General features: G+C 43.7%; 2 protein-coding genes across 3 annotated transcripts; one reads left to right on the plus strand and one right to left on the minus strand.

Moving 5' to 3' along the window:
- Positions 1-5654: 5654 nt before the first annotated feature.
- On the minus strand, positions 5655-42966 carry LOC120562167 (teashirt homolog 1-like). Of its 2 annotated transcripts, none has more exons than XM_039805710.1 (3): positions 42824-42966; positions 40114-40697; positions 5655-10473 (listed from the first exon to the last, which is right to left on the minus strand). In XM_039805710.1, exons 2-3 carry the CDS (start codon positions 40151-40153, stop codon positions 6953-6955), a joined length of 3561 nt encoding a protein of 1186 aa, XP_039661644.1. In that variant the 5' UTR covers positions 40154-40697; positions 42824-42966; the 3' UTR covers positions 5655-6952. The 2 variants fall into 2 exon arrangements, with proteins under 2 accessions (XP_039661644.1, XP_039661643.1); XM_039805709.1 differs by lacking the exon at positions 42824-42966 and adding an exon at positions 40913-41221.
- On the plus strand, positions 41379-46448 carry LOC120562168 (prostaglandin reductase 3-like). The gene is made up of 2 exons (XM_039805711.1): positions 41379-42612; positions 45324-46448. Exons 1-2 carry the CDS (start codon positions 42329-42331, stop codon positions 46252-46254), a joined length of 1215 nt encoding a protein of 404 aa, XP_039661645.1. The 5' UTR covers positions 41379-42328; the 3' UTR covers positions 46255-46448.
- The last annotated feature ends 25641 nt before the right edge of the window (positions 46449-72089 follow it).

Genomic DNA, 72089 nt, shown 5'->3' on the forward strand with positions numbered 1-72089 from the left:
TTTTACATACACAACATGACATGCAAGACCTTTTTAAAACCATTTACCGGTCTCCTCTTCCTTCCTCCCTCCCTCCCGCTCCCCCCTCCCCTCCCCCTCAAATCTCTACCTTCTCGTCCTGCTCAAGATGGTGCATTCTTTATTTATGCCTTCTTTTTTTATTTTTTTTTAGTCTTTGTATGCAAATCCTGTCTGACTTGTCTGAATTATGTGTGTCTGTCCGGGAGCCTCTGTGATTCGGAGTGACTGAGGATTGCACACACGGTGATTGCATCCACTGGGCCTACTCTGAGCCTTGCATAAGTAATTGAGATGTCAGTATGTGTTCTCATATTCCCACAACAAAACTGTAGGAAAACATGCACTGTTGAAGGTCATTTGAATAATTCCTTAATGGAAGGGAGGCCTTGTTTTTTCGGGATGCATGAAAAAGCAAATGTCAATGATCAAAATCAAGCAGCATCATATCTCATGGAGGCAGCACTGATTCCTGGAGCACTTCACCCTCTATCTCCTTCTCTTTCTCTCTGAACAGATAGATAAGGGATAAGTGTCTTTGTGCATATCAAACACAACGCAAGCCACTAGTTCTCGAGGGTCTTTTTGAAACACAAATTGGTTTTGAGACATTTTCTACGTTGACCTCTTTGATTTGAAATAGGAAATGACAGGGACATGGTAGTTCTCATATTCAGAAAAACCACTGGGAGGTCAATGAATCATACATATACACACAGGATAATGGGAAATCTGTCATTAATCTTTCATATGTGGATTGTTATTGTAGCTATAGACATGTCCCCATGGTGATCAGGCCAATGGATATAGATGAGCATGTCATACAGAGAGAGAGAGAGATGTGTGCATATAAAAACATGCAACATATATATTTAAAGTGGAATCCCACAGATCATTTTATCAGTATCTCCTAAAAAGGTGTGGTATGGATTATTAATTGATATCTAACTGCAAGTCAAAGAAACCAAGAAAGAAAGATACACAACAAAACAAACCCCTCCAAAGACAGAAAAAGAGGATAATAAAAAAAAAAAAAAGTGCAGCGTAAGAAGAGAATGGATAGGCATCTCATCTTGTTTCGCCAAACCCCATCGCTCATCCACCAAGATGGAGGAAACATTTCATGCCCTGTATTCTTTGTGTTTTGTCCGGGCTTGTGATGGATGAAGGGCCTGGCGACACACACCTGCAGTTCTCATCCACCACCACATCATAACTAAAGGCTCGGCAGACTGAGATGATCTCCTGCATCCGTTAGCCTGCTGCTGTCAAACACCATCATTCTCCAAAGACAACTCTGTCACATCAACCCTCCCACCACAAAATAAACCCACCTTGATGAAAGCCTGCTGCGTGTCCATCAAAAAGATACAAATACACTGCTACTGACACCAGCTGCAGTGCTGCACTCTCAGTTACAGCGGCATACTGTATGGTGCCTGAAAGCACGTGTGACTCCAATAGGTATTTTAAAAATGCAATCTTTTTTTGATTCTTAAATATTTTTATTTTATTGAATGAATGGTACATTACGGGTTATGTAATGCATTATGTTATCCTCTGTTTTTTTTTTTTTTCCAAACACAATCCCTCACCCACTCTCCCCAAACACACCTTGGCAGCTATTGTGCTCACAACACAGCATTTCACGAGTACAAGATTTTCATAGCCATACTTCTACATTTCTACCAAAGCATAAGCCCACACTCGTCTACAACATGTTAAGTGGTTCAGGGCTGCAACTAATAATGATTGACATCATCGTTTTAATCTGCAGATCATCCTCTTGATTAGTCAACCAATCACCTGGTCCACAAAACATCAGAAAATAGCGTGAAACGTCCCCTATCAGCCTCTCAGGGTCTAAGGTGTCTTTACATTTCTTTGTTTTGTCGGACCAAAATCCAAAGATATTCAGTTCAACATGAAGTAAAAAAAAATAAAATAATAGAGAGAAGCAGAAAATCTCCATATTTGAGAAATCAAACTTCAATCTTGTACAGCCTCAGCTTCTTCAATGTATATGAATCTAAAGGCGACAAATGAATACATTGATGTTAATAAATCAGAAGGTTTGTTTTAAACGAAATGTGTGCTGTCTGTAATGGACCTCTTCAGGTTACCTGTATAACTGAAGCTATGAAAAACAATAAGAGAGCTGGTTCAAGCTGCAGTGTGTAAAAGCACTCTGTGATTGGTTAAACACTTTGAAAACAGTGGGCTAGATCTTTTCTTGTGGCTCAAAAATATCATTCATTCTTTTTTCACCATGTTCTCCATGCATCATAAAAGTGTTATGTAAAGTCTCCATTGAGGTTTTCCATACTGTAACACTACAACATGTTTTGCTCTCAAAACTAAAGGGGCATTTTCTGTTAAAACCTATGCACCTTTATGCAACATTATATACATTCTAGGAAACACAATTGGAAGTAAAGCATTAGGGACCTAGATTTCTCCAGTACACTAACATTGTTAAGAGTTATGTACCAACATGGTTCTGCTGTTATGAGAAAATAAGATTACATTTAAAAAGACAAATTGTAAAATGTTACAATTTGTCTTTTTAAATGTAGTCTTATTTTAATGTACACACCCCTTTTCAGAACCCGTTCTGGTACTATACTGAACCCTTTTTCGGTTAGTGTGCATGGAAAGTAGAATTGTCCTGCACATTTTACAGTATGAAGCTGAGCAACACGGTTGAATCAAGTCTACAAACTGACTTAAATCAACATAACATAAAAATAGACTGAGGCAGGTATCCTGTGCATAACGTGAATGCTGATAAGTTCTTCCTGAATGCAATTTCCACAATGAGGCGTTTTATCAGGATCCGAACAGATTTCTCCGACTTTAGTTTCTGATCCAGTGCAAAGGCTCTCAGTCGTCGTTGCTTTGTTTGTTGATTCTCTGTCAGACATTGTTTGTTTGGTTTGAGGTACTTTGGAAGGGTATTAAACCATACGTCTGACTGGTGTGCAAAGTTGGAGGTTTAACAGACGGCAGACGCGCGCCGGCATCCTCAGCAGGCGCTTTGTCTTTGTTTCGCGGGTTGACAATGATCTTCATGCCGCTATCATATACAAACCAGAAACAAGGACAATGAACATATGAAGCCTAACAAAAGACGTGTCAGCAAACCACAGGTGTGAGGGTGTGTTTCCACTGAGCGTGCATACATTGGAGGTAATAACACAGCTTGGAGCTTTAGAGGTGAACTTCTGAGGAAAAATCACAAGCACTGGGATCAACATGCCCTCCGTTATTTAACGTCACTTCTCTGTGATCTCCTAACCACACAGTGACACCTCTCTATCATCGTCTCCAACAGATGACACAAAGACACACAGTATGCATGATGTAATGCACAGAATCTGAATGTAAAGAGTACACATTTCCCATGCAATACATCCCTGTTCTATCTAGGCAGAAGCAGACGCAAGTTATGCAGGTTAATACTCCCTCCCCGCGTTCCCACCAGCCCAGGTAATTTTGTTATTCCATTTGTGCCCTCTGTCTACACCCACCCCTGTCTGCTGTACATAATGGTCCCAGCCCTGAGAGGAAGCAGGCATTTACTTATACAAAACCTTGAGGAAATCCCTACCAATCCTCAGGGCTCACGTTCAGTAGCGCCCTAAACACAAAGGCTATGCAAATCTGCCCAGCCTGCGTTTATCTACCCTCGGTTTCCGTTTGCACCACGGGAACCAGCATTGTGCCGTGCGTGGCGATTATCGCATGTAATTTACATAGAATACGCACAGGAAACAGTGCGCTGATCCCTAACAAAGCAGGGAAGAGTCTCTATCGGCTCAGCAGCTATCTGACGGCACAGCAAAATTACAGGTTTAGCTGTGGCGGTATTAAACCTACAAGGTGTTTTTTTTTCTCTTTTTTTTTCTCTGGTGTGCAGGGAACACTATCTCCTCCAAATGTTGCATGTTTATCTGCCTTGTTTGTTTTATACCCCAACTCCAGCAGCCCCTTTCCGAGGAAGCTGCATCTTCAGCCGTGCTAATCTGCCCTCTGCCTGTGTTTCCTTTGTCACCGAATCCATGTATCAACACAGCGAGGAGCAGCCAGATCGAGGAGGTGTGTAATTGCACAAAGACACTCATGCTAATATGGCCGGGAGAGTGAGTGTGTGTGACTGACTCAGCCGACACGAGGCACGTTGCGAGTGTGAGGAATGGAAGTCATAACACTGCAGCACGGCGTCGTCCATACAAAGGCTGGCACTGTAAGTACTCTATCAGAAACTTGAGACATGAGGGCGAGATGAGAGATCAAATTCCTGATGCAGACGCTTTACCTGCAGGGGGAAGAAGACCCCACGACTCACTGGGGGTCAGCTACAGGTCTTTGTGGACAATGAATCACTTTCAGCGCTCACTACAGCTAAATGTTGAATATTTGGCGAACATTGAATGAAGTCAGATATGAAACATAAGAAGATACAACAGCACAGAAATCTTGCAAAAAAGTGTTAAGAAAAGAAGTTTGAAGGACTTGACTTCATGTAGAAGCTGCCTGATTAGCCCAAAAAGTGCAGACTGTCATGCTCTGCAAGCAACTTTGAGAACATGCATTCAGAGAAAATAAGGTAAGTGAATAGAGAGGGAAATGGCAGTGGTTTTCTGCACTAAATTACATCTTTCATTGGCTTTAGATAGTCCGAAGGCTGTGGAACTCCAAAAAGGTTCCGCCAATAAACCTGTTTGGCTACGTTGCCAAAGTGACACTTTATCACTTTATCCTGCAATGTTGTTTTATCTGAAGAAACCAGCGAAAATACAATCAGGTTTGTTGAAAATGTGGCATTTGCTGTACACATGTGCGTTACATTCTGGCTGTGATGAAAGATGAAAGCAACTTTAGCTTGATGAGTAGCATCTGAAGTATCAAATGTTAGTTATAATTCTGTTTTGATTATAGAGTTTCACCGTTTTGCCCCTCCACTGCAGCATCCCCATCACTAAAATCAATGTCAAGATAGGCTGTATATTTTCTTGTTAGCAGTATTGCAAGTTGATCAGAGAATGGGACAGCTTCCTCGTGTATCTAATATATAGTTGTGTTAATTAATGGTTGGTTCAGCGTGGCCAGTCAGGAGGCTATATCAAGCAGATCAGACACCCATCTGATTTTGTTCCAAGAAGACAAAAGTACACTGCCGTCATTAATATAACACTGATTCTTTCAGAACGGGCCCTCCGAAGGCCAGTCACAAGCCTAGCATGAGGTCCTTACAGTACAATAGGCACCCTTACAGGCTTATCATCCCCGTCATCTTCATCATTATAATAATCATCGGCAGTATGATGCGGCTCAGTCATCAGTTGTAAGTATGACACCAGTGACTTTTCTTTTTCTCTGAAAATTTTGTAAACATAAAAGCAGGCCTGTTGCAGAACGGTGATACGTACGTAACAGTGAGACGAGGACATTTTGAATCTCGCCTCTGGAATGCAAAAGTATAACCAAAGAAAGGAATCCTATTACACTGTGTTAGGATTCGATATGGGTGTGATTGCTTTAATCTGATGCCAAGCAAATGCTCAAGAGTGAAATTTGATACATGTTGAGTTTGGTGCACCACCGTGGCAAATGAACACACAACCACAAATGTATGACTGTTAACAACTGCTTTGGGGTTTATTTTACAATTGAGAAAGAAATGAAACAAACTAATCGGTGCTAAAAAGGTTTTTTTTTTACAATATTGTCGATAAAACATTGAAATGTATAGTCATTGTGCATCGCTTATTTATTTTCCACACCATTTCATGCATCAAATTGGATGCAAGTATAATTAAAATCATTTCTGTAAACCAAGCCGAAGAAGCTAAATTTGTATTTTCTTTAAAAAAGGACATTTTGTAGCTCTATAGCATATATCTATATACACCATCTGTTTTTATTTAATTTTTTTTAATCATTTTTGTATATAAAATGACAATATAAAAGTTAGAGAATGCACACACCTTAAGATACAAAGAATGTTGAGCCGTTTCAAATGGTGAGATATGTCTTATGGAGTACTGACATTTCACTGGTAATCATTTACATGTAACGGACTGCTCTCTTTACAGTTGAATAAAGCGACACAATTTAGAAAGAGAATGTTGTAACAAACCATACAACTGGAAAATTGCTATAAGGTGATACTTCACAACAAGGAAAAGGTTTTTGAGCAAACTTGCATACTGACGGCCATTCATTTTCACTGATTGACTCGTAACCAGAAGCAGCATTTCAGTTTTTCCAAATGTTCACGTGATCTTTTTTTTTTCTAATACACTGACAGCTTTATGAGCAGGCCATTCATCATCAGAAACATTGCAGGGACAGAAACCCAAAAAAAGGAGAGGGGGAGAAATGATAATCCTTGATCTTTTAAAATCAATCTGATTTTGACAAATGCAAGATATTTCAAAACATGTTCTCTTTACAAATTCAAAATTCAACTGTCTAAGGTGCTACTTCAGTCTTTCAGGGTATTCTTTCATTCTTTTGGTGTATACATTTAATTTTCACCTTCATATCAAGTATTATACAGTTTTCTCTTCCGCCAGTTCTTTTTCCACTCGCCACTTTTACCATTGAAGCAGTAGTTGTATTTTTGCCATGAAAAGATTAAAATCTTGTGTTTAACCTTGATTCACTAAAATACATGCACAGATCAGACAAATCGCATATAAATATATTACAAAATAAGTGTAAAAAAGCTTGGCAAAACAAAACAAATCAACATGAAAAGACATGGTCCAGTCAGGCAGTTATCACAACAAAAAATAATAAGACCGATTTTTTTTTCTGGCGGCTCAGTTCGGCCCAGTGCAGTAACTGTGAACAATGTAATTTTAGTGCAATGAAATTCTAGTCAGTTCCACAGCCTTCAGTCTCTACTCTCAGCTTGAGACCCCACCTAAACCTTCTCCATCTTGTCTAGCTTCTCCAGTTTCTCCAAAGCAGTGACAAACACCAGGTGGTCCTCTGGAGACTTGCCGTGGGTCTTGCTGAGGTGCAGTTTGACTGCGTGTTTGCTGACGAATGTCCGATTGCAAAGTCTGCACTGGTACACAGAGCCTGTGTCGTCCTCTGCCGTGGTCAAGGCTGACAGGGGGCTGCCGAATGTCATTTTGTCTGTGATCACCTTTGAGGCAGCCTGCTGCTCCCGAAGGTGCTCAGTTGACAGTTTGGACAGGTCCTTCAAGCTGAAGCCCAGGTGAGACTCCAGGTGGCTGATGTAGGAGGAGGGAGTCCTGAACTGGGAGGCACAGTCACCACAGAGGAACACAGGCTGGCACGAGTCCATGTTCTTGAGAAACTTGGTGCCCCCAGTCCGTCTCAGCTGGTACTTGACATTAGCCAGCCAGTGGGATATGGTGGTCATGGAGAGGCCTGTGAACTTACAGATGTGGACCCTTTCCTGGGGGCCCAGGTCAGTCATGGCGTAGCGGCCCTCTGAGGTCTCCCTCAGGCTGGAGGCAAACTGTGCCTGGAGGATGAGGAGGTGCTGGGGATTCCAGTTGGATTGCCTCCCTTTCCTCTTCTGCACGGGGGAGAGGTCATCTAGGGCGTCCTCGAATGCACTGCCGTCGGCATCCGACTTCTCTGAGATGGAGGAGGGAGTCGAAGATTTGGGCGTCAGTCTCCCAGTGAGGTTCTTTACCATATCAGAAATGTCCATCAGAGCGTTCTCTCTCAGAGGAGAGGAGACTGAGTCAGGGAGAGAAATGAGGGGATTGTTACCATTTACACTATTGTGGGTCAAGAGCGCACTGCTGCTGTTGTTATTGTTAGTGTTGCTGTTAATGGTGACCTTACTTTTACTCAGGTCTATGGGCTGGTCACTGCTTTCATACAACTGATAGTGGTTGATGGGCTCAGCTGGCTTGCCCTGAGGAGTTGGGTTGAAAGCTGGCTTATCCATCATGCTGTTGCTGATTTTGTAAAGCATAGATAGAGGGTCTGCAGCTGGGGTTACTGGTTTGGAGGCCTTACCCAGGTGTGTGTTCATGATTGACTGGAGCGCACTGAGAGGGTTGATGAAAGGACTTTCCGGTGAGTGATCAGTGATGATGCCAAGGCTGTTGCCATTAGTTACTGGGGATTGGCACATCTCAGAGCCGTTCTTCGAATGGTTGTTGTGGCCATCGACGAGGCTCTCTTTGGGCTCCTTCTTGCAGATGAGCTCTGAATCTACACTGCCTGGGCTGCTACTTCTCATACCAGATGGTTTACCGACAGAAAGGTCATTTGGAGATGCTAATTGTTCTCTCTGCTCTCTCAGTGCAGGGGAGGGGGATTTTACTAACGATGGGGGCCGGCATCGTTCCAGGCTCACCATCTTCTCCTCCTTTTCTTTCTTCACAGTGGCAGCTTTCCCTGTCACTTTCTCCACAAGCTCCTCCATCGCAGTGACATTGCTCCTGAGGGGGGTAGGGGAGGAAGGGCTCCGAGGCGAGCGGATGACTGAGTTGGGGTCAGTCACCAGGCCTCGTAGCCCACTGTTATACATTGGCTGCATCTGGACACTCTGGATCATTGGGGGTAGAGAGCTCTTCATGGCACCGTGCAGCTGATAGGCTGCGTGAATGCTCGGGTAGCCACCCCATGTGGGTGTGCCTGTCTGGGCCTTGCTGATGGCGCTGGATACTGTGTTCTCAAGGGATTTAAGAATGTCTAAACCCCCTTTTGGTGCCTCCTCCAGATCTTCTTCTCTAAGGTATTTATATGAAGTGGTGTCAGTCTCAGATTTCTCACCTGAGTCATCTCTCTCCTCCTTGATTTTTCTCTCCACTGGCTCACCGCCTTCACCCTTTTCATCTTCACCTCCTTCCCTCTTTTCCTCTGAGCCTGAGGAGAGGGCAGGGGAAACTGGCTGGGACTTAACACCAGTGGGAACAGGGAGTCTGGTGGTGGTCGGTGGCAGTGGGATGGACTGAATCTTCTCTTCCACCACCGGATCAAAAACCAGCTGTTTGCCTTTCTTGGATGCAGAATTTGTAACCTTCAAAAAGTGACCAGTAACCATCATGTGGGCAGTCAGCTGTTGCAGTGTATCATGAGAGCTCCCACACTCCATGCATTTGAGGATCTGGGCTTTACGGGCTTCAAACTGCCAGGTGTAGCTGGCACCATTCTGGTAGCCGTAGCGGTTGTTTGGCGTAACATAGGGGTTAGCTGCGGATTTTGCATCTTTGCCAACATCCCCAAGGGATACACTACCACCACCACCACTACCAGCATGGACAGAGTCTGGGGAGCATGGGGAGACTATAGCATCATGGATAGCTCGTTTTTTAGCAGAAGTGGGCATCAATTTAGTGGCCAAGGCTGGCACTGGTTCTTTGAGAGGCACTTTCTGGTAATGCTTGGTTTTGATCATATGAACGCTGAGATCTTGCAGAGACTCAAATGAGTGGCCACAGTACATGCACTTCAGCACCTTCTGGGCATCCTCTTTCCCCTCCATCTCCATCAGGGAGCGCTTACGTGGTTTGGACCAGCGCTTTCCCTGATCCTCCTCTTTGTCTTTGTTGTCATCTCGATAGTGGCCCGTCTCATTCATGTGGACGGTTAAACCCACCAGTGTGTCGTAGGCAGCGCTGCAGTCTTTGCAGCGAAACTTGCTCGCACCAGTGAAAACAGAACCATACAGCTTGTTGTTCTGCCGGTAGAGCTGCACTGTGCTGAAGAGGCTGGGCTCTGGTAAAAGGTGGTAGGGGGTCTGCTGAAGAGTTTTGGCAAGCGCTGCCTGGTGCCAGTCATATGCCACACCACTACCATTACTCACCCCACCACTGCTGCTCCCACCGCAGCTGGTTGCACCGTGGCTGCTAACAGAGCTAGCTGCCGTGCCGTTAATATTGCCACTTGTGTGGTTGACAGTGGTGCTGGAACTCCTGCCGTTATGGTGACTGCTAGCCATGCTGACCCCACTGCTCTTGTTTGTGGTCGTAGTTATGGCGACAGAAGCAGTAGAGGCGGGCTCTGGAGTGGTGACAGCACTGTTGACGCTGCCAGCTGCAGCAGGCTTAGATTTCATGATGTCCATTGTGATGCTGGACCAAGAGGCATCCGAGATGAGGTTTGCATAGACGGCTTTCATCTGTGCCAGGCTGTCCTGGAAAGAGAGGCCGTTGTTGGGGCGGAAGGGCAAAGCCGTGCCTTCCCTGTCCTGACCGTCCCTGGAAGAGGTGCTCTTGAAGTCAGTCAGTCGGTCGCTGGCATCACTGAGTGGAGACCCGTATCCAGCGTCAGGGTTCGTCCCATTGCTGAGTGGAGAGTCTCTGTAACTAGGTGGCTGGCCTCCATCCACATCTTCCTCTTCCTCATTGCACAGATACTCAGTGTCCTGGCCGTCTAATGAGAGGCCGTCATCCTGCAGGTGCTCTTCCTCATCGTGATCAGCTGCCTTAAGCTCGTCTTCGGGCATGTACGCTGGAGAGAAAGAGAGCAAGAGATCGAAGACAAAAAAGGGGAGAAAACAAGATAGGAGAAAAAAAGAGGTCAGCTCAGTGAAATTAAAGATTTACAGCACACCAACAGGACCACTGTCAAAATAATATGGAATGAATACTCAACGATGGGAAATGTAGGCTTTTATTCTCACCAATGTTAGTGTGCGTATGCATGCATGAATTTGTGTGTATTTCACACACATGTGGCTCTGAAAGCCAGTGGTGAAAAAAGCCTCCAAGGGAAAAATAAATCACTGAGCTTCTGACAGTTGTCCTTTTCCTTCCCAACTCCCTATTCCTCCACACATGCCTCATGTTCCCCAGGAAATGACTGGCTGTTTGGCCTTGTTAGCCAGCTGCATGCTTGCATGTTCAACTCCCCCCTTTCTCTTTCTTTCTCTCTTCCCCAAGCTTTATAGCCTTTCACTCATCAAGTTCCGCTCCTCACATGTTCAGGTTATGCAACTGATCAGGGAGGGAAGGAAACAAAACAGTAATTTGAAGATATTTCAGCTTTTCCTCACCCACTCTGATGAGCTGAAGATAATTTCCATTTAAGATAATAGGCAGGAACTGGCAAAACAATGATACTTAGATTGAGAATGCCACAGTGATTGTTGAAGGGAGGAGTCTGGGGCATTTGAAAATAGTACTACTGTTCTGTGATCCAAAATGGCATGGACAATGCCTAACAGAAAGACAGATTAAAAGAGTAAAGCGATAGGAAACTAAACAAGGCTGAGATGTAACAGGTTTACCAGTAAAATGTATAAAGGCAAATGAGATAGAAGGCTAGACCATGTGCATGTATGTGTGTGTGTGTGTGCATGTGTGTGTGCACGTGTGTGTGCACGTGTGTGTGTGTGTGTGTGTGTGTTTGCATGCTAGAAAAGACACAGCAAGCATCAGTAAGTAGGAGAGACAGGAGGTGGTTAGGGGAAGAACAAGTGAATGGAAAGAAGATGCGAAGGAGAAAGAAAAAGTGAGCAGGAGGTGGCGGGTTTGGTGGGCGGGGAGAGGGGGTGTAAGAGAAAAGGGAGAAAGAAGAGAGAGAGAGCGAGAGAGAGGGTGAGGAAGGCAGGGAGACAGGAAAGACGGCCCCCTAGCTTCTTCCTTTATCTCCTTCCTGCATGGTGAGATGTGTGTCCTAGATGCCAGTATCAGTCTCTCCTGATGAAACAGATGTGCTGTCAGCTTCAAACGGCACGCTAACCTGTCATATCATAATCTAAGTGGACATAATACCTGATATATATACACTGGCAACATTTACTGCTGCCTGAGAGGAGATGGGTGGAGGAGGTGGGGGAGGTGAGCAGCTGCACCATCGACTGTGACTACGTGATGATGTGCATGCGTGTGCGTGTGTGAGTGCCTCAGTAAGTGCCTGTTTGCGAACGCACGTTTGTCCGCATGCTCTTCCTCCCCATGCCTGTGTGTGTACTTTATGCACTCTGCAGCTTATACATGTTTGCTCTTACGGTGCGAACCTGAACCCACCGACCATAATATTGCCTATAAGTCTGAGTTCGCTGTGTGCTACTGATACACCCTTCTCCAAATGAGCAACATACTCCCCTAACGCCTGACAGGATTTCAGTGAAATGAGAGCACTACAGGAGAACCTGGCTGCGCTTCAATCCCACTGACAGACTGAGACCGAGACAGTTTCTAAAACTCCTGAAAATCCCTAACACAGCAGATTAGCATTATGTGCTGTACTCTCTACAACACATCTGCAGAGTGTCTACTGTTACACTGTCTTCCCCCTTCGCTAACCCGCTTCCAGAACAGGAGGCTATCAATACATTTCAGCCATTTAATATACAAAGCATCCTGCAGAACGGCTATCTATTCCTTACGAGCCCACACAAACAGTGCAAACATACAGTAGGAATTACCTATGTGAGTCACTCACATCGGCTGCAGCCAAAAAATAGCTAAACCCTGATAGTTGGCAGTGCTTTACACACACACACACACACACACACACACACACACACACACACACACACACACACACACACACACACACACACAGCAGGAATGAGAAGCAGCAGATCAGAAATATCACTGGATGACTGACAAAACACAGACTGCAGCAGGGAGGGGCTTCGAACAATGAGCAGGTCGCCAGGGAAGCCTTTGACGATCCCTGTCAATCAATGCCTGTCCTGCTATGTTGTCATGGAAACAACAAAGAGGGAGATATCAAAAGCAGCCAGACAAAAGACTGGCAGAGACAGACATCTGTAAATATCACAGGCAGCAAGTGGACAGTTTTCGCGAACCATAAATGTAAAATATTAGGGATGAAACGTGGCTAACGTTGGTCTGAAATAAATTATCTCCCCATCTCTTTTGAGATGCTGCAACCATTCTGACAGGATGCTTAAATCTGAAGCATGCAGGGAAACTATTGAGAGCTACAGTAGGTATAAACTCTATCCGCTCAATCACGGCAACCTGAAGCTGTGTAATTCTGACTGGCGACTAGATTAAGCTCTTTCTCTCGTCCTGGACGCGCATATGCGGAGCAACACCAGCAGCAAGGGGCGGGCTTGGGAAGGGGCAGGGCTGGCGTGCCGTCCCTGGCGGTTTGGTTTGCCGAGTGGGTGATGGCTGTGAGCAGGGCCATCTGCACGGGCGCCAAAGCGCCTGTCACTTTTGCTCGAGGACGTGCCGCCATCAAGGAGACAGGCGGCAGCGTGGCCAGGATAGCACTGCAGACTCACTGTCACAAGCAGCAGCGATCAAGCTCGCCACCAGCCACGCCAGATCAACAACAACACACACCAAGAAAGCAAGAATTAGCATCCAAGTGTATCACTGATCTCCCGATACCTACACATACGGTTAATACACTGTTACACACAAAAAGGGACCTAAAATATGCCAAGTACCACAAAGGGTTTGTAAAAGCCCCTTTGGATGTTATAAAGAGCCTTTTTAAAAATGCATCATGCACAAATGGATTGACACACCCACTTTATGATGCTGTAAAGCACATGTTATCAAAGGCTTTCATGTCTCAGGCTACAAAATATACTTTAGGCGACAGACCTTTATTTGAGTAGAGACAAGAGCAAGTGTGTTCTGTTCTCATCTGCCTTATTTAGCATCATTCTTATTTAAATAAGAGAGGTCCAGAAGGACTTGCACAACTAAAGTACACATGAAGCACCCTTGATTCTGATTTGTATCAATTACCTATCTAATTTATAAAGATTAACCAATGATAGACGTCATTACAGATTTTGCATTTGCAATCTGTTCTCAGAGACCAGACCAGAGCTGAGAGAGAGAGAGAGAGAGAGAGAGAGAGAGAGAGAGAGAGTTTGTGCTCCTTTTGTGCTGAACAGATGACACTTTAAAATGATGTTTTTTTTTCTGATAAAAAGACTGTGGTGAACGCCCTGTATCCTGTCTCAACACAACACTGGGCCTCACAATGGGACAACATGATCGACCTAAGTGCTGATCATCTCTAAAACATTCTCCCTCACACACGGCTTGACTCTGCGTATGACTTGATTCTTGTAAACGATACCAAATGAAATACAACCAGACACGTCAGCGTTTTGGCACGGAGTAAAGCAGAAACATATCACTCCTTTTCAAAACTTTGCTATCTTTCTCCGCCCTGCCCATTTTTGCCTTCTCCCTTTGCTTTGCTGAGAGTCTGCTGGTTGTTAAATCAATAAAACTCTCTGTCAGGCTCGCGGAGCTTCACCATTTGGCCGATGTCAAAGCCAAACAAACCAGATAAGAAAGGCAGAGAGGCGATGAAACGAGAGAGAGGAAAAAGACGGGGATGAAACCAGTCAGCCTCCCCCTCACCACCACCAGCCCCATTTCTCCAACACCCCTCCTTCTATTTATTTACACACATTTCTTTATTTATTTGATGTGAGTTTGGGAAGAGGGGGCAATCACGGCAGTCATTTGCGGCACTAATGTCCAATCACGGGCCCCTTCACTCATGTGATTTAGGCAGTGTAGGAGTGGGTTCGCAGCAGAGAATGGTGGGGTGGGGTGGGGGGGGGTAGGTGGTGGATGGAGGGGTGGGGGGGGGGCGCAGAGGCCGTTTAGGCCAGCCCCTAATAGGAAACTGGCAGTCTTATTCCTTCCCCAGATTCTGTTTGTCACCCGGCTCTCCATTACGTGCCTCTCAACCCTGATGGCTTTGGACAGGAGCTGATCAAAAAGCCATCGCTTGACCTACACGCCGTGGCAGAACGAGACTCGCGCCCTGCACGGGGAGAGTGGGAGAGAGGGAGATGAGATAGACGAGGAGGGGGAGAAGGAGGGGTGTATGTCAGTGTATGTGCGGAGAGGAGAAAGAGTGCGGTGGAGAGGATGGAGGGAGGGAGGGAGGGAGGGAGGAGGAATGAGGAGGGAGGAGGGGGTGATAGCTCTCGGACCGGGACAAGAGGGCTGTAAATAAAATGACATTATTATTTCCTCTGTCCCGTCATGTAGAAAAGCCAATTATGGTAATGCTGCTGCCGGCGTGTCAGAGGGAATGCTGGGATGTGCTTCCCGTGAAGCGGCTAACATGAGAGCAATGCCCTGATCAGGAACACAGGCCTCAGTTTGACAAGAGACTGTACAGATAGGAAGAAGAAGGGAGAGAGAGAGAGGGAGAGAAAGAGAGAGAGAGAAACAAGAGAGAGAAAGAGATATAAGGCCAATAACAAAGCTGCATCTGGGCCTTGTTTTCTTAACACATAGATATTAAGATACCTGCAGGAGAAAGGATTCTTTTTTTTTTTAAATGTGCCCATGTCAGCTGACAAAATGAAGTTTGTGGGATCCACGGTCTGACGTTTATTCCTCCCATTTACTTGTTATCGCCCTGATCATATTTCATTCTCACATTTCAGTGGCACGGAGTTGTGGAAATCTCTTTTAATTTTGCGCAAAATCAACAAGCAACAAAGCAAACACCCGTGAGGAGGCGTGCCGTACAGAATCTCATTAAGTGCAGCTCCATGATATGAAAATGGTTGAGAAGGCCTAACCTAATGAAAGCTATACTGTAGCAACCTGAAAAGTTCAGGAGTTCATGAATTATACTCTGTCACATCTCAAAATTTGACGAGATGAATTATGCAAAGACGACGCAGAGTGAGCCGGATATTGAGGGTGAAGGCGATCATTTACGTTAGAAGCTAATTCGTTCTCATCTCAGGCTTCACCAGGTATCCCGTTCTTAAAATGCCTGCTACGCTTGATGGAGGGGCTCTCCTTTAAAATAATTCCTCAGCTCCCTTTCTCCTTTCACTTCCCCTCCATCACCCCCTCTTTCTCTTTTTCTCCCACCCTCCTCCTCCTCCCCCTCTCTCCAAGCCTTGCTCACATGCCCACATGGGCCCCTCCCAAGCGGAATAATGGGAGCATATGGCCTAGGCAGCACCTACAGGGCCTTAAATAACTGCTGCAGCATTCCAGCTCGCTGTACCAATTTATCTCTAACCCCCCCCTCTCTACCCCATTTCAAAACACTTGGAGCCTGAGTTGAGCTCAGCAGACAGCGGGCGGATGGGACAAGTTGTTCTTGAGACACATAGCTACATAATGGACTGACGTGGAAAGTGGTGCGAATGCGAATAAGTGCTGTGCAAACAACAGGATTAGTGGGGGAAATTCCGTATTATTGATATTTGTTGAGTCAGTATCGTTCCAATTTTGTCATATGTGCTGCCTGAGCAAGCACGAGTCCACCACCAGCCATTCCGGTGATCGTTGGCGCCGGTGGCTCCATGCAAACACTTCAAGTCATGTTGAGTTACAGTTGGCCAGCAGCATTATGTAAAGTCGCACCACTGATCTTTTAGAGAGCAGTTTGTTAGTGTGTTTTGCCTTGCAAGCAGGAGGGCAACGTGTGGATTGCCTGCCAGTCTGTGGTCCGTAGCTCGATAACTAGAGGACAGACAGAGATAAAACTAAATCTTCCTGGATTTTGGGAGGCTGTTCTGTGATCAAAAAGGGTTCAGGTTCAAGGTCTTTATCGGCTAATGCCGTTTTGTAACAACTTTGGGGAAGATATCGATCTTCTACTTGGTCACGTTACAATCAGCTAGATAACTAAATGTGCACACTATAGATTGATGTGGGGCATTGTTGTTCTGGGGTCAGAGGTTAAGGCAGGTAGCCACTGCTAAGCTGGTACAGTACAGGTCATGCTCTCATGTAAATATGTCAATATGTCCCACAGACATCCTTCTATCCGACCTCCAGAGAATGTTATATGGATTGATGGGCCTATGTGGAGGTATTTGTGTATATGATCGTGTGTGTGTTTTTGTGTGTCTATGTGTGTGTGTGTGTGTGTGTGTGGGGGGTGTAAGTGAGAGAGAGTGAGTGTGAAAGGTGCTGCTGTTTTATTTATAGAGCAAGCGCTATTTATACCCAACTCAAAGATCAGTTCAGAGAAGCAGCTTGTGGGCCACAGCCAAGATCACTCTCCATTACTGTGCATGCACAAAAGCCACACACACAAAAGTCACACACAAGTCACACACATACTAACAAAACACACACACACACACACACACACACACACACACACACACACACACACATATATACTAACACACACACTAACACACACAAACAGTCACGCATACTGAAGCTGGAGCGGCAAGCACACAGCACAGTCTCCGCTTTTTACACATGCATGCAGTAACAACACAGGGCACACGGAGACATTTACAGTATATCCAGCCGTGTGTTAGTTGGTGAAGAGGTGGATGGGGGGCACACTGACTGACTGAGTGTTCTTCATGGAGTACAGCAGGCTTTAACATGCTGGGGGATCAATACAGTGAACCAGCGCCAATCGATTGCAATTCATCTGGCTTATTTTTTATTTTCTTTTGCATTTCATTCTCACCCACTCACACTGTGCACTGAGCTGCTGCTGCTGTCCTGCGAAGCAATACATAAATAAACATACACACATATGCCTACACATAAACACAATAACACGTACACACACCTGAGTGTGAAACGATTGCACACTCCGCGCAAACGTGGGTTCAATAAACCCGTATGGAATTTATTTATTTTTATTGAGCATATCAGCCCATCATGGTCTTCTCTGCATAACAAGGCCTGTATAATTAAACCATAAATTTCAGTGCGCTCCTTTAATTACCACAGACAATGTCAGGAGGCAGCAGAGTAAACAAATGGCTTTGAAGTGAGCAAGAAAAAAAGAAAATGCTTCGACACAGCCATGGAGAAGCTGTTCATTTTGGTGGGGATGTTGTTGCACTTGAAAAGGAGGAACTGTTCAAAAGAGTGTACGTGCATGGGGAGTACAGTATGTATTTCTTTTCCCCTCCTGCCTTTTCTAAGAATGCTTTTGAGGGATGCAGGTTTGCTGTAGAGTGAAGGGAGGGATAATCAGTGCAAGTGTATCGCTGCGAGCATGACGATGTGCAAATATGTATATTTGGATAAGCATGGCACGCTTGCAACAACTAATAAAGTTAGGAAGTGTGTGTGTGTGTGTGTGTGTGTGTGTGTTGCATGTGTTTAAGCATTTGTTTTACCGGAAAAGGAAGTGCGTTTGTTTTTGTATGTAATTTATTGGGTGGTTTTTGTCCCTCTTGACCATGACTGAAGACATCTGCAGAGCTGTGTGTCCTATACAGTATATATATGAGTGTGTGTATACAGTATATGGTGAGTGTGTGTGTGTGTGTGTGTGTGTATGTGTGTGTGTGTGTGGGGGTGTCTGTGTGTGTGTGTGTGTGTGTGTGTGTGTGTGTATATATGCATGTACGCTTTAGGTCAATGTCAACACACAGACCTGCTTCCCAGCAGCTTAGCTAATTACACAAGAGCCCTGAAGGCCACTTAGAACAGGTTAGCTAATTAACAAACAGGCTGATTACAGATTAATTGAGAGGTGTTCCTAATCTTCACCCCTAAACGCAATGACAAACGCTAACTGGCGCTAATTAGGCCGGTATGGAGAGCCGAGAGTGGAGGTTGTATTTACAGTTACCGTCGCTCATGTGGACGTGTGGCTTATATCCAGCTGCCGTTTACAGATTCGCCAAGCACATAAAACTTCACTGAAACTTCTTGGACCCAAAAAATGTGAACCTGAACAGTTTCATCAGCAGCCTTTTTTAGGCTGTTCGCAATCTAAACAGCCTGCGTGTGTATTTTTTTGTATTGTATTTTGAATTATTTTGTGAATTAGCGCCTTGGTATTATTCCAATTTTAATTATTATTATCAATTTTGATAATAAGTTAACATTGCTTGTACACTGTAATTACTATTACAGTGTCCTCTCAGTTTCGTAACTTTATTATATCACATCGGCAGTACATTTTTTAAGCAATCTCCCAGTCTAAGCTTCGAGGTCCGAGTAACTTGATATTAATGTCCCGCACTTTCTTTGAAAACTCCCCCTCATATGTTCACTGAATGCAGTGTTAAGACTATAATGTTTGCAGTTGACCTTTCAATGTGTGTGTGTGCCTGTGTGTGTGTGTGTGTGTGTGTGTGTGTGTGTGTGTGTGTGTGTGTGTGTGTGGGATTTGGGTGCATTCGTGTCTAGTGAAAACGTAACCTGAAACGGCTGCAACACAAAGGGTTACGATGGATTACAACGGCAAAGTGAAGAGAAATAGGCCCCTCAGCAGGGATCTGAACCATCACCCATCTGTGTGACGATCACCTGCCAATAGAAAATAGACTCCCTCACCCACACCACCCCCTCCTCCACCCATACACACACACACACACACACACACACACACACACACACACACACACACACACACAACACACACACACACACACACACACACACAAACACACTCAATCTTCAATTTTCACAGCCACTAAAACTACTCCCCAAGGCCCGACTTCTTCTAACTTCCATCTGCCTGGATACATTCATCATAGAGCTTCCCTGTCTATCACACACACAAAAAACACACACACACACACACACACACACACACACACAAAAACACACACACACACACACACACACACACACACACACACACACACACACACACACACACAAAACACACACACACAAAACACACACCTGTGCCTTTTAAGCTGCCCCCCCCCAAACACACACTCTCAAATTCCACCTGGCCTTTTTTAACCTCTGACCCCACCCTCCATCCTATAATCCTTCCCTCCATCCGTCCCACCTCTGCTTCCTTCTGTCTTCTACACCACCTGCGCTTTTAAATCCCCACATTAGGACGGACCACTTACCTGAACACACGCACGCGCGCACGCACACATGCACGCACACACACACCCATTGCAAGTAAATACACACACAAACACACACGAGTAAACGCATGCAAGCACCCTTACCCAAAATCCCAGGGAACACACACAAACATACACAAGTATATACAAACACACACACACACACATGCACTGTGCCTGACAAGACAACAGCCAGCAGCAGCTGCTTCCATCTCCTAGCAACGGCCAGCCTGATAGATGACCCAACGATGGATAATTACCGTAAATCACCACAGCTCACACACTAGAGGAGAGACAGGGGCGAGGGAGCTTGAGACAGACTGAGAAAGAGAAAGAGAAAAAGAGAGAGAGAGAGAGAGAGAGAAGGGACTGAAAGGGATCAGAAATAGAGGGCTGGGATTGGTCATGTGTGCACTAATGCACCTTGATGAGCTCAAATTCATCTGCCTTTTAAAGTACACGCACAATGTAGAAATGCAGACCCAACACACACACACACACACACACACACACACACACACACACACACACACACACACACACACACACACACACACACACACACACACACACACACACACACACACCTTATATGCAATATTCATGCACAGGGGCACACAACATAAACCTGTATACCTGCATGAACATGCAAATGCACATCTGCATATATACAAATGTTTGGCGAGTTTACAACACGCAAGCACACTCACACGTTCATATGGGGCAGCATCGTCGCTGTAATCTGAAACCGCAGGCCCCGCCTCCCTACAGACTGTCACAAATCATTCATTCTTTTACACAAAGGGGCCAATCAAAGGCCAAACGGTGCTGTAGGTGTGGGTCGAGATGCTAATTGTGTAGAGCAGGGGGTATATACTGAAAAGAATGAACTAATGCCTGACAAAATATTATAAATGTTTTTGGGCAGTGTTATATATGGTGATGTTAAACGAGCTTCAAGTTTCCCTGAATAGGACTTGATTTCTAATAACATGTTGATAATCTTCAAACCCTCCGTTGACGAGGATTAAACAACTGTGCATGTCATGCCCGGCTGACATGCAGCCTGTGCTCCATCTATTCTAAATTTAGCAAACATGACAAACTACCTCCAGAAGTTTTTAAATAATTGCACACCGGACAAAGTTTACTCCAAATTATCAACAGATCTTCAATATGCACACACAGCTGCTCCATTTACTTCCCCTTCATTTTCTGCTCTCCCAGACATGCAATCTGTCCCTCTCTTTCCCGTCTTTCTTCCCTCCCTCTTCCCTCCCTCCCTCCCTCCCTGTGCGAGTCCTGGCTGCTGCAGACATTTGATCTGGCTGCCTTGTGATAGATTGACAGGTAATGAGGAGGTTGAAGGGGCGTTGGAGACAGGAGCAGGTGTTCAGCACAGTCTTTTTGGCCAGCGCTAAGCTGCCATGTCCTTCACTGCTGCACCGCACCAATCCGCTTCCTCCCTCTTTCCCTCCTTCTTTCCTTCCTTCTTTCCACCATCCCCTCTTTTCTCTTCCTGAGAGAAGAGGACTATGCAATCCATCACACGGTGACACGGTCCGACATGGACTGTCTTTATATGGGGAAAAACGCATGGGCTGTGGAAATAAATAGAGAAACGAACACCGAGTCCCATGCTGGCAGCAGCAAACTAGGCCTCGGACTGATCAGTCAAACTGAGTCGAGGAGAGGATGAGACTGATTTGGAGCATCCCGTGTAGAGGAGACCGATACGGGTTATTAAGATGCTGATACTGGCACCGACATGACTTCTATCATGCTAAAAAGATTTCATTCTTATGTGTATCCCCTCAAAATGTACCCTTGGTAGTTTAGAAACAGCATTTCAACCACTATACAATTACAAAAGTCTCTTGAAAGCCAAACTAATGACATTCCTTTTAGATTTAGAAGCTCTGCAAGGTGGGGAATGCAGGGTTTCATCGCAGGATTTACACACTTCAGATGGTGAGTAAATCCTCCCACACCACACTGAGGTGCATTTTTTGGTCAGCCACCAGAAATAAAAACATTACTTACACTTTCACATTCACTTGCTGTAGTCAGGCAGAAATCTGAACTACATCATATCAAAAGGTGGGCAGCTTTGTCTGGCCGAAATCCAACAGGAAGCCAATATCAGGAAACATACAGTACTGTACATATCGGTCTGACGCTACACCTATCTGAGTCATTCTACACTTTGACCTGTTTCAATCCTGCTGACATAGCGAAGCACCACTGTGCATCGTACCTCACAAACTAAGGAGGAGGAAAAAGCAGAGAGGAGGAGGATGAGTGGGAAGACAAAGCAGAAATCTGAGGATGTGGAGAAGGAAGTACGACTGAGTCTAAGTATATGGGCTGCAAGTGGATGTGAGTGTTTTACAATGTGCAGAAAAGATCATAATTGCTACTGAGTGAGGGATTGTTGCTTTGCTGCATTTAGGCATTGTTTTGGTTGCATTTCACAGGTAAAGATGTCAAGCAGAGCTAAATGCATCAACAAAAAAAATCACAACAAAATTCATGTCTTACACTGGTCAGAATTCAGTGCAGGAAAAATCTTTGTTCGGAGGTTTTTAACCTGTAATTCATGGCATGCTTAACCCAAAATGACTAGAGTTTGCTGCAGTTGGCTCGGTGATTTTTCAATCCAAACTAATTTGTGGTGTACTGGGTGGGAAACTTTCTCTCTGTCGAATTTCTGCGGGACATATGGCCAAGGGCTAAGGTGGAAACCAACAGCTCTGCTAAAGCGACTACTGTAGCTTTGAAAACACCTTAAAGGCAGTTAGGGTGGAGCTTGTATTGTCGTCATAGGAGCCAGTGGGGGGAAAAACAAGGCTTGAGCCTATAAATCCACCCCTCTGGTTTATTACCCAACATTAAAGGACATGTCACCCTCCTAAATCAGCAGGCCGAGAGGAGACAGAAGGCTAAAACGGGAGCATTTGCATGTTCCCTCAAACATTCCTGAGAGGTGAACAAACCGCCCGACCACCTACCTCCAGTTATAGCAACACCATAGTTCAAACAATTTGAGATTACTCACTACATGATGGAGGCCATCAGCTTGCTGTCATGATGGATCTTTCTGAAGCAAAGGGCGGGTTAAGATTATGAAGAGAAATGTATGTTGTTCCGGTTTTGTTTTTATCAGGATTTTCCTACAAAGGGATTTAAACATCCAGCACTTGGTCAGACGTGTCTTTCCTTCATAGCTGCAAAAACAGCTTCACCTGGACAGTCTTACAGACAGTTTAATTATTTCAAGTAACGCGAGATAAGAGTGTATAGAATTAAAGAGGAAGCCACCGGGCTTAAAATTAGCCTTTCCCAATTGTCACCGTACTCAAAGAGAACCTGTTTTCTGAAGAAAAAAATGAAAAAACTGAGAAAAAAAAACGTCATTGACGCGCAATCACATTCAAACACACTCGCCTGTCAGTTTATAACTCTCCTACTCTCACACCCACACACCCACACACACTATGACACAGTCGCACACACAGACCAAACGTTGTCCAACACACAAATAGACACCCACACATACACACTTTTTAAGCCCTCGCCTGGCATCAGCTGTCACACAACCTGTCTCGAAGAACTAAGCAGAGACAGACGCTGTCAACTTAGAGTGCCTCAAATGCCCACATCCAGCCAGGCAGAGGAGAAATCAAGCCTGTCTCCCAGTATAATTTGCGCTAATCCTTCATGGGAGATAGTAAAGTCTATGGCATATCTGCCTAATAGCATCAGTCACCGGCAGGTTCTAATCTCATATTTAGACCCATTTCCATCACGGACTGACGACAAAGCACCAGCACAAAGTGTGATTACCTTCTTATTTTTTACATTTCTGCATGACTTGACTCCTGATAATGGTGGTGGTGGTGGTGGGGGGGGGGAGGTGTTTAAAACACGAGAAGCTGAAACTTTGAGGTTCTTTTCTTAGTGGAGGAAAGACGAAAGTCATTTCAGGCAACTACAGACGACAGGTAGACGGAAAAGAAAGAGGAGTAAAGTAAGTGGCGAACTGTATCGGGAGAGAAAAAGTGGAGGCAAAGAGAGTGAAAACCTTTCAGTCAAGAGCCTGCACACACACATTTACACATCCTCACGCACGCACACCCTTACACACTCTCCTTTTCAAAGCACTTTACAACCTGTGGTGTTTGTCCTGCTCTGCTGGCTGCTTTACCACGTGCATTTCAATGCCGACTGGAGTGCATCCCTCTCTTTCAGACAGCGCCATAAAAGACGACACACACAATAAGAACTCTTTTCAGCCGAGTGGGCTGCCGGGTTGGGGAGGAGGAATAGGGGAGCACCTCCAAAACCGCCACAGCACTTCAACTCTCAGGGCACAATGAGGTGCTGAGCCTTGATGAATACTAAGAGATTATGCATACAGATGACAAACAGAACAGAAACAAACTACACAACGTGTTGGGATGTAAAGTCCTTTAGCTGCAGAGTGTGTGTTGTCTGCGTGCGAGTCTCCAAGAGTGACCTGACGAAAGCAGGGAGACAAAAAAAAAAGAAAGAAGGGGAGGTGGCGCAAGGATCCTAATGAAGCCGTAAATCAGAGTCCGATGAGAACAGGCTCTGAAGGAGGATCACATCACTGGAGATCAATGCAGACAGCTCACACACACACACACACACACACACACACACACACACACACACACACACACACGCACGCGCACACACACACGATATAAAGACAAGAACAGTCAGACGTAAGCACATGCCAGAATTCCCAAATGAGGCCGACTTACAAGGCACAAGCATATAAGTATATGAGCATATACACCCACATTCATTCTACACACACACACACACACGCACACACAGAGTGACACACACTCTCATCTACAATCTATTAAAGTTCCTCCATGCCGCCCCCCCCCCACCCAGAACCCACCCATGGGCTCAGGAGTCCCACCTCCTTGTTCAATCCCGCTCGTCTGAATAATATCGGCCGTGATGAATGGCGCCATAACTCTGATATCCACAATCAATCTCTGCTTTAAAGACACATCCATCTTCTGTAATGCTGACGGTGGCGGGGTGGGGAGGGGGTGGCGGTGGGGTGCTCGTCTGACCTCCTAGAGGGAGGGTGGAGTAGGGGAGAGAGGGTGCCGATGGAAGGAAGAAGGGGGCCGGGGAGTGGGGGTGGGCACTGAGTGATGTCTGTCAGCTCACATCTGGCTGCAAAAATAAATGAGGCTTATGAAGACAAATGAAAAGGGGCCGTCTTCCCTGTCCCCCACCTCCCTGACACACACTCACACAGAGACGCACAAAATGCACAGAGAGGACAGAGGAAGGAGGTGAAAAGACAAAAGAGAGAGAGAGAGAGAGAGAGAGAGAGAAAGAAGCTGTATAGGAGAGGTGAGAAGAAATAGAGCCCAGTTTTTCTGCATCTCAAAGCTACTTCTCTCTCTCCTGATCTCCTTATAAACACTGACGTCGGTGGAAACAGATGTACTGAGTAGCCGGTAGGTGTCAAAATATGCTTCAGAACTGTAGCAGAACGGTGTGAACAAGATGGTTTTATTGTGCTTTAGCTGAACTTGGCTGCACATTACAATCAATGAAAAGCTTTTACTGCTCAAGACCGTTTCCTCAACAAGTAAAAAAAAAAAGGAAAACAAAGATGTCAAAATGGCCACCGTGTGACGGACCCTCTCCACCCTGAACTTATACCTATGGCTGTGTGTGTACGGAGGAGGGGGGCAGGGAACTATTTAGTGGGCTGGGGGGGTTTTAAGAGTGAACTATCCATGACCTGTTGGGAGGGTCACCCCTCAGTGACACCGCCACTGAATATTCTTCTTAATGATGTACCACGTCTTTTAACCCCCGCAGACAAAGCAAGGAAACATTATACTGTCAGGAGGGCTCCCCCACAACTTCTTCTTTTTTACTCTTTTTTCCCCCTCAATCACTCTCTCTCTCTTTCTCTGTGTCTGCTCGCCACCTCGTGCTGCCCCAAGTTGGATTTTTAATTATTAAACAGAGAATTTCACCCAAAGTATTTTAACCGCACTGACTGCTAGAAGTAGAAACATAGGTCTGTTTAGTCTGGTAGTGTGAGCGAGCGTGCATAGTTTCCATAATTTTATGTATTTGAAATCCCTAGAATGCCATAAGTCCTAAACTATGGAAATTGCACCTTGCATTTAATATTGGTAGCCCCCAACACCTGGTTGTGTTAACTTATTAAAAGACATAAAACTTGGATTTATTCACTGTGATAAGATATGCAGTTCTGGCTACTGAATGGTAACATTGGTCTGGAATTATATGATTTTTTTAGCTATATTTACCTCCGCCGAGTAGGTTATGTTTTTGTTTCAGTTTGTCCAGGATTACGGAACAAATACTGGCCCTATTTTCAGGAAACTTTGTGGAAGGGTGTAGCGTGGGCCAAGAAAGAAGCCCTTTGATCCGATTCACGGGCAGACATACATCATTTTTCACTTTCAGTAACAATGAGAGATAGGCGTTTGTGCTGCATTCAATTGTAATGTATAATCGGAAAAAATTAGTTCCCGACTTAAAAATTAGAGATAGGACATGGACAGGCGGAGGTCTGCGCTCTCAAAGTGCCCTTCTAGTTCCAAATAAATGGTTGTTGATTTTGCTAGATTATTTTCTAATTTGCAAAAACACAGCAAAAAGGCCTTCTTTATTTCCACGAAACATGGGTCAAGAGGCCGATCCCAGTGTTCTTAAAGTCTAATCTGGCCATGGTGGAGGAAGGGAAGGGCACCCAGGTGAGATAGTTTATTGATTCTGCGAGTGGCTGGGATGGAGTTAACCCTAGCAGGGGCCAATGATGGGGGTGGACGAGGGGTTGGGATGAAAGGTGAGCCGATGATGGATGAGAGGAAGCTGGAAAATGAGTGCGTGCGGTGAGGTAAGACATTAACACAAAAAGTTGTAGATAGGCATGCCATGACTGGACTGACACAGCTTGCTATTGTAACTGTCACATCGGTTACAACAGGCGCTCTCCATGTACAAGCTGTTCTGCAACGTAATGCGTTCTTAAACTGCCCCGAGCGATCAGCGGCGTGACCCCGCAGACCTCCGTATGGGGCCTGACCGGTCAGGAAAGCTGTAATCTCTCTGTCAAACAACTCTTCAGTAGCAGGTATGGTGAGTGTGTGTGTGTGAGTGTGTGTGTGTGCATATAAATGTTTCCTGGCCACAAGGAGATCAAATGATAAAACTGACAGCAAAGTAAGTAAAAGAATGATATGGGGAGAGTGGTCCGTGAACAGCTATGCTCTAATAACGCTACAATTATAACAATCATAAAGATAAAGACTGTCTTTAACCAGATCAGCAACAGCAAGACAAACAACCTCTTACCCAGAAGCAGCACGACACACACAGACACACGCGCACACACACACACACACACAGACACACACACCTATTCACTAATCCAAGGTAAAATTGTCGCATTAAATGTCGGTACCAAAACATTAAAGGACTAAAGTATTATTAATATCATCATTCAGTGATCGTTTTATGAATGACTGTATAAAAATTCAGTGTAGGTTTTCAAACCGTTAGCTTGAAGGGTTTTGGAAGCTTTCTTAAGATTTATTATTTCAGGTTTTCTTCAAAGTTGGCCTGACTTTGGCTTTAAGGTATAGCTAGTGCCTGTATTCAGTAGAGCAATCCTGCACAACATACACACACACACACACACACACACACACACACACACACACACACACACACACACACACACACACACACACACACACACACACACACACACATGGCGACTGTGTGAGAGTACAGGGAAGACAGAAAACATTACAGTTAGAGTCCTTTTTTTGGCACCAGGCAAAGTGAGCAGGGAGGGTGGAGGTGGTCAGAGGGGGGATGAGGGGGGGCAGAGAGGAGAGCAAACGAGGAGGAGAGTGAACGGCGGGGGCGGGCTGAGGGAGAAGAGATGAGGGAGGGAGGGAGGGAGGGAGGGAGGGAAGGAGGGAGGGAGGGAGGGTTGAGCGTTGGAATGAACTCTCTCAGGCTTTGTGGTGCACGTTTCCCAAGGCCCCCGCCTGGCCCCTTTGATAAATGACACATGTCATTCTGTCAGCTTGTGACACTGCAGCTGGGAGGCCCTGTGATTCATGGCTCTGCTGAAAAAGGAAATCAACTTTTTTTTCCCTTTTCTCTCTCTCTCTCTTTCTGTCTCCCTCTCTCTTCCCTTCTTTCTACCTCCCTCCTTCCCTCGGCCCAGGCTGAGTGCATGGCCTTTTTATATGAGGATTTAGGTTTCCTCTGGTCCAGTAAGCTTCCCCCACCCCCCCTTCAGGGAAAGACAGGCATGCACGCAGCCAGGTTGCGGCTGGATTGTTCTCCCGTACACACACACTCGCAATGACGCAGCTTTTATGATCGTGTACAAAGCCGTAACCCGAGGAAAAGGGGGCAACGCCACCTTGGAGGTGGATCCAGGATTTATGGCTAAAAGCCGAGGAAGTAAACAAAGTATGCACTTTTTAGTAGGCGAAGGGGGAGGGGGGCAGGTGGAGAGGGGGGCAAGATTCCGGTTGGGCAGGATGGCTGGTGTCTCCCACTGGGTCATCTGTCATCCATGTGTCTGACTGGAGGACGAGCACAAACAGTGCACACACACACACACACACACACACACACACACACACACACACACACACACACACACACAGACACACACGCACTCCCACAGGAACTGAGATGAACTAAGAAAAGTATGCCACACACACACACACACACACACACACACACACACACACACACACACACACACACACACACACACACACACACACACACACACACACACACACACACACACTTATGCGGGCACATACTGTACAGATGCAGGCAGATAAATATTCACACTCGAAAAGAGATTTCAGAGCAAATACCCACACTATCAATCTTCAAACAGTTGAAAAAAATGAAAACAAAGACGCAGTGGGATTTTATTTCACAGGGCAAATGAGTCTAGCCAATGAGCTGCTCCCGTGAGGCCTGCCCTAACCCTCCCTTCCTGGCAGATTAGCCTATCACGGCATCCCATTGACCCCTCCACTCCATGTGACGCCCACGCAATGGGAGAGCCAGCATAAAGACGACCAATCTCTTTTTCCCTTTTTTTTCCCGTCTGCATACATACACACACTTTCTTACTCTCTCTCTCTAATCATATCCTGGTTCTTTCACTTCCTCACTCTACCCCCTCTCCCTCTCTCTCTCCCTCTCTTACTCGCTCTCTACACCCCTCCTCCCTCTCGTTCCTCTCTCAACGGCTGACCTGCTATCAGCGCTCTGGAGATTTAACAGCAAAAAAAAACAGCGGAGCGCGAGTCAGGCGTGACGGAGGGACGTTTCCCAGTGTCGCCTCTCAATCCTTACGTGATCTCACACACACACACACACACACTCACTCACTCACTCACTCACTCACTCACTCACTCACTCACTCACTCACTCACTCACTCACTCACTCACTCACTCACTCACTCACAACTACAGGACAAACACATTGATTTGGAATCAAGCAAATGTCCAAATATCATCCCTGGCGAGTACTAAGTCCGGTTCGGTAAAATCACGGTGAGGTGATGGATGTGCTGGTAAAAAAGGAATGAGGAACAGAATTCAGGCCATTCAGATGCTCTGCATACACACTAATGAGTAAGGGTTCACTATGTGTTGCTATGGGGACCAGGGCTACTTTGACTAAAGGAGAGCAAAAGAGCGAGAGAAAGAGCGAGAGAAACAGAAACACACAGGGAGCAGAGAAAGAATGAAATAGCATGGGAGTGAAGGAGAAGTTGGTGAGGATCCATGAGACAAAGAAGGAAAAGAAAGAGTAGGGTCAGACATTATTAATAAATGTGTTTACCAATATTTATCATTTATTAAAAGATGACTCATAGGTCTATTATGATGGATACATTTCATTGCGTTTACTCATTTTACTGTTTTAAAAGTGTAAACTCTTGTATTTACTAGTTGTATTTAATAGTGATGCAGCATTCTGATTGGATTAAACATTAAACAACAAGGCAACGATATTTTTTAGTGTTATTATTATTGGCTCATTGGCTTAGAGCATTTTCGTATCATGTAATTCTGGTTGAAACAGAAAATATCTGGAATTTTTGGTGGCATGAAAATTGTCAAATTAATACCGTGCAACATTTGAGATATCAGCAACTTCGGCAACTTCTTCACAAAAAAAAAACTAAATGGAATATACGTCAGTTACTGGGAGAGAGAGAGAGAGAGAGAGAGAGAGAGAGAGAGAGAGAGAGAGAGAAAGAGAGAGAGAAACTGAGCCAGAGAGGGAAAGAGATCAAACCAAAACACGTAAAGAAGTGCAGCAATCATTCGCACTGCGGCCACCTGGGGGTCACGACCTGCCTTCGACCCCTTCAGATGTGCACTCTGGCCAGGGTGGGGGGTTGGCGTTGGGTGGGGGGGAGAACAAGGCATCATTAGGGCTGAGTGATGAGCGGTGGCCATGTCTGACGACTGCAGGGTAGAGCTCCGCTGCAGGACCGACACTGCATTTATAAATGCCAGAAGGCCTTCACAATGCTGTCAACAGCACCAGTGCAACAACTGTGTATGTGTGTGTGGTTAGAGGAGGGGGCTGGTGGTGAACCAGCACTGGTATGAGCCCCTCTGTTAACAAGCTGCCTCTGTGACCCACATGATATTGCTATACACATGTAGACAACAAACACATTGAAAACACACAGCGCCGCTGCCACTGGAAGAGCATTCCCACCGCCAATGTCCATCCACATGAATAGTGAAGCCACTGTAGCCATTTTGTTTTTGTTTAGTCTCCTTTTTGCCCAACGTTTGGTTTGAGCGGTTTGATTTTCTCTTTTAATCACAGCTGGAGGAGAGGAAGAAAGAGGCATGAGGAAATGAAAGAAGTGATATGACAAGAGGGCCAGTGTGTGGGGAGGCAGGATCCTGGGAGTGTGTTGTTGCATGTTGCGCGCGTAAGAAGGCAGCAGTGTTGGAGTCCAAGGTCAGCCGATAAAACACCACATTCACAAGTCAAGAGCGGAGGAAGGTGGAGAACCTGCAAGCTACCATTTACCCCAATTCCTCCAATCTTAGCCGAGCACTTGCCTCAATTAATCACTGGAATTGTTACACCATGGTAATACCAAAAACAATCTCCATGATCACACGCACAAACAAAATTTCAAATTGCTATCATCCATCTCACCTGCCCCCGTTAAAGGCACGGGGGAGGGGAGGGGCAGTGGTGGATGGGTGAACCATTCACTGGCCCTCCTCTCCCTCTCCGTTCTAAAGGCCTGGCCAGTGAAATGATGGTAAAAAATTAACGGCAGGCAGCCAAACAAGTAAAGGCGCCAGGGCGCGGGGATCAATGCGCGGCAACCGCGGCGGGAGCAGCTATGTAAAACACTTGCCTTAAGTCAGCCGCATCCGGTTAATATTTAATCCCTCCATCCATCTCCACAAAGAGCGTTTCCCTTTTAGCTTTAGCTGCCGTTTACTTTGATTACACACACACACACACAACCACAACCGTTTGGGGTGGCTACGGTGGTGGTGGTGTGGGGGGGGGGGGGCAAAGCAGGAGTGATAAGAGAGCATGGTGGGTGATTTGCATGGGGATGGAAAATATTCTCAGGGTTGATAATCGCTCGGAGCAGTCTAGTGCCAGTGTGAGACAGAAGAGATGAGCTAGGCCTGAAGAAAGAATTAAATAGAGAAAGAGGAAGAGACGTTGAGAAGTAACACAAATAAAAGGTGATGCAGGATGAAGCGCCGAAAAACAAACCCGAATTCCACTCCGAGGGGTTACCTTATTTAAACCAAGAGATATGCAAATAAAGCAGGAGTAGCGAAATAACACTGATATTATCTTCCCCGGTTATTTTCTGTGGCAAATGATTTCTAGGGAGGAAATCCAAAACTGTAACTCCCAAGTGAACATGCAAATCCATCTGTGTATTCCTGGGGAGCCTTCTGCGCTCACTCTCATGTTGCTTTTCCGCGTTGCTGTTTTTGCTTCCTCCTTCTACCGATTGAAGCTTCTCATGTTTATTCTGCGCCGGCACCCGAAAACTGCATTTATTACAGAAAGCAAGTAATAACTACACAGTGTCAACAGCGTGGCGCACCCGCGTAAAATAACTATAAAATTTCATAAAACATATGTGCATGTAAAAGGTAAATTATATAGTGTATAATTAGAAATAAAAGGTATGTAACACTGAACTTTATGTCTCCCTTTTTTTATTACTCTCACACACACACACACACACACACACACACACACACACACACACACACACACACACACACACACACACACACACACACACACTGTCACCACTTTGGCCAACTGAATCACAGTCTCACACAAATGATGTTTTCTATTACACTTTAATTATTAAAGGGAAATTAAACTGCATGCCACCGCACTGATTTAAACCCCCAAAAATTGAGAAAATATGGCAAATGGAGAAGACACATGCTTGAATTTCCTTTTTTTCTGGCTGTAAAGCGAGAAGCCTGCCGACCCCAAAATGTGTTTGTCAGCCAGCGGGTTTACTGGAAGGGAGCTTTCGAGATGGGCAATGGCAACTGTTCATTTTCTCACTCACTGACCTCAACTCCCCACTTTACAATGTGGAATAAAAGCGACCCTGTATTGGCCAACTGTGTGAGCAACAGAAGATCAAGGAACCACCAAATCTAGGTTACTCTGCAGCCGCTGCTTTGCAAAAGGTGAACACACCACACACTGTGTACGAATAGGAATGCACCCGCACACAAACACAGACCGGGGATGTAATGAAGGGGCTTTTTTAACCTGTAGAATGGAGTTAAACATCACATTGCAGCCTGATCTAAATCTGCAAAACTGAGGGTTAATTAAAAGGCAGCAACAATCTGATCGAAGGGTCTCATACTGAAGTGAAATCACCATTTCTCGATGCGTGCGTCGTCACATCTTTCCGGTAATATTAGTTACCTGATGTGAGAGCGAGATTTAAACAGCAGATTACAGTTTGCACGGCTACAAATGGACAAAACTGGACCGCCCCCACCCGCCCACCTGTCCAGCTACAGACACACCGTGATGGCTAACACGCGGAGCTATTGATAAGCCAACCTCTGCCGTTTCAAAGGGGGAAGAGAACCGAGGCTGCAGGGCCTTTAACAACACTGACAAGGGTAAAGTGTTATTTTGCTCGCACGCCGACAGCTGGACAAGGGGTGGGAGAGTTGGAGGGCGGTGTTGTAGGGATTGAGGGATGTGTGCCTGAGTCCGGGGGGGTGTATTGGACCCATTCGGCCAGCCGGGCAGTAATTCTTAATTGACACCTGTCAGGATAATGGCGGCAGCCACAGCTGTTGCAGGAGAATGTGTCGATCGTCCCGTTCATCTGTCAGCTCTAATACCCATTCTAAAAGCTGCCCCCACCCCATCACCAATCCCACCACCTTGCCATCCATCCACCCACATAGACCCCAGCCCATTAACACCATCTTTTTTGACGCTGCTGTTGGACTAAACATTGGTGCCCGCTGCCATCATCGAACATCCACTCTTCCCAGCTTTCTTGATTGCCAATGCCAAAACAGGCCTATTTCATTACATTGCTCTACGCATTCATACCATGTTGAGATTATTTAAGAAATTGGGCGAAAAGCAGCTCCAAAAAAAAAAAAAAAAAAATCAAGAACGCACAGTTAAAGTCTTTCACTCCTTCCCTCATTTGTTTCCCTTTCAGCTTTTCATTTCCCCCGACGATCTCCACCTAACTTTGTCTGATGAGGTACAAGCAACAGAGGGGAGAAAGAAGCACAGTTTTAAGAAATACAAAAAAAAAAAAAATGTCATCCTGGTTTTTCATTCACCCCCCCCTACCCACCCTCCTGCTCTAATACCAGCACTTTTCTATTTTGCTTTTGGTCGCAAAGAACGAGTATTTATCCAGAAGAGAAGGGGATGTGAGATGAGAAACATGTTGGAGGGGAGAAAAGAGCGAGAAATAAAGGGAGAGGGAGTGGCGAGAAATGAGACGAGGGATGAGAGGAAAGCTAAGGAGATGGAGAGAAAGAAAGAGGTAGAGAGGCATAGAGGAAGAAGAGACGGAGGAGAGGGAGGAGTGCGCAGGGGTTGGGTGTCCCTCGATAGGGCTTTTGCTCTTCTGTAGTGGGCCCATCTCGTTTGTCTTGTTTGTTTGTTGGCATCAAAGAGCTGCCTCTCACTCCCCCTGCTAACTGATGTAATGAGTGGGTAAGCTACATGTTGTTTTTTTTCCTGCGCCGAGGAATTCAAATACTTATTAGACAAAATATTCTGTAATTGCTCATCTTTTATTGATAGAAGTAACATGTTAAATTTGTCTCTAGCAGACTTTCCCATAGCCTCTCGAGGAGGCACGGCACTGATCAAGAGAGCAAATTTACCCTCAGCAAATGTAATACTTTACTTAAGAAAATTTGAGATGTCAATTTTTGCGCCCTAAATGTTGCACGACTACTTCTCTTGAACGCTTCCCCTCTTATCTTCCTCATGTCTCAAATTATGTGCCAGAGAGAAGAAGAAGAAGAAAAAAAAAACAGACCTAACATATGAAACATTTTTCATTAATGAGCTCTTAAGCCTTACATCCCCACTGTGGAGCCTTAACAAAATGTAATTACTCAGCACAACAAATATTACATAGTAATTAAGCACACTTAACAAAGAGCTGATAATAGCAACAGTACGCCGTAAATCAAAGCTTTGAGTCCAATCTGGATTTCACGAAAGTAAAAAAAAAAAAAAAGCTTGTTATGCTGCTGCAACATTGAAAAATGAGAACAAAAATTCTTTATTTGGGGGAAATTGTTTTTCTATGGCAGTCAGGAGTAAGACTGCTTGTCAGCCCAGTCCCAGAGGGCTGCTTTCTATCTGTTTCAGACTTGATTTTCTCAGACTTGGATTTTTTCTTTTTTGGATCCCATGACTTGCTGCTGTTTTTATGTGCTGCAAGGCAGGCAACAAAGCACATCTGGCTGCTTTAATGATATGATTTCCCATCATACTAAGCCACCTCCATTATGACCTCCCACAGAGACATGCTGGCTGCACTTAAGCATTAGGTGTAGGTGTGTGTGTGTGTGTGTCTGTCAGTCTGACTGTCTGTGTTTATGGTTGACGGTGTGTGTATGTGCATGTGTCTAAAGTGCAGCGAGGGCAAAACACTGCTAGAGATGGTAACAGTGTGCCCTGAGGGCAGCTTTTGTTCAGAATGCCCCGGAAAGAATCAAAAAGAACGGAAGAGAAAGAGACAACGAGGGGTATTATTGCTATGGTGTGAAATATACCCTTATCTTTATGAACAGAAAAGGCTTAACACATGCTGCCTAAACCTTGCTAATACCTTGCATTATATTTACTGATAATCAATACTGAAAGAAACGTCCATGTCGATCTTGAGGCAGGTTTGTAAATGGGAATGTAATTGTCCGTGCAATGCAAAGGGATTGCATTTGCAAGGATATTAGAGATGGCTAATGCATGTAACTAAGAAACTAATAACATACACACACACACACACACAAACACGGGGCACTTGTGGTGACTCGAGGCATTAGAAGAGCGAGCTGAGCATGTTTGACCTTTGACTGCCTTAAATCCCTGATGTAAATTTAACTAATAGTTTCGGAGGGTGGCGCAGGAGCAAAAGTGGCTATCTAAGAGGTCGATCGATGCCACCTGCTAACAACACCACCGCTCCAATTAGCGTAACCTCCAGACAAACACACACACACACACACACACGCTAAAGGGAATGCCCAGGAAACATGGGGGGTGGAGGGGAATAAAAGTGGCCGCTGTGGATCAATATGTGTTCCTGCTCGGTCTGATAGCCCTCGTTTTGATTGGGAATAGTGAACAGATATGACAGTCAGAAGTGAGAAATATGTGGAGCTTGCTGTTGGAGGTTGTTTTCGTGCTCCTGTGGGGGATATGAAGGCAGGTCCTGCTAAAGAGGATGACTAACACGGCGTGGTTACCGTTACACTCGTTCAAGTTATTCATTCCAGGAAAACTAACACCGGCCAGTGCTAAGCTACAAACACACACACACGCGCTCTCTTCGCCTCTTTCAATCTCCCCCTCTCAAACTCTTACACAGACACACACACACACACACACACACACACGTTTGTCATTGAATTCTAACATAAACTAATTTCTCAGAAGCTGTGGAGCCTTTAAGCCATCGGAAGTAATAAGTCGCTCCAACTTTCGAGCCAAAGACACTAGTTCCTTTGCTGAAAATTAACTTTTTATCAAAACAAGACTGCTCTAATTTTAAGGAGGAAGGGTGGTATTTAAATCAGGCAACATTAAAAGTGAAAAAAAAAAAAAAACACACCTAGAGGCTATACACTGCTGCACTCCTCAGGACGCTGGTATAGACAGAAGGGTGGGGTGGGTGGGGGCACATAAATCTCAGCATGCTGATTATTTGGACGGGAGAATATCACATAACAGCATCGTCAAGTAAGAGCACAAAGGTCGCTGTGTAATCTTAGCTACCCCGGGCATGCAAAATCATTAATCCCTGGGCACTGTGATTCTCCAGCTCGGAAATAAACTGGAGGCCTTCAGCGAGGCGGCTACAGCACTGAGTTGGGGAGGACGTTCAGCCAAAGTACGTACAGACCCGTGTTATGATGTGGTGGTGATTTACTAGCAGGGCTGCAACACATGCAAACGTGTAAAAACTCTAACTGAATGTCTATATTTATATAAAAAAAAAAAGGTCCCTGGGATTACTTTGGAGTGCCGATACATCAAGTGGTTAGAACAGGCCTGAGCTGGGTCATTAAAATGAAAATAAATAAATCTCCTGCAACGGTTGAAACATTTCCACCCTTACATTCCAGGAACAAGAGGCAACTTTAAGAAAACGCACTGCGTCCTCGACACCAAAATGAAGCGCTGTAATTGAAGGGATTGAAATGAAAACAAAAAGGAACGCGACGGTCGAAAAAACGAAAAGGAGAACAGAGGGAAAGGTTGCGATGCGCTGTAGCTGGTCTGGCTTGCTTATTACGAGGTTGTAAGAGTGGTGGGAGTGTGTGGGGGGGTGGCGGGGGCTTACTGAGGTCATTAACTGGCATTGTCTCCTGACGTGATTAGTCAGGTAGCAAAGTCCATTTGTCACCTGCACAGGCAAATTGAGTTGGTGCTGCACTAGGGGCTATGGGGACTGTATAATATCAACTTGATTACATCAAGGCAGCTGCGGACTTGACACCTTACTGAATTTGTCAGCATTAATCGTTAGGGCCTGTCACAAATCCATCAGCTCCACAGATAATTAGGGCTCTCTCTAATGAAGCCAACGGGAAGCAACCTTACCCCCACCACCACCACCACCACCACCACCACCACCTATACCCACGCATGCACACACACACACACACACACACACACACACACACTGACTTTCTGGTAATTAACCATCGTGCTCCACAGAAATAAGAGCGACTATCTTATCTGCTCGTCCTCCTCGTCCTCCTCCTGTAAGACTGTCTAAGCCTGCCTTGGATGAAAGACGGCGTCACAACATTCTGTCTTTTTATTGTTCCTGCTTTCCTTCCTGCCTTCCATTCCCCCCCCCTTAAATCTAGTCGTTTAATGATGAGGTGAGGCTACAAGTGTAATAACAGACACAGGAACATGCATGTGTGCACTATAAAATGCATGCTGAAAAAAATATATATATATATTTATATATACACTTTTTTTTACACACTCACTAATGCAGGTTTCCAAGGTTTCTTTCCATCTCAGCTTTACGGCTTGGATTTGGATACTTAAATGAAAACTATACAAACATAAAAAAAAGTGTAATGAGAGCTACATGTGATCTAAAAAAAATGCCTTGTGTCTTGGCCATTTTCTGTGGATATTAACACCACGTGCACGCACAAAAGCTTCAAAATATTATTTGAGAAAATAAATGACATTATGTGACGAAGTCAGATTTGTCTTTATGTAACTGTAAGATTTGCTCTAAAAATTCCTCTAAAAATTTTTAAGAAATTTAGAAGTTTACAGGAGAATAAGGAACACATGAATTCAGCTGTTGCTACAAGACCATGAAAGACATTTAATTTTAAGCTGCCTACATTATTGGAAAATAAAATGTGTACAACTGATTGTCAAACTGGCAGAAATCCACAATTACAACATTTGCCATTGCTGGTGTTGTGGAAATAATATCCCCCCCCAAAAAAAGGTACAAGGTGAGAAAAAAAAATTCTGACAAGTCTGTTATTGTTGTTTTAATTGTCTGAGCTCTGATTTCCCTGCTCAGTCCCACCATGAGCAATTTCCTCTCTGAGCAGAAGCACTGAGAAGCCACAGGTCAGTACCAGCTCCCAATGGAGCATCAGATCAGACTAGCCTAGTGTGTGTGTGTGTGTGTGTGTGTGTGTGTGTGTGTGTGTGTGTGTGTGTGTATTATTTGTTGCTACTGGGAGCGTGGAGTGGAGGGCGTTATCTCTGACCGACTGTCATGTTCATGGACGAATGGAAAACATCCCGTCTGCCAAGCTGTGATTGACCATTACAACCCATGATGTACATGGCACTCAGTGGGCAGTGTAATGGATCAATGGCGCGCGTGTGTGTGTGTGTGTGTGTGTGTGTGTGTGTGTGTGTGTGTGTGTGTGTGTGTGTGTGTGAGAGAGGGAAGGGCACACAGCGATGTCATGTTTTCATGCCTCCAACTACATGCAGAAACCTTAACATGAGTCCCTCTGCTCCCACCATGGCCGATCTTTTACAGTGGGCTATTTCGCCAAAACAACAACAACCCCAAACTCTCACACACACACACACACACACACTTAGAAAAGTAAAGCGAGACTGGATATCTAAATCTGAATCCTTTCTTCGCAGAGTAGGCCCGAAATCAAGTGAAAGGTGCTTTGCTAGAAAGGAAGAATTCGACAGCGAGCACCGGTTGAATGTTCTCCATCCTACACTCCTTCTCATCCTCCTCCGCGTCCTCACCACCACCACCATCACCAGCCCCCAATGCTTAAAATGATAAAAAACCTGCTGAGTTCAAAGTCTTCGTCGGCTGGCCCTCCTGTTCGACCCGCTTTGCACCTCATATTTCAAAATCTCTTTAAAATTCTGTAACTGTCTTTTGTTCACTCCAGTTGTTAATGCCTAACTTCAAAGGCTCGGCCTCATTAGCACAGAGGTAGAAACCCCTGTCACTCATTTACATTTGTTTAAAGGCTGCAGGCAGACGAGAGGAAAAAAGGGGGAGTCCAAATCCAAACCACTAGAAGTCAACCTTGTCGCTCCTCTGCCAAGACCTGGTTTTATCAGTTGGTCACATTGCAAACATTATAGTACCCTCCAGCAGTGGATATTGATTCCATTACTGGACTGATTCTTACAGTGAATGTGGGGTGAATTTGTATGGGAAGGTGCAAAAACCTCAACATGTAAAAGCAATATAGAGGAGACTCAAACACCTGATTTAAAAAGGAGTGTTTGGGTTTGGATTTTCCCTGTGATCTATTCAACATACACACCGTCCTTTCATCTGCTTTTAGTACCTTCCCTGAAAATAAAATGAGGGCGATTTTCCACCCTAATTCGCAACTTTGTATGCTTTTCAGTTTCTCTTTGAGACAACAGGAGGGTTGTGTGTGGCTAAACCTAGCAGAGGCATGCCTGTGTCTTCATGGAAGGATTTATTGATGTTTTATCAGGGATGAATAGATCAAAGACTGCCACATGACAGGCGATCAATCACGCATCAAATCAAGATTGGCAATCCTCTAATAAAACAGAAAGAAAGGGGGGAAAAAAACGCCTCTCACCATTTTTCTCCCCCTTCTTTCCCAGTCAATTATTCATCATTACTCACTCTTAAACCTCAAAAGCTCCCTTTTATCCCCATAACATGCCATTTAGTTTATCTCACTATTCTTAAGAGAACTTTCCTGGCAAAGGAGGATAACAAAAAAAAAATCTCAAAGTGCCATTGCGCAGATATGTGCGTCATTTGCGCAATTAGACACATTTTAAACTGTGGGTCAGGGGCTGAATTGTCGCGCTGTGTTAATAAAAACACAACAATTTCAATGTAAACAGAGTTGTCAAATACATCTCAGCATGCAGCACAACTAAACAATGTGTCGTGGAAGGAGATATTTTCATGTTGACACTTAATAAAAACTATAGGCTGGGATGAAAATGGTCGTTATGGAAGGGCGGGTTATACCTGCTGATCGCCGCGGCTCTTGCTGCTTTCTCCTCGGCATAGTGACCGTCACTTTCCACGGTGCTTCTCATGCAGGAATTACAAACGAATCAAGTCAGTCAGTTTTGAAAAATCATCCCGTTTCTCGGGGGAAGGGTTTTTGATCGCGGAGCTGAAAATGTCTTCTTTCTCAAACTGCCTGTTCTTTTTTGGACTTAATAGCTGGGTCGGCTTCGACGATAAGGACACAAATTACGAAAGGATTCGACCGGCTCCTGGCACCGTCATGTCCATCAAAGATCATCTTCCTCCATGTCTCTCATGGCAGGGTAAAAAAATGTTAATAAAAGAAACAGCAGAGGAAAAAAAGCACCTTGAAATCAAAGTTTTCAGTTCACTCCCCGTGGAAGAAAAAAAATCTCCCTAATCTCCAGTGCTGTTTGGAGGGGGGGGGGGTGATACTTTGCTGCGCCTTTTACGCACACCAAAACTAAAAAATAAATAAACTCTGGCGGTAACAAAACAAATAAGTCCCGTGTGAGCGCAGCGCACAGCTCTGATAAGTAATGTATCCTTGTGTTTCCTTCTTTTCTTCTGCCAGAGACCTGAAAAGAGAGAAAGGGGAGAGGAGAAAACAGACAGACAGGCATTAGATGGGTTAATGTCAGTCCCGTCACCACCACGCCACCTCAGCCCGGATCCAGCCTCACCAGTCCGGCGGAGACTTTTTCCTCCCTCCCCTCATTCCCCCTTTTCTCCACCGTTGAACAAAAAAAAAAACATAAATAAATGGGACGAGCCGGCTTTCTCGCTTACTTACGTTTTAAGACTCGCGGAAATAATTTCCACCGCTCATCTCATCGCATCTTGGACAGAGTCGTTTTTTTTTTTTTGGAGGGGTGGCTGATGCGGTGGAGAGGATAGCACTTGAGAGAGAGAGAGAGAGGGGAAACAAACAAGACGCAGGCGCATCCAAGCTTCGCCAACAGCGGATCAGACCGACATGGACTCAAATATTTCTCTCTTGAAAAAGCAAAAAGAGAGGGTGGGGAACTCCAGGGACTGATCCGAGGGCTCCCGTAAAAAGAAAAAATGGAAACGCGGTGGATCCAGAAGCTGTTTCAGACAGTCTCAACTGATAGACAGACGCATCGAGTGGCTTTTCCTGCTACATTTTTACTCCTCCCCTCTCCACAAGCGTCACCCCTGACAGAGGAGCCTACCTGTCAATCTTTTTAATTGTCTTGTTTTCCCCCCTCTCGCTCTCTCTCTCTCTCTCTCTCCTTCTCCTTCTCCCTTTGCTTAAAAAAAATAAAAAAAATCCCAAACCTCCGACAAAAGAAAAGGAGCCTTTCGGAACTTCTCGGGAGATCAACTAAAACCAAACTTATATAGTATCGCAAACCACAACAACTAATGTAAGCTTGCTACAACTTAAATGTCATCTTTAGCTTATAAAAGCGTGCCACTGACGCGGGTTATAGGGTTCGGCGGTCCAGTATGTTGCAGTGTACATGGTTTTGAATAGCCTAGAATAGATTTGCTTTCAGAAAAAAAAAAAATCACAGTCAGATGACAATAAGATGATAACACGTCTACGTGAAAGAGTGAAAGCGGACTGGAATGCAAACAAACCCACTCCCAAAATCGCGGATACACGCTTTGGTTACAGGTGTACGTGTTTCGGCAGCAGCCTCATCCCTCCGAATAAACAAATGCGAAATAAACGGGAGCGCAAAGTGCGCAACGCGCCGTGTGATTTATTTATTTTTTGTAGTGTTTTGTAGACGTTTGAAGAGATCCAGCGGGGTTGGTGTTGGTTTCGTGGGAGGAAAACGTTTGAGGATAGATGTTAGGCGAGGATTGATTTGTTTCACCTTACTAGGAAGTGAGTGTTGTGTCCGGGAAGGGGAGGGACTCCGACAACAAGTCTGGGGCGCTGCTGCGCTGCTTTCCAACGCTGCGCCAGCGCAACGTTTTGTTGCTAAATACTGGACCCAGTGGCTTGTTGTTTTTGCTTAACAAACACGCTGCACGCTTCTTCTTTTATTTAAAGTTTGGTTTAAAAGCGCGTTTTGCACGGCTCTGCCCGGACCGGCTTGGCCTTGCCTGGCCTGGCCTGCATGTGCAGAGGAGGTGGGGAGCCTACAGCGCAGGCTAACGGCAGCCGGGGCTTACTGCTGCCACCCACGTATGTCAAGTTGTCCGTGAACTTTGGACCCATTTGGGGGCCATCATGTCGAGCCTGCTGCTGCTGAGGAACGGCCGGAGAGCGGTGCCGGTAATCCGCGGCGGGCGCACAGCAACCGGAGCACTTTCAGGAGTTCATCCGGTCGCGCGGCGCTTCATCATAGATATGTCCTACTCCGCGCACTTCATGGATTTTAACGGATCCTCCATACCGAGCAGTATGAAAAAGCTGGTCGTAAACAAGCTCAGTCCTAATTTCAGGGAGGCCGTTTCTACGCAAACCGTAGCGGTTCCGACACCCGGAGACGGGGACTTACTCGTCAGAAATCGGTAAGTTGTTGTTTTTGGAAAGGTGAGCAAAAACAGATAGCCTACTGTTCTCTCTCTCTCTCTCTCTCTCTCTCTCTCTCTCTCTCTCTCTCTCTCGCTATATATCTGCGTGTTCGGAATAGCACTAGGTGACCCAACGCGTGTTGTGACACTATTAGTGGATCAGTACGTGATGTCGATCTATCAAAGTTGTATAAAGGGCTCCGCTTACCTTGATTTACCCATGTCCGGTACCTGCGATCTTCTTCATCATCATCATCATCATCATCATCATCTCAAGATGGCAAAAATACGTGTACGTGTAAGCTACTGTAATTCCAAGTTCCGCCCTCTCTGCATTTGTCTATCAATCCATCTCGGCATCTCTCTCTCTCTCTCTCTCTCTCTGTCCTCCTGTCTCTCTACGTCACCAAACTGCAAACAGAAAGTCATGTGTGTGCAGGGGCGGGGGGGCTCTCTCAAACTGGCATCAAGAGATGGAGATGATGGAGAAGAAGGAGATGCAGTGTTACATGGCGCGGGAATTGCAGCATCATTTCTCTCATTGGCGAGAAAGCAGCAGAACCCAGCAGTCTATTCCCAGTTATAGGGAAGAGTTAACCCACCTGAAGTCAGCATCCAAGCCTCTTTTAGCCCGACAGGCTGAATAATTATTATATAAATAGTATTAAACTACACATGTAAGGTGGAAAAGGTGAGAATGAATGCTCTTTTCGAAAACAGCAGGATTTTTGGTTCTATTTCTGATTCCAGTCGGAGGTAATATCTTACCCTCCTTTTGATTTACTACCGACTGTTTATATGCCTGATCTGATTTTTAAATGCTATATTAGCCTCACAAAAAAGCACCTCAGGGTTTATTGTGGTATTTACTGCCAATAGGATATATATTTTCCATCAGATTGAGTGTGAAACAGTGCATTAGTGTCTTATTGCCATGCAAGGTAGAGATGAGTTGCTGAGACCTTTGACCGTTAGGTTGTCTGTATTAGTGAGGCATCACAGTCACGGGATCAGTGAAGATGTTTTAACTAACAGAAAACAAATAGTTCTGTTGGTGAAATTGTGCAAATGAGAACCACTTATCCCACATTGCACAGCATCAGTGCATGCTAATTACATATTGCATGTGAAAGTGGCACGTGATGGATATCAGAGTGAGGAATTGATAATGGAAAAAGCTCATGAATGCAGTGAGAAGAGGTGGAATAATTCACAAGGAAGAAAGTTTTGCTTGTTTTAGATATTACTCAGTGCTCAGCATCTCTACGTGTCCACTTTAGAGTGAAACTTAAATGCAGTCACATAAATGTATACAAATACATGACCTGCACATAAAAGATAGAGGTGGCATCAAATTGTATGATGTGCTTTATATGTATTTTGAACTGGACCGTCATGAGTACAACATTCTACATTCTCTTTTAATTATTTTTTAAATGAATGCACTCCAAAACAAATAATGTGCATGTATGTGATTGCCCGTTTTGCTATAAATCCAAAATACAAGCCTTGAAATCTTAACATTGAATTTTTCAAATATTATAAATATATATAATAAGTTACAGGTCTTTTGGGTTTTAACATTACACATTTTCATCACCTTGGCTATTGCTATGTTATTAGATTCAAACGTTTCAGAGGTGGACGTGTGAAAAGCCTTTATTGCCACAGATATCTTATTTTCATTCGTTCAAACTCAAATGGCTCAGTATTTTTAGTTATGCGCATTGAGATAGTTGTACCTTTTTGGTGATAACATATTTCAATGAGAGAGATTGTATAGATGCAAAGTAGTTAAATCAAGGTGTTTTTTGTTATATCACCGTGACCCGTCTATAAACCACAGAAGCATTATCTACCAGCTCAAAGTACACGTGTGACATGCACAGTAATGAGGCGCAGCATGCGTGCCGCTCTAAAAGACAGTAAATGATTTATTTATACGTTCCCTTCTCACATATTTGTTTCCAACATGTTACCAAAGTCAGATGAAAACGGCCGTCTTCGTGTTCAGGCAAGAAGCGACTATCTAAGATTTTTGAAAAGTGCAGTTTGTTGTGGGTGTCTCTGAAGACAATGAATCATGACATCATGCAATGTGTTTTGTGATACAAGCCTTTCCCTGTCAGTGCAGGACTGTTCTCTTCCAGAGCAAAGGGAATCATTGCCAAAACAAACCAGAGTGTTTGTGCCCCGTGCAGACATGTCTGGAGAAGGAAGCTGAAGTCTTGACCTTCAGACAGAATTCGGGGAATATGTGCTCACACTAATGACCACATAAAAGTTCACTTTATAAGGGCTGTGCAATTAATCGAAATTTTCAATCGCGATTACGGTCACAAAAATAACGGAATAATCGAGAAAAACGATGATTTTGCACATTCCGTTTTGCAAGTAAACTCTCATTTTGTCTTGTGTTCCTAATGGAAATAAAATGTCCAAACGGGAAAAGTATTGAGAGAAATGTCACAGTTCAAGGGTGTTTTACCTGTAGATTTGTTACTGAGAGTCGCTGTTGTTAAAGTTAAATAATTGCAACATCTTTCCAAAAGACAATGAGTAATCATGTTAAATAATAGTGATTTCAATATTCCAACTAATTGTGCTTATGATTTTTTTCCATAATCGAGCAGCTCTATCACCTCATCATATAACTGTTTGATTTATTCCATAATTCTTGTTTTTTTTCCCCTCTGTTTGTATTTCAGTTTTGTGGGAATCAACGCCTCTGATATTAATTACTCTGCAGGCCGGTACGACCCCTCGGTAAAGCCCCCCTTCGATACCGGTTTCGAGGGTATTGGGGAGGTTGTTGGCCTTGGCCTTAGCGCCAGCTCCTCTCACACCGTCGGGGACACTGTGGCCTACTTCGGCAGCGGTGCGTTTGCCGAGTACACGGTGGTGCCAGCCAAGGAAAGCGTGCCTGTCCCCGCGGTGAAGCCAGAGTTCCTCACCCTGCTGGTCAGCGGTGCCACGGCCTACATCGCCTTGAAACGTCTGGGCGACCTGGCCAAAGGGGAGACGGTCCTGGTCACGGCGGCCGCAGGAGGAACGGGGCAGTTTGCCGTGCAGTTTGCCAAACAGGCCGGTTGCCACGTGATCGGGACCTGTTCGTCCAACGAGAAAGCCGGCTTCCTTAAATCCATCGGCTGCGACAGGCCGATCAACTACACCACAGAAGACCTGGCCAAGACGCTGAGGAAAGAGTACCCGCAAGGCATAGACGTGGTGTACGAGTCAGTTGGAGGCAGCGTCTTCGAACTCGCAGTGAACAGTTTGGCCAATAAGGGCCGGCTGATAGTGATTGGCTTCATCTCGGGGTACCAGACGGCATCAGGGATCCCTGCCTTCAGAGGGGGAACACTACCGGTCAAGCTGCTCCAGAAGTCGGCCAGCATTCGGGGTTTCTTCCTGCCCCACTTCCTCAGTGACTACAGGGAGGCTCTGGGTAGCATGATGCAGATGTATGCCAAGGGGAAGCTAGTGTGTGAGGTGGATTGTGGGGATTTGGCACAGGAGGGGAGGTTCGTAGGCTTGGAGTCAGTCTTCCGAGCTGTGGACTACATGTATGCTGGGAAAAACCTGGGCAAGGTGGTGGTGGAAGTGGCACCACCCGCTGTTAGCAATAGTAAGCTGTGATTTATTTAACTGATTGTTAATGCACTAAAAAAAAAAAAAAAAATACCTGAACTCAAATGATTGTTGCAAACGGAAAATGTAGGGCTTTATTCTTTTTGAATAGATAATTGTCTTTATTTTTGTAAGATGATTGATATAACAATGTAAGTAAATCTACACAATGCTTTCACGAATAAACACAATGAGCACATTTATTTTTTGCTATCGTGGATTTGGAAACTACATTCAAAACGTGTTATTATTATTTAGTGAGGGTTCAGCAGTCTGTCATTTCTGATCATATTGAACAAATATTCTGATTAAAGATCAGGAACAGTAGACTCACGCAGAGAATATATATTTTTTACGGTGTTTCTTAATCCTGTGTGTGCCCACCCTGTGTTACAAGTCTACCTCTGAAATTAATTTAGACCAGCTGCCATAATGTGCTTGTTTTTAGCACTCTCAGGCACTTTATCTACTATAAATGTTTTATTATAGACTTCATTGTTTTTCTAATAGGGGCTTACATTGGTATGTGCTTGTCAAAAGTGAGTGCTGCTCCAGGTGGGCTTGGTATTTCATTGCCTGTTTGTGGCTGACAGAAACGGCATTCACACAATCAATCTTTTCATTCACATGCCCCGAAGCTGCACATAATAAACAAAAATTAGTCCACCTAACTAGGAGTTGGACTAGAAAATGCCATTACATTTCCCCACTGCAAGTAAAAAAAACAAACGTATAGTGAATGTATTGCGAAATGCCCTCTGACATTTTTTTTTCATTTCCATTTTTTTTCTGGTATTTAATTTAGTTTTGGAAACAAAAGCAGCACAACATAAGAAGTTTAGTCACAAGGAACAATATTTCTACATAAAAACATAAGAAAAGACCTAGTGTTTATACTTTAAAAGCCTCGATAGGTGGAAACTTTCTAAGATTTCTCAAGAAGCAAGAATAAGAAAAGCGCTACGGCATGTTGAAGCTGTCCGTGTTGTATTGATGTAGTGTATGTACTCTAAACAAACACCTGTTCCTACCTGGCAGGGAGGGCTGCAGTGTTCATGCACTGTGAACATGTTATTTCCTCATCCAGGTGGCCACTCAAAACATAACCCAGTGTGAAATACGTTACAGGTGTGACCCCAGCATGCAAAGCTGCTACCTTCACCAGACGGTGCAGGAAATCAGAAACACACCAGGCAAAGGCCATTTTGCAGAATCAGAACAGCCCTAATGGATGTTGACATAGACTGTGATCACTTTCATATTTGTATTTACAGTAAATATTGATGTTTATATTGATGTTGATTTGATGTTTATATTTATATAATAGGCTATCTTTCACATACACAATGTGTATATATATATATGTGTATATATATATATATATATATATATATATATATATATATATATATATATATATATATTTTTTTTTACTAGGGGTGGGTTGCCAAATAGAAACAGTTGTGATGGGTATTAACTACAAACTGAAAATATTAAAGTATGACTTTTAAAATCAACAAGATGATATTCATTCATCCAAAATTCTCAAGCCTGTATATATCCACCATTATATCCACTACATTTCTTATTACAAAGAATGGTTTTGTTAATGATGTTGTCATTATTGCATATGGTTAGACAGACACAACACTGGGTACTAAATTCTCACAAATGTCACGTATTTTCTTAAGTTAGGCTCCCTTTTCTTTTCTTTGTCTTTTATTAAAAGCTACAATACATAAAATGTGGACTCACTAGGGTAGAGGTTTGGTACATCTTTCACATAACCATGACCTTTAGCCTGACGCACAAGCTTTAAAATTCATGCCTGCAGATGATTTTGAGTCAAAGTGACTTGGTTTGAATTAAGTTAATATAATTAAAGACGGAATTAAACTAACACTGTGAAATGCGTCGAGTTCATCTCACCAGCGGAACAAATTGTTAAATTATTGCAATCACCTCTGTAACGCCACTGTTTGGTCAGGCGTTAAGATGCAAAAGCAAGCTCGTACATGCCAGGTGAGAGAGGTGACGATGCACGTGGTTGTTTAGATGGAAGTTTTGCGTGCTCGAGCACTCACGGCGAGGAGGAGGAGGAGGAGGCCAGGTTTAGCATCTCTTCAATTAACAGGAGAGGCCTCGCCTCGGCGTCCTCCAGGGCCTACCTGTACCTCCGCTGATTAGTGAGCAGTCACAGCCCCAATTAGAGAACACAGGAACCTGGAGAGACAAACACTCTTTATTTAATTGGATTGTGTTGCAGTCAGAGGCTGCTAACTGGCAACGTATTGAAGCACCCTGGAACTATGGAGTGTAAACAAGACATTAAAGATAGAGAAGGTCTTTTTGGGAAGCATTCAGAGATGCTTGTGTGATGGTGAAGCTTGGGAAATATTTCATCATCTGAGGAATTTTGCTGAGAGTCTCTCACATTTTAGTCAAGGGTTAGTGCAGTACTGCTCCTCAGAAAGGGTCATTTAACACAGCAGTTACATTGCAATCGTTATGTGCATTGAGGTAATGGAGAGTCAACTTTTAAGTGTACCCGATGTAAACGTGAATGATGTAAATTCAAATTGATCGCAATTATTAAGAAAAATGGTGGATGTGCTTTTCATTTGTGAGTTTGATTTGTATTGCTTTGTAAATGGCTAGTTTATAGTTAATGCAGGTTTTAATGAATCAGTGCTCTTCAGACAAGTCACAAAAGTGATGGTTTGCTGATACTGGTGACGGTGTACCTTAAAGTGATACTATGTAACTTTTGAAAGAAGGAATACAAAATTCTTCTCCTCATACAATCGAAAAATGGAACGCATAAGAATTAAATCACAGCCTTGTTAATCTCGACACACAGGGGTTTTGCTGCCACAGCCTTATTTGGTCTGGTAGGACCAGTAGCCTTTATGACTAACTTTATGACTCTTCTCTATTTGTACTACTGTTAAACTATGTTTCCATTATGCTGTTATTGTCACTTGTGGCCACAGTGGCCGCTGCTCAGCAAAGGTTACATACTCTCGCTTTAAAATCAAAATGCTTTTTTGTAATCACAACTTTTTGTAGTTCCCAACACATTTCAATTTTCAATCCAAGACCAGAGCACAGAGCTGCGTTTCATTGTTGCACGTTGACAGTCGGTGTAGTGAAATTCTCAGTAGTCTCTCTCTCCTCTTTTTTTGTACACTAAGCCCTCTTTTTCCACAGTTTCCCATCGCTGGAACATGTGGCACATAACAAAGACATCACCCTTATATTGTGGGATGGTAGTCTACCTCCAGGCGCCTAAGGGACACTGGCTGGCTGCTTGGTGCTGCCAGGATCCAGACAGTCCAGTTTCTTTCTGTGCAAGTCAGTCAGACCCCCTCAACTCCCCAACTCCCCGAGCCCCCGTCACTCCTACCTCCGCCTAATTACCAAACCTAAAACCCCACTCCACTAATTAGCCACAGCAGACCCAGGAACTGTGAGTAAAGGTAAAGAGATGGCTTCATTCAGCAGTGTGTGTGTGTGTGTTAAAGAGAGGGAGAGTGAAAGAAAGAGACAAGAAGAAAGGGAAATGGAATATCCAAACCTCCTTTAGCGAGCACATCTCTACAGCCAATTAAAGTCATTTATTAAACTCTTTGCGAAACCTGAGTTGTGCATGACAGAATGATAGGGGAATGTGTTTGTTTGTGCCTGCGCATGTGTTTCTGGATATGTCGGTGTGCGTTAGGGCTGCACACACACACACACACACACACACACACACACACACACACACACACACACACACACACACACACACACATACCCACCCTCTTACACACACACGTCCACGTGTCTCAGTATGGCTGGCAATCTGTCGCCTTCTCTGTCTATCAGCGGCGCGAGAGCTCAGTGGGACATAAATTACAATATGCAGCAGAGCCACTTGTGTAAGTCTCAATGAAGGGGAGGAATAACTTTCTTAATCAAGTTCCCCTGATTAATTGTAATAAAGGTGTCATCCGTAAATGTGTCCTCCTGATTGAGTAATTCGGGGCCGGAGACAGTAAGCACATCCCTGGTGATTGGGGGGGTTGGACAGAGTGGGGGGGGGAATGTGTGGAGGACATACTGAGACACAAATAGCTCCTGGGCACACTGGCAGCCTTCGCACAACTGACAGTTATGAAATACAATTATCAGTGTGATCTGCTTAAGAATTCATCAGCGGCTTCACCGGCCAGTAAAGACGTTCATAGAGAGACAGAGAGAGAGAGAGAGAGAGAGAGAGAGGGAGGGAGGGTGACACAAGAGGAGAGAGGGCCTCACTGATTAAATGAGATTTTTATTTTGTCCAGCAGATTGTTCACATTATGCTACACTATTGTGAGAGGATTATCGTTTCTGTTGTTTTCCTTTGTTAGAATCACCTGTGTTGTTCCATACCATCCACCTCTGTCCACACTAATAGCATTTAAAAAGGTTGATCTCTATGATATATCGCAGGGACTCAGTAAGCACTGAAGCACAGAGATGCAGGTTAAAAAGTGGGCTGAATTTCCCAACCTTTTTGACATGTGGTCCTTTAAAATAAGTCACCACTTCTTGTCACAAGCTGCATGTGTCTGAGCAGTTCAACCAAAAACTGATGCTCCCTTTTTAGATAATCTTTCAAGGCCTGAAACTATTAAAGTATCCACTGTTGTACAATAAAAGGCAAATACTAGAGAAAAGTCATAGAAAATCATTTTGACCTTTGTTATTGATTGCAATTATTGAAGCATCTGCTGAGAAAGACTATGAGCTCCTAATAATCCCCCTTAGTGGGCTCTCGAGTTCTGGGTTTGGAACAGCTGGTCTTGGTTGCATATCACAGTTGTTTCACCAGCAGCTGCATCGGTATATTTCAATTCGATTTTTTTGTTGTCATTTGAAAATGGTCATTTAGACTGATTTTTAACTGAGACACCCAGACACCTTTTGACCTGCAGGTCACAGAATCAGTCCTGTGGTCGAAAACATCCAGGCATGTAGATCACACCATTGTAACTGCCAATATTTGACAGATGATAAGTATGTGTGGCCAAGTTCAAGATCAAACCAAATAAGCCCGCTATTTTAAAAGCATGATTGCACAGCATGGTAACAAAATATTAGAACAGCTTGTATTTACCGCTGAACGTAATTCTAGCTCGCTGCACTACCTGCAAACGTATTGCATAAAAGATCAAAGCAAGCACTAACATTTCTATTTGACAGATAAAATCACATTCAACAACATTCATCATCTCTTTCTACCTACATTAACCCTTTAGGGCACCTTGTGTAGCCTCTGGAGGGGCGCGCGGGTCCCTCACTGTGTCTGTTCAGATGTAGATATATATTCAGGTGAAAGGCAAGGGCACTATTCAACACCTCAGGATTAATGACAACATCATCGCCATCGCCATGCTGACCAGCCCCATATTTCCATTGGCTGGATAAAGAGGGGAGGGAAGACGTTGGCGGGAGGAAGGGGGGGAGGTGTATGAGCATCCTGTCTGCAGGATGACGGACAGGTCCTCTGTCCAGCTCCCCCAGGTCCTCCCCCGTCCTCATTCTTTACTGGCCGCAAGCTGGCTGGCGAGGCAGCGTCTCTGCGGCCAAGGACACAGGGGTGTCAGCAACGCGTCTGGGTAACATCGTTCATCAGGCCGCATCGGTAATGGGTAGCTCTCTGTGACAGTGGTCATCAGGACACAAAAGCAAAAGGGCCCATAAACATTACATGACAGATGGCTGGGAGGACAGCTTCGGACAGGGAGGGAGGGATGGAGAGCGAGAGATAAAGTGAGATAGAGAGAGAGGGAGAAGGACAGAGGTGGAAGAGAGATCTCAGGCTGGATTGTTAAGTCTCGTGAAAAAGTCTCAAGCGCCGGACGGTTTATGAATGCCCATGTTCAATGTCAGCTGTGAAGGGAAAAACTGGAAATCACAGGGGACATAGTTTGCAACTCATTTCCAACAAAAAGGCCAGAAATGAGTAGTAGTGAGTGCAAAATAGCCCCAGTAAATCAGCGGATGTGCTAAGATTAATACAAAATATCTTGTCCTATTGCTGCATGAAATAAAAATAATTCAACGATAAATTCTGTTAAAGGATTGTTAAGGATTTAAGAAAATTAATAATAATTAGTTTCTCAATTTAGTGAACTCAAATTTGTGTCCTTTTTCTACTTCCTGTAGTTTGTTTGCCTGCATGTGATGCAGCGATGACTTTGGCCAATTAGTGGGGTGAAACTATTTAACCTCCACCATGGCACAAACGGTTAACTGGATGGACCGATATGAAAGAGGTGTTTGCTTAAAAGCCTGACCTAGAGAGGAACTTTCGCTTGAAAAGAAAGGATAAGAGATTGTTGAGGAGACATCGTCAGAGATTCAAGCCCGCAGTGCCGATATGTCAGAAGATTTCATCAAAAGGATGTTTGGCACAACTCCGACTTTGAAGAGTTTGACAGATAAGCGCGCCGCGTCGGAAAGAGTCGGCCTGAGGAGGAGGATGTTTTAAAAAAAAAAAAATTACAGTCGAAGCAGCGTGAGGTGGGGGCGAAAGTTAAGGAATAATTACGGAGGTGATAGCAATGACAGAATGCGAGAAACAGGTTGTGTGAAAATGAGGTGAGGTGAGGGTGTCGAGGGCTGTCATAGAAGTGACTGCAAAACCTGTTGTAGGTCCCCACGGAGGGAAGACAATTGTTGTGTTAGCAACACCTTTTGTCACCTCAGGATGAATACTTTGTCTTTACGTGTTTACAGGGAAAATCAAGTCCCAAATGTGAGGTATCATCTTCAAAACACGGGGAAATGTAGCTCCCTGCCCTCCAAAGTGACGCCTCAGGCCGTGCTGCGTCTTTCTTTGTTTTGTGGAAACAGCCTTGCCCGTCCATTAATCGTCATCCATCCATCCTGTGCACCTGTATATGAAAGGGAAATTAGAATATCCATCACTCGAGCAAAACGTCAGCGTGATTGATGGGTTAGTCACAGGATCCCCTTCGTTTCCTACCCAAGTCTGTGTTTCAGGAGTGAGAAGTGAACATTATCTCACGCCATGATCAGATTTAGTCTGCACATTTCCATCTAGGAGAGCATTTTGAGTGGATGATACACAATCCCTATGAGGAGGCAGCCAGCAGAAGCTTTATGGAAATCTAATATCATAAGGCTTTTTTGGTTTGTTAGACTTGTTATTCATGGAGTGGGCTGGTGACACTTTTGATGTAACAGTATAAGACAATGTAACGAGGCAGAATCTCATTTTGCTCAAGTGTTTCTGTCAAACTGTGGTCTGAAGGATGATTGGGAAAATCTGTGCAAACAGGTTTTGAGTGGGGTGTGCTAAGACTAAAATACCAACTGTTCTCAGAGAAAAGCCTTTGGTAAATAACAGGAATCGTCTTCTGAGAAGGCGACGTGAATGCCAGGGAGCGCGGGATGCACGTTTGCCTTTTAAGTTAAGCAGGCAGTATTTAAACAAAAGGCATAAATAGAGTCAGCGCAAACGCACGATGGGAATTAATTTGATCTTTCGGACCAATGCTGGGCTTTTACTTACTGTAATAGAACTGCTGGCTTCAGTGTGATGTGATGGCGTAAATGCTCTACGAAGGATTGAATTCAGGTGGAAAAATGCTCAATCTTTGCATTTTATTTTGGTATAACCGCCTGAAAACGCTCTACCAGCGCTGTCAATACCCCAAAATATTGGTGTTTAAAAACCTATATCGGTCAAGTTTATGTCTCTCCTTCTCTGTCTATCTCTCTCCCTCTGTGTGCTGTGTGTGTGTGTGCGTGCGTGCGTGTGTGTTTGTTTGTGTGTGTGTGTGTGCGTGTTTGTGTGTGTGTGTTTTGACGAGGTGGAGACAGGAGCCCTAACGCTGCAGGATGGAGAAAGGTGAACAGGAAACAGAAGGTGCCCATGGAGGAGGTATATGACATCTGTCAGGATCCAGGGTGGGTGGAGGATTCAGCGCACCCCCTCCGCCGGCCGAGGGTCACCCATCGCACCGCAGTCGCTGAAGTTGTCACGACACCATGACACTTCCTTGGCAATGGTGGCGGCAAGCCGGACAGCCTCGGACGTTCAAGACACACACATATTTTTGAGTAAATTTGTCTGAGGGGAGTGGGGGGCATTTTGTATGTGCTGTTTGTTCTCTCTCAGTACAGAAATGTCAGCGTCCTTCTCACTGTTGTCCCCCCACCCCCACCCCTTCCCCTTTCTTCGGGGTCCTGGATGGAGGAAGGTCAGCTGACACGGCAAGGTCGACAAACAAACAAACAAACAAACAAACAGAAGGAATTAAAACAGAGAAAAACAGCAGATGAAACGTGGCAGTGTGTTTTTATCGCTGTGAGGCTGATTGCATGTAGCAGCCATTACTCTCCGTTGTGTCCTCTGCCCCCCATTGGCTGCAACAACACCGCCTGGCAGGGCTGCCAGCGTCACGTCATCTCATACTTCTGCTTAACTACGTGGACGACAAAGGCCACTTCACACCACGATCGCTTTACAGTTTCTTAGTTCTCAGGTAGCTTTGTTTTCTCAAGGCGGCAAAGGTCGTTCACACTTGATTTGGTAAAAAAAAATAGTCTTTTCTAAACCAGCAAGAGTTTAGAGATCTTGTGGTTTTTTTTATCATCTTTATGGAGGGCGTAAAAGTAAAAGAAAAATCCCCACTAAAAGTCTGCACAATAGACCTCTGACCACATCTCTGATTTTTGGCAATTCAGTCTGATTATCCGGCTAATTGGAGCATAATGTTCTCTCTAAATTGATGATGTCTGGTGACCTTTTTCTTTATTTATCACATAAACTAAATAATAATACATTGTCAGCCACAGGCCATTAGCTCATTCTATCCGCAGACATTTTGGTTTGGTAGCTTTGATTGGGAATCATTTTAGATGCAGGAATATGGAGAAATATGGAGAAAATTAGGCTCTGCACACTAACTAGGTCCAGTGCAAGTATTTAATTATAAAGCCAAGCTTTCAGTCAATACGCCTTCTTCAGGGCAAGAAGACTTTTTCCTTTATCATTTTTTAGTAAAATACTTGCATTGGACCTTGGCCTTATTTTCTCCATGTTTGATTTTATTGCAGTCTTTCACCTTAGTAATGTGTTGTGAGTGTGGTGATCTTTTCAAAAGGGGCAGGAATGACAGCTTTGCTTAGAATTCTATAACTTTTCTGTCCCATTTCATTTATGTGAAGACGCTTATACAGTAATTTTTAGTTGTTGCAAATAATCAGACACAAAACTGTTTGCGATCAAGACTGAATGAATTGATAACACCTACTTATTACTGTGCACGAATAATATAGTTTTAATTATTGAGACTTTATCCTAAGTAGCCAGCAGAGCCCCATTTGTCATGACTTTGAATACTCTTGGCTCAGGCTGCAGCAGGTGAAGCCCGGGCCTCACCCTCACAGATCTGTATGCAGAGTGTGCCTTTAAAAAAAGCATGTTTCTTTTGTTTATTCTTTGCGTTGTCTTTTCCTTTCTGTGTAGAGTTTTGACATTGGAGATGACAGGTGTCTGTGGGGTGGAGGAGAAGGAAGGGGAGGAGGAGGAGGAGGAGGAGGAGGAGGAGGAGGAGGAGATGCTGGAAAGAAAACAATCTTTGACTGCCTGTGGGTGAAGGCAGACTCCTCTAGGCAAGGCGGCCTTCAGCGTTTAGCTGGGGGCTCAGTATCAAAATCACAGCCACTGCTGTACCCCTAAGGCGCTAATCTCAACCAGTTACCGTCAAGTGCTGCTTCTTCTTTATATAATCCTTCATTTCCCCCCCTTCCTTCTGCTCACTCCATCTCCGCCATTCCTCTACTGCTTCAGACCCAATCCACAGAGGTGAGAGGATAAATGACAGTTTGAGAAGGTGCAGGGGAAGCCAGGCATCTTGAAAACAGCATCGGTTCTTTGCTCACCGTGGGTTAAGAACAAATTCAAACTGTAGCGCTTTCACAAAACGGTTTACTGGAATTGTAATATCATAATTAGCAGGGATTCTGTGCTCATCTTTACCAAACTAGGCATCTCACCAGATGCCGAGGAGACCTCCGCCGTCATTCAGTCGGCTGGATGGAACAGGGTTGTTGTTTGATCACTGGATGACTGCTAATTTAATAAGTGTTAACTATGGAGCAGCTGAGCGAGGGATAGAGGGGAAAATGAGGGAAAATGTAGGAGTAAAAATTATTAAGATTAACTGATGACATGTTCAACTGTGCGCATAATACGAGGCTTAGTTAAGTACGCACATGCTGTTTGTCAATTATTTAAAACCCCAGGAAATTAAGTCCAGGTAATCTCATAAGGTGTAAATAACATTCTTTTTCGTGGCAGCTTAATTGAATTAATTTGACGCTATTTAGAAATAACAGAATTAGATTCGCTTTCACATACAACCAAAGACTGTCGAGAGGCATTTTTTTTGTAATGGTAAAAAGAAGAGGAATTAGATTTATAATTCAAACAGATCTGAAGGGATTAGAAATGGGAACATTTGAAAATACATAGGATGCCTCGTGCCTTCCTGCAGAGCTGTTATTCCTGCACTTTGCACAGAATTGTGATGTAGAACTTATAGCTCCTTCTGTTGCAGTCATGTTATGAAAATGTCAGGTAAATGCCTTAAATGCAAAATATAAAAGTAATTCAGCAAATTCATCAGGACTTACTGTAAACATATTTCTGGTATCATTTCAAAATTGTAAAGCTGTTGTAATCTATGTACTAAAGATCCCCTGCACATTATGATATAATACATCAGCCCTGTCTCCTAAAGATCCCATACAACCAAACTGCATTCTCAATTACGTTTCGAGGGAAACAAATGTTTTTTAATCAAAGTCTGTGTAGAGAGATCGGGGTGGATGGGTCAAACAAACACGGTACATTCACCCAGGAGACCGCTGTTCATGTCCTGTGTGAAACCAAAAGTCAACAGTTACTTCTATGTACGTAGCTTAACTTACTTAACAAACCTACCTGTTTTTTAACACAAACCAAAATCTATTCCCAAAACCTAACCATGCAGTTTTGTTTAATTAACGTTTACCACGTGTTTAAAACTGCAACCGTTTCACACCGTGTGGTTGAAACAAACGTATCATTTCCCATCGAAACTTAATTGAGAATGTAGCTTAGATATATGGGAGGGAGCATCATTTTTTAACAGACAGGGTTGAATACATGCATGCTGGGAATCTTCATGACTGCTGGTTATTCTACTGTTACTGTTTAAAGTATAACCAAAGTATCAGTAAATGTGCAGCCAGCAGAGACTGAAGCAAAGATGTTTGACAGTGGGTTGTAAAGACCAGGCCAACCATGCGGCCTCAGGCATTTCTGAATTGGCCTTACTAGTGGGATGGCTTGACGCTATTGACACACACACACACACACACACACACACACACACACACACACACACACACACACACACACACACACACACACACACACACACAGAGAGTCTTGATGCAGACTCCAGGTGAAGGCCGGTATATGTCTGTGTTGTGAGTGAGCGGGCCGGAGACGGAGGAGGGGGAGACAGATTGGGGAGACGGAGGGGAAGAGGGGAAATGGAGGGATTAGATGAAACCTTTCAGTGCGTGTCATCATCCCTGACATTCTGTAGGGCTTGACCTTAACAGAGCAGCATTGTGTCAGAGACAGGGTCTCATCACCACCAGGAACACACAAACACACACACACACACACACACACACACACACACACACACAGTCAACCCATCAGATATCCCTACAGCCCCGACATCAACACCCAACATACATTCTCACACAAACACACACATTCAGACACACACTGGGGGAAATTTACAAGTAAGTGGGCTGGTACTAACTTAGGTATCAACCATCATCTACCTCTGATGGGATGTAAGTGATGCAGTTTCAAAGATTACATATTTACTGACAAGTAGATAGTTCGATTATATATTTCTATATTTGAGAAATGGTGAAAAAATTTAGCTTACGTGCTGCGATGGCAAAGCTTCACACAGTAATAATAGTCGTTAACGTACTGTAGGGAACAACTGTTGTACGATTCATTTAGTCCTGAACAAGGAAAGAAATTATACATTGTTGCTTGTTAGTTCTGGTCCATTTGACTTTTTATAAATGAGCCAAGAGAAGTAAACATTAGGTCACATGGACCGATAAGTAACTCATTCATAGGAAAATTTGAGTGTCATTCTGCATCATCGCCACACGGCACTTTATGACTTTTTGTCTATATATTTTTGTTCTCTGGTATCACAAAGACTGAAAATAATAATAAGAATTTAAAAAAGTATAAACAAATATTTTGTAGCATTTAGCATTGACCCATAACTGCCCCCATAGCTGTTCAGGAAAATTTCCATAGTCTCACTTTACAGTAATGCACATATCTATTTGTATGGGCTTGTAAAAATATGTATCGGTCAAGTTCTCCCATACAGACGCGTATTAAGGCTGAGGTTAACAAATATTACACTGTTTCCGCACGTCCTCACTTGACAGAAATGTACTTAAAGCCAGCCTATCAAACACAAAGCGTATCACAAGTCCCGACTTTCTATCCTGCTCACCTATAAAGATGGTGTCGTAACATTGCTTCGCGCAGGTACTAGACTTTATCTCCCTCACCTTCTCATCGGTCGCGCTCCATATTCTGAGGACAGATTTAGATTTGGCCATAGGGTTGCTATTATAAAAATATGGTTGACCTTTGAGGACCAGGGATGGTTTAGAGCAGGACTGTTCCTCCCCAGTGCTGTTTGGACAGCCTGCCCCGCCCAGTCTTATTAACAGATGCCAGTCTCCCTAAATGTTCTCAGTCACTTTATTAAAAGAATTAAGTACAACAGTATAATTTTTTATTAAGCCCATAAAGGAAGCGCTAGCTCGCATTAATTTTTTTCATGAACAGTGAACTTTCGGAGCAAATCACAATGGATTACATAATTAATTCTGTTAACCCATTGCCATATACCCCGAAGTCCTGCTCTTCTATCTATCTATCTATCTATCTATCTATCTATCTATCTATCTATCTATCTATCTATCTATCTATCTATCTATCTATCTATCTATCTATCTATCTATCTATCCATCTATCTATCTATCCATACTTTCTACTTAAGCTGTAAAACAGTAAACAGGAGTAAAACTCAACCTTTTGCTGTCAATTCAAAAGCATTTCCACAGCTGCACGTTTTCTTTATTTGCGCCTCGAGCAAGTTTGAAAATATTTTTGTGATATTTTTCCTATTTCAATACAGAATAGCTGGATGGAAACACATTGGTGTATGTCAGTGAGAGTGCTGCTAGGAGTTTGCAAAGCGGTGCAGTGGTAGCAGTGTGTTTCTGACCCCATCGTGCTATCTGTTCTAATGATGCTCAGGCCTCCATCAAAGTAGAGACCCCCCGTGGCTCCTGGGGGCCCCTGGGCTCAGGCAAAGTTGCTCTGGTTCGGATTTTCCCCCTCACTGCTTGAGGCTCGGCACAGTAATGAGAAACAGAATTTAAAGAAAAGCAAAACAAAACAACAAAAAACCCTCCATCATAGACTGACATCCAGTCTTTGTTCAGCCAGCTTGCTCTTTTTCTCCTCCTCTGTATCAAAAACAAAGATTGTTTTAATGGAGCATTTTTCTCTTCCCTCACACGCACGCACACACAAACAGGGAGGATTAGTGTAGACTGCGTGCACATATGGATTGATATGTTACAGCTTACTGGACGGATGCAAGACATAGGGGAAAAGTATTGATTTTTTGCCAATATGGCTGCGTGTTGATCCTGGGGCCACATTCATTTCATCACTCAGATACAGGGGTGGGTGGGGGGCGGGGGGAGCAGAGAAGTGTCACACTTGTTTTGCCAGTCTCCATGACAACAATGATCATCTAAGTCAGAGGAGGTCAGGCCGCTGGTGAGAGGTGAATGTGGGTTCACTGAAATCATTCATAAAATGCCCTCCATCCTTCACTCTGTGTCTCTGTGTCTGTCTCTCCCTGTGTCTGTCCATCACCTCTGCTCAAATTGCTCTCTCTCTTCTTCCACAGGCAGCATCGCTTCTTTTAGCTTTAGCAACAATTTTTGTTGTGGTTCGGTTCAAATTCCCACACCAGCTAAGAAAGATAGTACTTTTGAATAAGGCTTTGAACCTGCAGCTGCTCCCATGGAGCTACCCAGCAGCCACCGGTAAAACACTGTTGACTTTCCCTGGAAGAATGAAGTTTAAAGTCTCTCAGGTCTCTCCACTCTCTTCTCTCTGACCAGGCTGCATCCTTCACCCCTCATTCTTAGTGATAGCTTAGTTTATTACCGCGATCCCAGATTTGTTGTCACTGTGTATTTGGGTGGTAATGTGTTTCCTGGCTCATCATCCAATTTGCTGGCGGCTGATTGGCAGCTGATTTCGTGGGAGGTGTAAGAAGAAAGAAGGGTGGCTGTGAAGCGACTGAGGCCAACCGACTCTACTCAGGTGATAATTGGCTGCTGATGCAACATCCAACCCCTCGTAATTAATCTCTGCGGTTTTGTGTTGTGTGTGTGTGTGTGTGTGTGTGTGTGTGTGTGTGTGTGTGTGTGTGTGTGTGTGTGTGTGTGTGTCACAAACAACACTTGTTCACCTCTTTATGTAATACGCACTTTTTTACAGTAATAAAGGAAGCTCTTGTTGGTATTGATGGGGGTAATAAGTAGAATTGTACTTAATTGCTGAAATGCAAAATCTGACTTTCTCAATTTATATTTATTATATTTTTTGGGGTTAACAATATGTGTTTGCTTATATCTTTGATAGTGCCAGTATTAGTATTAGTCTTTTATTAATTAAAAAGTGTGTCATTAGTCAAAAAAACAAGTGATGATGGCACTTTGATGGGGTGTGATATTGGAGAATCAGCAAACGGAATGCCACAATGTGAACTGGAGTCTGCTTCATTCATTATCCGCCTAATATTGGCATACCTTGAAGTTCATTATGCTCGAATATCAGTCAGTCAGTGTTGTCCACTCCTGATACAACACAGACAGAACAGGTCCATTGTCATAGACTCCCAAAACGACATAAATGGCCATTCTATTTATTCCTGCAAGTGGCTGTTTTAAACTGTTTTTAAAAGCATTTGAATCAACGTGAAGACGCGAACGTCATTGCGTCACAGCCCGAGGTCTGTAAAACTGGGTTGATTTCAAAAAGTGACATTTGACTCAGGGTTTCTCAAGGAGTGAAAAGTGAAAGTGCTGTGTTTGTTTGATCCACACACAGCCACAACCAATATAACAAAGTCCAACTATCAACTATCTCCATGTGTTGATGTTGATATTTGGATTTTACAGTATATGGTCAATTCTTTCTTCTCTGGTAGTCACTGAGTGTATGGGATCCTCCTGAAAAATTAAAAAAACCCAAATATTTAGTTTATGTAAATAACAGGAAAGAAAAGCTTTCAAAGTTAATTAGAATCCATTTTTGGAAGAAATAAAATGACATTACAACGTCCACATCGCATCACGTAGTCAATGTTATTGCATTGCAGTTGATGATAAGCCGTGAAAATAACCTGACAGAGTACAAGGCAGAGATAAGAGGCAGATAGAATGAGCATCTATCTCACTGTGTTAATTAAAGATAATCAGTTCTTAAACACATCCAACCCTTTAAATTAACACGAGATGGTTAGTCCTGCACCTCAAAGAAAAAGACAAAGAACACAGAGATATAAACCCTGATAGAGACAGAAGCTGTTTCCATTCAACTGTCAAGCACATTATACGCAAACTTTTGAAATGTTACCAAAAATAAAATGTTAATTATAAGTGTTTCTACCGTGTTGGAGTAGCCACACACACTTATTGAATATAGACAGAACTATAAAAAAAATACATGCAGGAGACTGTATCTCCAGCATTGAGCAAAATATTATTATTCCAGTTCGCGTTGGGCATGTTTCATGTTGTCAGACGATGATCTACAAAGAAATGTGCATGAGAATCTACTAATTAGGTTGTTACCAATTCCAGGTCCAGTGTCTGTCCAATATCAGAATAGATATTTATAGACTGAAGTCATGGGTAGCAGATGTCTTTAACATATTAAACATCTCCCAAATGTCAAAATTGTCAAAAGAAAAAGTCTGAAACAGAAATTCAAGTCAACAGAAGTCAAGTCCTAAGGTGGTTACCTTCTGCCCTTTTCAGTGGAACCTCTAAGAGACATTCCTTCCTTTAAAAGGAGAACTTCGGCTAATTTTTACGTTAATCTTGATCGCTATAAATATGCTAGTACAGTCGATAGAAAAAAACCCCGATGCTAGTAACACGGAGCTACATGTAGAGCTCCAACTTAGCTAAAAGGGCAGTTGGAGGGACATGATCTAAAGAGTGCCCTTTTGCCTCTTAACAGACACAAAATGCAATTCAAATGTCTGTGCAACATGAACAGAGCCCTTACGTGACAACAAGATGCGTTTTCAACTCAGACATCCTGCCGGTAGCTAGCTCGCCCTGCTAGTCACGTAAGGGCCCTTTTAGCTAAGATGGAGCTCTACATGTAGCTGCAGCAGCTCCGTGTTACTAGCACCGATTTGGCTCGTTTTCTTTCTTCTATCGACTGTACTAGCATATTTACAGCGATCAAGATTAACGTAAAAATTGGCCGGAGTTCTCCTTTAAGGGAAGTAGTAGTTCACAGAACTACTTGTAATGTCATTACAAGTTTCCCAGACCATTTAAACATATAACTATATAAACACAGTCAATATCCGCACAGTACTGTAAATCTGAAAACAATCTGAAAAACTTTGGTTATATATTTTGTAATGTTGGCATATATAATTTCCACTGGTATCAACACAATCAACAATCATAAAACAACAAACAAAGTGAATCATTTTCTAATACAACACATCATTTGCATAAGAAGCAGTGGACTCACAAACACACAAAAGAGAACTTATTTTTAAGACAATGGTGTCAGTTCATCTTCTATGTCTTCAGATAAACCACAGCAGTTAACTAAAGGCCCATCCGGGTGTCATAGCCCCCCCACCCCAGTGATTCCGATAGCGGGCATCAGTAGGAAGCTGAGCTTCCTCGCCAGGCTTTGTTCTCTGTGACTCCCCTACGCTAGCTTTCATTTGACTCCCAGTGTGAGTTCCGTGTTAATTAGGTAAATGAATACGTGTGTACAGACGGGGCTGCCTCACACTAATAGCGACACCAGCACAATCGCAACAAAAGGGCCCCACCAGCTAAGGCTAAGTTTGTGATTAAAGCAAAGGCCTCTATGGTGAGGTGTAACAAAACGGCATACAGCGGGCTTTGAAGCTTATTTATGGCGCTTTATCTAATCCCTACCACCCGTGGCTATGGAAGAGATATGGATGTATTATTCATGATAATGTATGGTGGTGACTCCTTATGCAGATTCACAACAAAGGCAAACTTTTGTTTTTGTGCCTCTAAACGGCCAATTATTTTTTTTTCTCTTTTAGACTGATGCGGAACAGATCAAATGATGAAGAAAAAAGAAAACGGTGTTTCTGACGTTTGGTGGATCAGTTTACTCCTTGTTCTTGTCTGTCTTGTGAGTCTCTGAGCCCCAAAGCTATGGGCTTCCTTGGCAGAACTTCTGACTACAAATCACAGTTTTATTCTTCTCACCTAGGGGATGCCAGAGATCCTCCATAGTCCTAGTAGTAAACATTTGAACTCAGTCCAAATCCACATCATGAACGCACAGGTCACAAAATAAAGCGGGATCCTTAAAGTAACAAATCTAGCTGAAAACATCTGAAAATAATTGGCAATGTACCTTGCACTTCTGGGTGTATCGTTTGGTTGTGTTTTTTTTCTCTCCATTGAAAATATGATGTGGATAGTTGAGTATGTGGTTTACAAATGCAGCTTTTCACTTCAGGAGAAGCAGGGGTCAATAGTCAAACAATTGGCCCCATTAGACCTAATATAATGAGTTGTAATCTTTCTTTGATATGCTGAAATGAAACTGCTGGGTCAAACTTGTTAAATACAGGAGACTCGCATGTGGTTTGGCCCTATTAAACGTCCATTCAACCAGTGTTTGACCCCTTTCATATGAGACTGCTTTCACAGGTACGCTGTAGTCATTACCTCCAATCTGAAGCTGTCAGTCCATACACATAATGGCTAAACCAGAGTGTATTAAATAATGTCAATATATTTAGATACGTTTTCATCCCTTATACAGACACCTGTTCACCGAAACAAAGCAGTGTCCAATCTGCGTTCCATCCAGATCAGGACAAACTCGCCTGATGCCCGTTGGCCCATTTACCGACGGCCAACAAGGGTTATACTTATCTGCTCATCATAAAATGTATATATTTTTTTAACTTAAACCAAGAATACATCCGAGCACATTCTACCCATTTACTCATTAATGAAGTCATTCTTGCCAAGTGACCCGCCTGGCCTTCTTAATAGCCAAAACATTGCCATTTTGTTAATAATAGGGTTGTATTCTTTATACAACTCAACTAATAACTGTTCTGTATTTTCAAAGAAGGCTGATCACCCCTCCATTTCCCCACTGCCTTGCCGATGCTACATTCAAGTGCAGTAAAGGTTGTGCAAACCTGGGTTGAATTATCATCAGTGTTGAATGGCAGTCAAAGTAGAACATGTGGGAATTTTGGATGTGATCTGACCCAAAACGTGAAAGTATGCAGTGTACTGTACCACCATGTTAGGCTACAACTGTCATGATGATTTCCAAACCTTCTGAGGCCAATAATGACGGTTGTGGTTGTTTTTACATCGCTAGTGATGAAGTGTACAGAGACTACTATTGTACTGTAGGTCCCCTGGCTTTTCTTATCAGTCTATAAAGAGGTAGACCATGCTATTCTGGACCATACTTACACATGGTCCTTGGATTTTTTTGAGTTGAGTTATCAGCCCACAACTGAGTTCTTTCTAGTCTTGTCATTTCACCTGCAGGACTTTTGAGAAGTACATTAGGTCAAAGTGATTGTCAATAAATATATAACAATAACAATAACAATAATAATAATAATAATAATAATAATAATAATAATAATAATAATAATAATACTTCAATGTGGCTGTCCGTCAGGGTTGCGTTTTGTCCAAACTATTGTTCTTTAAGCTGATAAGTAATACACTAATCAGATGAACTAGGTTCCCCTAACAGGCACTATCAAGATTTCTAAAGGCACAGCTCTCAGCCACGTCCAGAACACGGTTTAGTTTCAGAGAGAGGGCTTCATCCTATTAGATACTTCCAGTAAGAGCAGTCATGTAGACTGACAATCAAAGGCTAACTGATCGGGTAAATCTGTGTTTCTGGATCATAAAACAAAGTTAAAGTGTGCCCAACACACCTGTAGAATACACGTTATTCTATTTTATGTTGGACACCTAAAGATATTACAGTAAAATATTGTCCCATGTCTTTGCTTTGTTTGATATGATGATTGCAACAAGTTTCATCACACCTTTTCTCTGAGCCTTTATGAAAGCCTTTCTGGGCAAGTAGGAATTCTTGTACGAGAGAATCCTAAAAAGTAAACGTTCATTTGGAAATGATCCCAATCAGAGGATGGGGTGGGATTGCCCCTGGATGGCTAAGTCAATGCGAAACAACCACACCAGAGTTATGTGTGCTAAATGAAAGACTGTCATTAATTCAAAAGCAGTTAATAATGGATGAGGGAAGTCATCACTGAAAGCTATTTACGGTTTGAGGAGGCATACATATGAATAGATGAACCTTTCCTCTCTCGCAGTGACAGTCGAGGGTCACTTTACAAAACTGTTGGCAGCAGAAGATCTTCCTGTAGCAGACAGACAGAGCTGCTGTCACTCAACGATGAGCTGTCACCCTCTGCTGAGATACCACGAGTGTGTGTGTGTGTGTGTGTGTGTCAATGTGACAGGTCTGAATTAATGAGAGGTATGTGTAAAAGGGAGAGAGAGACGTTAAGGAGTAAGGAGGGCAAAGATGGCAGCTGAGTAGTGGCGATTACAGCATGTGTGTATGTAGAATTGGCTCTAAAAAGAATAATTTCATTGCTTCCTGCCTTATTTCAGATGAAGACAGAATCACATAAATCTTTAATCTTTGTTCCTATCAGTTTCATATCAATAGTATCTCAAAGTTTCTAGTACAGAGATACCAGCAGCGGTGGACGAAGTATTCAGATCCTTTACTTAAGTAAAAGTACCAATACCACACTGTAAAAAATACTCTGTTACAAGTAAAAGTCCTGCATTGAAAATGTTACTTAAGTAAAAGTATGTAAGTATCATCAGGAAAATGTACTTCAAGTATTAAAAGTAAAGAAAAATCCTCCCATTTTAGAAACTGGAAATGATCCAAATAGTTGTGTGTTTAATGGTCTAATCATTTCAGCTGGACTTGTAGGCCGTTATATTGTTGGCTAGTTTAATTTATAATGAAACATCATATTTTATAAACTACATGTGTTTTGTGTGCAAACATCTTAATGTGTAAAGTACCTAGTAGCTAAAGCTGTCAGATGAATGTAGTGGAGTCAAAAGTTCAATATTTCTCTCTGAAATGTAGCGGAGTAGAAGTAAAAAGTTGCATGAAAAGAAAAGACTCAAGTAAAGTACAAGTACTTCTGTTTTGTACTTAAGTACAGTACTTGAGTAAATGTACTTAGTTACATTCCACAGCGCTGTTGCTATTATACCGGCGGGATAAATGACTCTTGCGCCTGACGCAAATCTAAAATGGGTTGGTCTGAAGTAGCTAGGTGTGGTTTGGGCATAACGTGCAATAAACCAATCAGAGCGTCATCTCACATTCCCTTTAAGAGCAGGCGTATTGTTCCATGGCGGATTGCTATTTTGACGGCGGATTTGCCTGGCGTACACCAGCGGGAGCTGTCCGGGATGCGGCAAAGTAATAAATGCCCGTCTTGACAGGGTGGCGATGTTGCGATGTTGAAGGGGAGGTATGTCGTCCGGGTGAAAGAAGGTGGGGCCTGGGTTATATCAGGACTATTCTCTGGGCGTATCTCCTCAAGTCTGGAGAGGATTGCTGCAGCCATGGAGCGTGGGCCTCCAAATGCACCACCTGAACCTGTTGTGCCCCTTCCTCTTCCCCCCACACCATCTCCGTCCACTTGCTCCACCAGGAGCGCATCGCGCATTGCCAATCCCGGACTAGATCCCGTCATAGTGTCCGATCCCGCCGTAGTTCAACATCACGTCTCCTTAAGTCCTCTAATATTTCCTCATTTATGTCATCAACACATCCATGATTCATGGAAATGTTGTGTAAAACACAACAAGCCACAAAGAATGCTGCGACTTTTTGAGGACTGTACTGTAAAATGCCTCCTGACCTATCCAAACACCTGAAGCGCATTTTCAGTAATATTTTTCTTTGTAATTATGTATGGTTTGCAAAAATGGGAACTGCTGCATCCGTGTAGATGAGAGAAGTGTATGCGCGTTGTGCACACGCTACATTATGGCCAAGCATGCGCCCCTAAAATAGCATCTGAATAACGCGCCACTGACTTTAGACTAGCGTCACTGACTTTAGACTAGCGCCACTGACTTTAGACTAGCGCTACTGACTTTAGACCAGGTTTTTCCTGGTCAGTGGCAGAATTGTTTTCTGAAACTGCAAAATAGTGTTACCCTCCTACTCAATTCCACTTTTCTTTTGGGCTTTATCATGTGCATGGGGAATGAATTGGTGAGAGGTTACCAGAATTTAAAGTCAGGATGTATCCACAGCAACTAAAAATGTCAGGCATGCGACTTTGCTGAAGTGTAGAGAGGCCTGGTTAGCTTAAATGTAGCTATACTGTGTTTGTTTTTTGTTTTTTTCACTGGGAGCATAAAACTCCCATGCACATATATTTAACCACTATAACCCTTATTTGCAAAAAATAAAAATAAAATCACATTTCAATCGCACACACTTAAATATCAGACCACAAAGATTGAATGCTATACTCCAAATGTAATTATATTTATTTCCAGAACCAGGTGAGTTAAAGTGATGGTTCGGAGTAATTCCTTAAGTAAATCCTTTGCACCATGACCTCGAGCCAAACACCCCCCCAGAAGCTTTTTTCACCTGGGTCTTACATTGGGAGTAGCGTTATGAGAAGATTACGATTGATACTTAGGTGCGGATCATCGCCAGTGTTCAGAATTACCCCACTACTATCGCCGAATGATACCAACGTCTACTAGTAATAAATAGTTATGCTCACATAAAACGATGGATTGAGGAAAGTTAGTAACAGCAAGTTTATGTAAATAACACTTGCCTGCTGGCTTCTGCTCTCTGCTGTTGTTGTTGCTGCTGTGAGACGAGTGCTTAGGGCCGTCTACAAATTACAACACCGAAAAGAGATGCAACAAAAATATTTATTAATTTAAAATTTTTTTAAAGTAAGTGCTGTAGTATAACTAGCAGGAGACAAGTAATAATTGAGGTAAGTTTGGAGACATTACCTTATTTAATCACTGAATTAATAAATATTTTTGTTGTAACTCTTTTCGGTGTAGTAATTTGTAGACGGCCCTAAGCACTCGTCTAACTGCAGGTAGCAGCCGGTAGCAGCAGCAGCAACAGAGAGCTGAAGAGAGCAGGCAAGTGTTCATAAACTTCTGGTGTACTTACAAACTTTCCAATCCATCGTTTTATGAGAGCATAACCTATTTGTACTACTTGTAGACGTTTGGTATCATTTCGGGCATTATTAGAGGGGTAACTTACAAGATACAAACGTGGGTCCATTAGCCCCTGCGCTAAGCTATTCAGCTGATAACGCTACTCTAGCTAACTCTCCCAATGTTCGACCCAGGTGAAAAAAGCTTCTGGGGGGGTGTTTGGCTCGAGGTCATGGTGCAAAGGACCCTAGGGTGAAATTACTCCGAACCATCACTTTAACCTTTCAAAATGTCCTCATAGTCCAAATGAAATGACTGAACAATACCCAGGGGTTTTCTACTATGTCTCAGTTTTGTGGTACCACAATGTTGGCGCGCTTGTTGGAGCTCAGTGGAAATCTTTCCAGAGAATATTGTCTGTACTCACGGTTCCTTGGTAACAGAAAGATTATAGTGACCGTCTATCCAAACCCTTCTGTCCAGGGGTGAGATATGCAATGAGGAAACCCGTCCTGAAACTCCGTACGTCCGTGTGCAAAACACAGACACCTCCGACCTGCAGCGCGAATCCTGAGCACATCTATGGCAGCAACATGGGTGGCAGCATCTGACGCACACTAGCCAGAAGTTCACAAAATCTAATGAGCTTAACTATATCTTGTCCAAAAATGTCAATTTCATTTTAGTTCACAATGTCCATACTCACTCAGAAACTCGGTGGCAAAGTGGGTTTCTGGATATGTAGTAGCAGTTCGCACATGGCTATGGCATTAGCTCCACTTCAGTGAAATCTCCGTGGTCAATTTAACCAGCTCCAAAACAAAGCTCACTCTCCCGTTTTAACAGGGTTACACACTGACAAAAACCAAGAAAAAATTCCCCCTGGCTCTTAACTTTGATGACCAGTAATGTAATCAATCGTACAGAACTTACAACTAGCTCGTAGCTATCTCCCATAGACAGTATATAATGGACCAATAGACCCCGTTGCTCTGGATGGAGACCAGTGAAGGCTATTAGAAGCACTTTTCCGGTGATCGCCAGCTTTACTGCGCAGCCTCCAACTGAGAGAGACAGCGTAAATGTGACGTGAGCAACGTGTCTGAAAGTTGTAAGACTTCTGGTAGCTGTGCCAAGAGAAATCTCAGTCATTCCCAATCTTACAGAGAAGGAGAGTGTAGGTATATGTAAGGAGATAACACGGGCACAGGCTAATTATTGCTAACTAAAATGCTAGTTAACATTAGTAATTAAGCCTAAACAGCTCATGTAAGTCGAAACTGCCTGCAAGCTTATCCTGTACTGTACGGTAATTCCTCTACTATGTGACACAATCGTTAGCCTATTTTACAAAAACGTCTGCTACGGAGCCATAACGTGAGGTACAAGGTAATGGAGCCTTTTATACGTTGTCGTGTTTCTTTAGAACTAAACAATGGACAAATAGAGTCTTTAAACGCTTCAGATGTAAAGTTATTCGCTGTCAAGTGGCGCCAAAATGAATGCTAGTCAGTGGAATGCTAACGGGAGGTGATGGCCAGGTAGCAACAAAATGGCGCCATAGGACGTTCGAGTTCTGAAGCAAAGCTTACCCCCTTGCTATCTCCATGTGTTTTTTTTCCGTCACTTTCTTTTTCCGTCTCTGTTTTTTTTAGTCCCGCCCCCTCAAAAATCCGGTAGGTTGCCAAACTGCGCTCTGGATTGCACTGATTGGACAATCAACAAAACTGACACCTGGCCACCCAATACAAAATAAAATGACAGAGGGTTCAAAAGGTTACTCACAACAGAGGATATTTCAACACCTCACAATTGTATAACTCGATAACAAATATGAATTAATATTAAATATTAATAACAAAAAGGTATTACACAACAGGAACAATTGAACTGGCCCATATTTCAGGATATACTGTATTTCTGTTAAAAGAACACAAAATAAACAATATATAAATTTAGCAGGGTGCTACATTAGCACCAGGGAACGTTTGCGCCTGAACTGTTTTCGCTGAACCGCCCCCGGGAGCGCAAATTCATTCCCTAATTTACCGACGTGCGTCTGTGGAGGGAAAAGTCCGCTGTGCGTCAGGGTCAAAATAGGAATGATACATGCGTCGGTGTACAAAGGAAATTGCGTTGAGTGCAAGGTAGGGCCCTAATAGTTTACCGCCAAGCTAGCGGCTCTGTGCGCATGTGAGCGTATGGCTTGAGCTAAGTGCTAACTTCAGCATGCTAACATGCTCAAAATGACAGTGTTTACTATGCTGATGTTTAACAGCTAAATCAAATCAAGGCTGAGATAGCCTGACTTTTAGTCCCTACGCAGCAGGTCAAGCTAAAAAATGACGCAGCTACAATTCCCATAATGCAACTGGATAGCGTCTTTAATTAGATAACATCAGGGTTGTTTTTTGTTTATACTTTAGAACACTCCCTCCAGAGGTACAGAAGACATTATAGCCTGCAACTGTTTCCACAGGGTGAGTTCTCCTCGTGACGGGTAAACTGAACTTCATGTGTAAAATCTGTGGTGTGTTTTCAAACTTGCATTTAATCCAACAGTAATGTATCCTTCCAGAGATATATCCCAGTTACTTTCTAATAATATTCACACCTAACTGTGAACTGTTATAATTGGAACTACTGCCTACTTAATAAATGGGTCTTACATAAACTGTTGGGTAAACTTACCCTTTAAGAATTTGTCCACCAGCCAAATCTATCTTATGTCTGGCATAACTCATTTTTGTGAACGCAAAGGTCCAACCAAAATACATAATATAAAATGATTAGAAAGTAATAAAACATTCAATAATTTTATACATTTTTTACCTTTAAGTAATTAAATACATGACTAACAGTATTGCTTTAGAATTTGCGCTGCTTTCTTTCATTAATGGCTAAACGGTTTGGTCAAATATGGCACCTTTGCATTTGAAAGGATGTGTTGCTCCACATAAAGAAAATGATGCATGCGGGTGACTGAGATGGGTAAACCTCAGTTTGTGTGTGTGCATTACTCTGTGTGTGTATGTGTGTGTGTGTGTGTGTGGCAGTTTCCCCTCCTGACTGAAGGAGAAAAACAGCCAGGGAGAGTCTATCAGCGTGGCACCCTGCTCCAGAACATTCTTGATGAAGCA

The sequence above is a fragment of the Perca fluviatilis genome, chromosome 7 (assembly GCF_010015445.1).
Source record: "Perca fluviatilis chromosome 7, GENO_Pfluv_1.0, whole genome shotgun sequence".
NCBI classification, from domain to species: domain Eukaryota; kingdom Metazoa; phylum Chordata; class Actinopteri; order Perciformes; family Percidae; genus Perca; species Perca fluviatilis.

Bases quoted from the DNA above. Each gene is read 5' to 3' on its own strand.
- LOC120562167 (XM_039805710.1), bottom strand. From the start codon at position 40,153: ATGCCGAGGAGAAAGCAGCAAGAGCCGCGGCGATCAGCAG. The intron at 10,474-40,113 runs GTATAACCCGCC...CTTTCTCTCCAG, and splicing joins AGAGCCGCGGCGATCAGCAG to CGTACATGCCCGAAGACGAG.
- LOC120562168 (XM_039805711.1), top strand. From the start codon at position 42,329: ATGTCGAGCCTGCTGCTGCTGAGGAACGGCCGGAGAGCGGTGCCGGTA. The intron at 42,613-45,323 runs GTAAGTTGTTGT...TTTGTATTTCAG, and splicing joins GACTTACTCGTCAGAAATCG to TTTTGTGGGAATCAACGCCT.